We start from the raw sequence: 60,948 nt of genomic DNA on the forward strand, positions 1-60,948 counted from the left end.
TGTAGCGAATTCGGGGGACAACGCTAGCACAGGAACTGCCGCGGCCGGGAAGCGAAACTGTATCGCCCGCACCGCAGGAGGCATCGCTAACCGCTCGACTAAAGGGTCAGACCCTCTAACCAGCGGCCAGCGTGTCTACTTATCCATGCACGTTACAATACTAAAGGACCAGTTTACACCTACTACTACTACTACTACTACTACTACTACTACTACTACTATTACTACTACTACTACTACTACTTTCGGCTGCTCCAATTAGGGGTCGCCACAGCGGATCATCCTTTTCCAACTCTTGCTGTCCTCTGCAACTTCTTCTGTCACGCAAGCCACATGCCCCCCCCCTCACCACATCCATAAAAGTCCTCTCTGCACTCCCTCTTTTACTCTTGCTTGACAGCGCCATCTTCTGCATCCTTCTCCCAATATACCCAAAAATCTCCCGTCCGCACATGTCCAATCGCTCTCAATCTCGCCTCTCTTGCTTAGTCGCAAAATCGTCCAACCTGAGCTGTCCCTCTAATATACTCGTTCCTAATCCTGTCCTTCTTCAGCATTCCCAACAAAAATCTTAGCATCTTCAACTCTGCCACCTCCAGCTCTGCCTCCTGTCTTTTCGTCAGTGACGCCGCCTCCAAACCATATAACATAGCTGGTCTCACTGCCATATTGTAAACCTTCTCTTTAACTCTTGCTGGTACCCTTCTGTCGCAAATCATTCCTAACACTCTTCTCCACCCACTCCACCCTGCCTGCATTCTCTTCTTCACCTCTCTTCCGCAATCCCCGTTACTTTGTACAGTTGACCCCTAGTATTTAAACTCATCCACCTTCGTCACATCTACTCCTTGCATCCTCACCTTTTCGCTGTCCTCTCTCTCATTCATGCATATGTATTCCGTCTTGCTCGTACTGACATTCATTCCTCTTCTCTCCAGTGCATACAACCGCCTCTCCAGGCCCTCCTCAAACTGCTCCCTACTCTCACTAGAGAGCACAAGGTCATCCGCGAATATTATAGTGTCACCTGCCTGATCTCATACGTCAACCTGTCTATCACCATTGCAAACAAGAAAGGGCTAAGAGCCGATGCTTGATGTAATCCCACCTCCACCTTGAACCCATCCGCCCTACCGCACACCTCAACACTGTCACAATGCCCTCATACATATCCTGCACCAGTCTTACATACCGCTACGTCCGACCTCCTCATAAAATACCACACCTCCTCTCTCGGCACCCTTTCATATGCTTTCTCTAAATCCACAAATACACAATGTAACTCTTTCTGACCTTCTCTACTTCTCCATCAACGCTCTCAAAGTAAACATCGCATTTGCCGTTTCATGGCATGAAACCATACTGCTGCTCGCTAGTACTCATCACCTCTACTCTTAACCTAGCTTCCTCTACTCTTTCCCATACCTTCATACTGTGAATGATCAACTCTAGAACTCTGTAGTTACTACAGATCTACACATCACCCTTATTCTTGAAAATCGCAAACAGTATGTTTCTTCTCCACTCCTAAGGCATCCTCTCACTTTCCAAGATTGTGTTAAATTACTACTATTACTGCTTCAGCTGCCGCCGTTAGGGGTCGCCACAGTGGATCATCTGCTTTCATCTCTCCCTGTCCTCCGCATCTTCCTCTGTCACGCCAACCACCTGCATGTCCTCCCTCACCACACCCTAAGCCTCCTCTCTGGCCTTCCTCCTTTCCTCTTCCCTGGCAGCTTCCTATTCATCATCCTTCTCCCAATACTCAACAACTCTCCTCCGCACATGCCCAAACAATCTCAATCTTGCCTCTCTTGCTCTGTCTCCAAACCGCCCAACCTGGGCTGTGCCTCTAATATACTCGTTCCTAACCCTGTCCTTCTACATCACTCCTAATGAAAATCTTAACATCTTCAACTCTGCCACCTCCAGCTCCGCCTCCTGTCTTTTTGTCATTGCCACTGTCTCTAAACCATATAACAAAGCTGATCTTACTATCATCTTGTAAACCTTCCCTTTAACTCTTGCTGGTACCCTTCTGTCGCAAATCACTTCTGACGCTCTTCTCCACCCACTCCACCCTGCCTGCACTCTCTTCTTCATCTCTCTTCCGCACACCACTTACTTTGAACAGTTGACCCCAAGTATTTGAACTCAAACAGCCCTACTCCTTGCATCCTCACCATTCCGCTGTCATCCCTCTCGTTCATGCATATGTATTCCGTCTTGCTCCAGCTGACTTTTATTCCTCTTCTCTCCAGTGCATACCTCCACTTCTTCAGGCTCTCCTCAACCTCCAGTCTAACTACTAACACCAATCTAACACAATCTAACACCAATCTAACACCAATCTACTGTGTGATGCTAATTTTAAATATGTTTTTCGTTTTTTTCTGGAGGGTCCATAGGTCTGAAAAGAACAGTTTTGCATCTTTGAAACCGTGGTGGGACTTTGGGAGGGTTAAAATCAAGCAGCTCTGTCAGCAATACAGTATGACTGTCATATGAAACATTACTAGGTCATTGAGCGCTCTAGATGTTGAGATAGTGGAACTCCCAAGATTTTATTGAGTCCACAGGAAATCGAGGGCATATTGAAGCTCTCAAATAAATAAAGAAAAAAGCTTTGTTAGTTGACCTACTAGGCATTAAAGCTCAGGGAGCACTGGTTCGCCCACGTTTCCAGAGCATCAACCAGATGAACGCTCCATCCAAGTTTTTCTTTGGATTGGAGAAAAAGAATGGGCAGAGCAGGTACATCGATACCTTAAGGTCAGCTGATGAAGAAGAACTCACAGAACCCCAAGAAATCCGAAAACGGGCAGTGCAGTTCTGCTCTGAGCTGTACAAATCAGAGTACGTAGAGAGTGAACAGCTGTTTGAGCGTTTCTCTGCCCACAGTCTCCAGAGATTACCATCCCCAGCTGGAGGAGCCACTGGTTAGGGGAGCTGCATGCAGCAGGGGGTGGACGGAGGAAAAGCCCCGGGCACTGAAGGTCTTCCTATGGAGTTTTATAATAGTGTAACGTGCATGGATAAGTAGACACGTTGGTCCTTGACTAAAGGGTCGGACCCTTTAGTCGACTGGTTAACGTTGTCGCTTGTGGAGTGGGAGACACGGTTTCGCGTTCCGGCTGTGGCGACGGTCTCCCAGACTGCCCCCCGAATTCGCTACAATACCTTCTGGGATGAACTTGATCGAGACCTTATGGAGGTTTTCAATGAATGTTTTGAACATCTAACTCTGCCTCTGAGCTACAGAGCAGTCATTACACAGTTGCTGAAGAAAGGAGACCTTCGGGACATTAAAAACTGGCGGCCAGTGTCCCTCGTCTGCTCAGATTATAAAATCTTGTCCAAGGCTCTGGCTAACTGGTTGAAAGACATGATGGATGAAATAATTCACCCATGTGCCTGGTAGGTCCATCATAGACAATGTGTCTTTAATCAGGGATGTTTAGGATGTCTCTAGTTCTTTGGGCACAGACTTTGGTCTCATCTCATTAGACCAAGAAAAAGCATTTGACGGGGTTGAACACCTTTATCTCTGGAAGGTTTTGGAGCGGTTTGGTCTCAGCCCCGTCTCATTGTTTTGTACCAAGACATTCAGAGTGTATTGAAGATAAATGGGGGGCTGAGTGTTCTCTTCATAGTACACAGAAGTGTAAGGTAGGGCTGCTGTCTATCTGGAATAGTCTATGCATTATCTATTGAACCCTTGTTATAGAAAATAAGGTCCTGCATTGATGGTTTTGTTTTACCAGATTTTAATAAGACTCGTGTTTTATCTGCTTATGCTGATGATGTCATGGTGCCGATTAGAAACTAATCTGAAATTAATATTATTGACAAAACCGTGTTTGCTCTGGTCTTATTTCTGCTACAAAGGTAAACTTTTCATTTCCAATTTGCAAAGAAATGTTTGACTGGGTTTAAATACCCAATGTGGAAGGCGTTTGCAAGTAGCATTTTTAGAAGAACAAGTAAGTTAGGACTGGATTCCATGTTTTTAAATTTGTCCTCTTTGCCTAATTTTTATAAATGAGTTTTTAAGGCGTGGCACCTTTTAAAAAGAGAAATTTGGAGCTATCAGTTTCCTTGTACTTGTTACTGGAGGAACCTCTTATTGGTGGATCAAGAATGGACATACGGGACAGTGGAACACCAGGCCTCCATCACACACTCTGCTCTGCTGATGCTGCAACTCTCAGACAGATAGTAGATGTAGCTGGACCTGTATATAGTTCTCCATCTATATGTGCCCACCTCACTCCATGGCACCCTGCTGGAATACTTTCATGACCACCCTATGGCAGGTCATCTTGGGATCGCAAAGACCCAGGGCTGCCTCCAAAAACGGGTGTACTTGCCTGGCATGAGAGGTGATGTTAAGAGATACATGTTGACGTGTGCAACCAGTGGTGACTTCTTTCCCTTGGGAGCTCGTGGAAGTCGACTTTGTGGGGCCCCTGCCAAGGTCTTCACGGGGCAACAAATACATTCTAGTCTTCATAGACTATTTCACAAAGTGGGTTGAGATCTTTCCAGTGCAGGAAGCGTCTGCTCATGTGGCTGCTGATAAGTTCCTTTCTGAAGTCTCCACCAGACATGGCGCACCAAAACACCTGGTGTCGGATAGGGGTGTCCACTTCATCAGCGACATATTCGAGTCAGTCGTGGCGGCACTGGGGACTGCCCACAGGCTGACTACATCCTACCACCCACAATCCAGCCAAACCAAGAGAGTGAATCGGACGATAAACACCGCAATCAGAGCTTATGTTGGGTCTAAACACAGGGAGTGGGACTGTCACCTTTCACTTATCTCCTTTGCACGGAGAACGGCTCCTCGTCAGAGCACGGGTGATTTACCTGCCTTCCTCCCGTACGGCAGGGATATCAACATGCCACTGGACCTGTGCATGCAACCTGAGCTGGAACCTGGCGCACATATGATCATGTGCGCCAGTCTTTGACAGCCAGTCATGAAACATAGAAATGTCACTATGATAAGGAAATGAGACAGGTGACATTTGAGATTGGAGACTTGGTTCAGCTGAGAAATCATCCACGGTCTGACACATCTGCTGGTTTTACTGCCAAATTGGCCCCCTTGTACGAGGATCCCTACAGGGTTGATCAAGTGATGTCGGACTTGAATTACAAGTTATCTAGGGTCTCAGACAATTCCAGCGCTGGAGGTCATCATGTGTCCAACCTCCTACCCTTCTTCACTTGGGGTGGTGATACACAATCTCCACAAGATCCTTCTCTGACAGCAGCAGAGACTGACTGCTGTGAGTTGGACGGCTGGAGAAATTATGAGGAGGTGAAATACATGTTTGACTTCCTCTTTGGCAATGGGGAAGACATTGGCCCTCCGGTTGGGGAAAGTGAGGAGCCCCCGGTCAATGCCGGAACAGTCGGCTAGCCTTGATGTCGGATCTGGAGGCTGTTGACCTCACTGACTCATGCTCACTCCTCCTAATACTCATTTAGGCCAAGACACACACCTAGAGTGACCTCTAACTGAGCCTCTAATCACTGGTCTCACTCTCATTTGGCTCAGAAATTTTATTTGTGAGTTAAGGGCCTTTTTTCTGTTTTTACTGGGGTTCACTGTTTTTTTGTTTCGTTCTAATTAAGGATCTGTTTTCACACAAGAGATTTCATCTAACCACGAGTGGTTTGTTTTTGTTTTTTGTTTTTTTTAGTTTGGGGCTTAGTCGACTAAGTAGTTCAAATTGTGAGCAATTTCAGCATTTTCACTCTGCTGTTTTCTTTGAAGATTTTGTTATAAACCTTTAAAGAGGAAAAAGCTTCAGCTGTATGTATACCTGCAAAGTGTTGGATATGGGGATACTGGTTTTGAGCTTTGTGCTGTGGAAGTATTTTATTTTCATCCAAATTTAGTCTAGGCATTTGAGCCCATCTCCTGTCTACTGAGGCCCTTGTTTTTGGTTGGTGCTAGAATGCATCGTCCGGAGGGACGTGGGAGGGAACTCCGCTGCACGTCATCAAATGCTCCTCGGATTATGTTTATAGTTATTTAGCTGTGTGTTTTTTACAATCCACGTTGACATAGAGTTGGTTAGTAAAGGTGCGAGGGCTGAAGTCCCGAGCTGCGTCTAAGGGGCCGCAGGCTCAGGACCTGGACGATTCCACTGTGAGCATTTGATGACGTGCAGCGGAGTTCCTTCCCATCTCCCTCCGGACGATGCATTGTAGCACCAACCCTTGTTTTTTTGGGGGGCGGGTATGTAATGATCGCTGCCTAGGCGTCCATTTTGTGATGTATTACTTTCGTTGAGGGGCAAGTTCTGGTTTTATTGTGGTATTGGGTAGACGCTCGTGTGAACCGTCGTCACCAATTTTTGTGATAATCTGCTTTTCGGTGCTGGAACCACGAACTGTATCACAACAATCACAACAATCACAACAATGTCTGTCCTCAATAAAACTACAGCTGAGGTATGACGATTTTTGTCTGGTGTTCTTCCATTCCACTCCGCGGAGATCACCCCGATCTCTACAAGACACTTGAATAATATGAGACGACTTATTGAACCATTGGTCTCCATTTATTGTGCAACTCCCAAAACACGTGCGACTGCTTCCGTAGCCGCTTTTACCACGTACGTAACGTGATACGCAGATCACGTCATGACGTATGACAGCCTTCTTTCTTAAATCTACGACTCTATCTTTCCATCAGTGATAGTCCAACAAAGGCTCCTTATGTTCATGTGCTATTTAGCATTGACCATTTGTGGGACAACGCATGAGAGGAGTACACGCGCGTACAATTCAACACATCTTGGCATTTATAATGAAAAGACTAAAACTGTACACCGCAAGGTTTTATAGATTATTTTTGTGTGTACGTAGATTCTGAGGTTTGTGCGTACGCGGTGTATTAGGACGGACTCTACGCCGAATTTTATAAACGATGCCCCTAGTCGCCAAAATTTTATAGGGTCCCCGCTGCCCAAAGGTTAGCGCCCAGAAACGTCCCGTACACAGCAAAAAAAAAAAATCAAAATCAAAATCAAAATACAGGCAGAGAACAGGGTCTGTGCAGATACAGACCGCCACAGGCGTCTAGTGGATCATACGTGATGATTGAGAGGGAATATTTTGTATTTTGTTGATTTTTAAGAAAATCCTACTTGTTCTACCTTTAATATCTGAGGTCCGTTAAATAAGAGTTATTTTATCCAGCAAATAACAGCGGAGTCTGCATGTAAGTTGAAAAAGACGTGATAGCAGGATATGTTTTAATAGTATTGTAGCAAGTTCGGGGGGCAGTCCGAGATACCGTCGCCACAGCCGGGACGCGAACCCGTATCTCCTGCACGTTAAGCGACAACGTTAACCAGTCGATTAGAGGGTCCAACCCGTAAGTAAAGGACCAACGTGTCTACTTATCGATGCACGTTACAGTATTGTAGCGACAAACACATTTGCGATCACGAAGGAAACTCAAATGCCACTGGTATATGACTATGTTTAATTGTTTTTATTGTGTGGGGATTTTTTTCATCAAACTGTTGTATTTTACATGTTTTATGATAGGCGGGTTAGAAAACCCCACCTAGGGACGAGTATTGTAAATTAGAACAAGCTATAAATATTGTAATGCAACGCACATTTGCATAATAATTGTTCAAATATGTCAGTATGTTTGTATTTGTGCCTGCTCAAATATATCGTAACTAAGTAACTGGCAAGACTTGCTGCAAAAACTATCCCTCGACGGGAAATGTGGAGGGGGAAAGTGATAAGGAGACAGGTAGGGAGTCGGTTTGATGGGTTTCTTTCAACCTCATACAGGCTCATTTTTAATAGGGCGTCTTCATCAGATAGAAACAGCAAAACGCATACAATAGGGAGACTGGTTGACAGGTATCTTGATTGACAGAGGATTTAACAAATGACGAAGAGCCATGCAACATTTCAAACCAATGGGAGGGTCATGGGCGGATTTGTAGGAGGAGTTTCACTGAAGGATGGCCGCCGCCATAACCAAAAATTGTGAAGACCGCAAACCACTATTTTGCTGTCGGTCCTATCGTCTGACAATGATTTTTAAATCGTGCTTCACATTAGCAATACTTGTTACTGTCGGCCAGTGTTTTTCCGAGGATGACCATCATGAAATGGAAGAGTTCCTGAAGCGGGAGTTCTCACTAACCAAGCCCTATCAAGGTATCTTATTCGTTTACGTTATATCGCAACACTTGCGCTGTGAAGATGGGAGACATGATTTGGGAAAGCTGCTATTAAGTGATTCATAACTGCAACTATTACAGCCCTTCTCAGTGCTTTAGCTTATGCTCTGTCTTTCAAGATTTGGTCTTTTGCTCTACAAATTACCTCTTGTTATGTAATTGAAGCAAACCGACGCACAGTTTATTACAGCCCGCACACTACCATAGCTATTTTTGAGCTTCACACGATACATACGTTTATATCTTGCATTGATTCCTCATTTAACGGATACTTAGGTCAAAGGCAAAAAGGGAGTCTGCAACTGGCAGATATACAAGTGTGCCAGCCTACAGTAATTTTGGAGCATTTGATAGTGACTGTGGAAATCTATTTCGAGTTTATTTGCATCGCCCAAAATCAGTTATAGTCGGGGGGCTTTACACCCAGCGAAAAATAGGTAGATGGAGCAAACAGTGATGGGCAACATCGTCTAATCACAGACACTGGATTCATGTTCACTCTGAATATCTCTCCCTTCCCTCAAGTGTCTGACAGTCAGTTGACTGCCAAAAATACTCCTGTTAGTCCATCATCATTACTCCTGCTATGATGAACTGTGTCAGCTCTTCGAAATGATGTTGCTGCTTATGTACTCAGGTGTGGGCTCATCGGGCTCCTCTCATTGGGAATTGATGGGGGATGCCATGGTTACCACAGAACATGTGCGCCTTACACCAGACATGCAAAGCAGGCAGGGGGCAGTATGGAGCCGCATTGTGAGTATAACGCTGTTGCTCTCTCTATCCCTTATGAGCACACTTTTGATTAGTCGTCTTTCGTATCATGGCTTTATATAAAATACCTTCATGAAATATATTGTTCTGTGCTCGATGCCCAGGTTTGAATCTGTCCATTTCTGTGCTGCGACTGAATGGCCTTGTGCATAATAGTTAACCCCCACATGCTCCAGGGATGCTGCACCAGCTGTACCTGCACTAGCTGACCCTGCACTCTTACCAGAAGAAATAATTCCCTCCTTTATGGATTAATATCACAGATCAAAATTAAGTACAGGAACTGCTTCAAAGGGCATTCACAGGGAGAGAAAGGGTAACTGAGTAGCTAACGTGGAAGTGGTAGGGATTTAGGTGCCTTACAGTAGGACATTTTGATCGTTTTTATTTTGATGGTAGTTGGTAAGGGACAGGGGATTTTTTTCACTTTTCCTTCCTCAAGTGTAAAAACCTTGTTTCCCTTACCATTTGGTCAATGTTGTCACTAGGCTGCAGGGGTAGTCTGAAGTACAGTTTTCAGCAATTACCTTTTATAATTCTCTGCTGTTTTATACATTAATTAAGATATTTTTACTTGATCTATCACAATGGCTCGTTTCACCAATTGTTTTTATGTCCAGCCTTGCCAACTTAAGGACTGGGAAATGCAAGTGCACTTTAAGATTAATGGCCAAGGCAAGAAAAACCTGAATGGAGATGGGCTGGCCATTTGGTACACTAAGGAACGCACGCAGAAAGGTAAAGATGATGGGACATGACATATTATGCAATTTAACCTTGAAAATGTTTGACTATATAATGTGTATTTACAGGTCCTGTATTTGGAAATATGGACAACTTTACTGGACTGGGTGTGTTTGTGGACACATATCCCAATGAGGAGAAGCAGTTAGAGGTATGCAGCAAAAAGGCTTCTCAGATTTATTTATTTATTTATTTATTTTTATTGTGCAAGTAATATAGACCCATGATACAACCTTTCTTATTTTCAAGCAGCTATATTAACTAATAATTCAGAATTCCCCAAACTTACAAAATGGACAAAAACAAAATCTTTTAGAAAAATTTGAAAATAAAGGGATTGTTTTCTCCTGGCCTCGCTATCATTTCTGTGTTCTCTTGCAATAATACTGAGAGCAAGGCTCTTGCTCCATGGAATCAATACCTTAGGCTTACCAATGAAAAGCATATCTTGTTTAGTACAGTGTCATTTGGGACACATAGAATGTAAATGTAGAATAAATAATCAAATTTAACTTGGGTTTTCTTGATGGGACCAAAATGTAAAGACACTAGGTGCGTGACTTTATCTGCAACGTTGTAGGGATTTTTGCTAGAACGGTTCGAATATAACTTGATAAATCAAATCAAATCAAATCATTTTTATTTGTATAGCCCAATATCACAAATTACAAATTTGCCTCAGTGGGCTTAACAGCAACACAACATCCTGTCCTTCGACCCTCTCATCGGATAAGGAACAACTCCCTAAAAAAAAACCTTTAACAGGGAGAAAAAATAGGAAGATTATGCCATGTCCTTAACCTTTTTATGAGTAGGATTTCTATGTAACAGTTTCTGCTAATGGGAAATGCAGTTGACAAGATCAAGCGTGTTGGAATGCATGCTTGATTGTTTTCCAACAAATGTGCAGCGTTATGATGCCACAAGTAAAAGCAAAAGGCAGACATGAATGTTTTACTTAGAAGTTTCACACTCACCGAAACGCAAATGTGGGAATATTGCTTCCCTAAATGACATATTGTTTTCTTGTCACTTTGAAATCCACTCCACACCTTGGAATGAAATAACATCTAACTCTTGCATTTTACTCCCTTTGCACTATAAAGAACACTTTGAATGCAAAGCACATCGATGTATTGTTTACTCCCTTCCACTCTTTGACTGTGATTGGACAGTTTATTACATTGAGGTTGGTCATGGCTACTCCACAGTCTTGAGGAATGCAATAAATGCAGTAAGAAAATACACTGATGAGCTTGGCATTCAAACTTTTGTGTTAACTTTATAGCACCAGCAAAGCAAAATGCAGTAACTATAGAGATGTCATTCACGTGTTTTTCTTGGAATTAAAAATGACACAAAGACGAGGAAAAGCAATGTTGCCATGTTTGTATTTCAGTGAGTGTAAAAATCCAAAATAAAACAATCATGTCTATCTTTTGCCTCTACTTATGGCATTATAACTGCATGCATACATTGGAAAAAGATTGTGTTGCATTTCAACATGATTAAATGTGACAATAGCATTTGCTTTAGGCACAAATTTTGATTCATGGCCTTAACTGTGAATCTAATGCACAACACCTAGTGAAGCACTGCTGCTTACACCTCAAACCAAGATCTCTGATATAATTAGATTAACTTCAAAGAAAATAATTTGGACAACATGAATTTAAAAAAGTCCATCCGACATCATTATTGTGGATTTTCTGCATGAATGCAAACAATTCAAATCACTAAATTATCAACGTTAGAGGTCAACCTTTGGCATTACCTAGCCAAAGTACTTGCAACTGCTCACAGTTTACTGCCAGGCCACTAAAAACTATTCTGAGGAAAACATGGACTTTTACTGTGTTTACCTGGTTTCACTACACCCTGCATCTGTACTATGACGACTACTACTACTACTACTTCCGGCTGCTCCCGTTAGGGGTCACCACAGCAAATCATCCGTTTCCATCTCTTCCTGTCCTCTGCATCTTCCTCTGTCACTCCAACCACCTGCATGTCTTCCCTTACCACATCAATAAACCCCCTCTTTGGTGTTCCTGTTTTCCTCTTCCCTGACAGCTCCATATTCAGCATCCTTCTCCCAATATACCCAGCATGGCTCCTCCTCACATCTCCATGCCATCTCAATCTTGCCTCTCTTGCTTTGTCTCCAAACAGTCCAACCTGAGCTGTCCCTCTAATATACTCATTCCTAGTCCTGTCCTTCATCACTTCCAATGAAAATCTCATCATCTTCATCTCTGCCACCTCCAACTCCTCCTCCTTTCTTTTTGTCAGTGCCACCATCTCCAAACCATACACCTTGCATCTATATTGTATTTAATTGGAAAGGCTTCATATTTGTAATTTACAGAAAGCTTATTTTCTTGTGACCAACTTTGTTGGAGCAGCAACAGAGCAACACTTCTGTGCCGTGTCCATGTGCTACAACAGCAGCTGCTAATGCTCATTGTGTCTCAGTACATTAGACTAGAAAATATATGTTTGATATCTTTTGGGAACCCAAAGCAAAGATTTTCATCTTTTGTGTTTAAAGGTTAAGGTGATCATATCCTATCCAACCAAGGTCATTATTTACTTGAACATATCTGGTCAGTTTTCAGTGACATGACGAGTTTAATATGGTAATCACATAAACCTGAATTTCACTGTTCAAGAAATTTTACCATACAGCAGGAAAACTTTTATGAAGGGTCTGTCTGTTTTTTTTTTTGTTTTTTGTTTTGCAATCCTATGGAGACAGGCACAGAAGAAGAGATACACTCCTCGCACACAGGTAATTATACATCAGTCCTAAAGCATGCCTCCCAGACCCCCACAACACCCCTAACCCCAACCCACACTTCACCTTTAGTTTTGCCACTTGAAATGTACTAAGGCTCAAAGCATGAGTACACTTACAGCATATATACAATTATTTTTATAAGCAGACACATTTAAAAGGTAAAGGAAGCAACATTGGCTAACCCAAACCCTTCACTGTGTGTACAGCATTGCTTGCAGAGCTAACTTAATTTGCACACCAGCTTCCAGTGCAAAATTGTAAGCATTTGATCTGCCATGTCACATGATTGGTTTACTGGCCTTGTAGAAAGAATGTTTTATGCCATTTAAAGTATGTTTAAAGACATAAAAAAACTGGTCGGTTATTTTTGAGTTTGCTACCATCCATCCATTATCCAAGCCGCTTATTCGAATTTAGGTCACAGGATGCTTGAGCCTATCCCAGCAGTCATTGGGTGGTAGGCGGGGAGACACCCTGGACAGGCTGCCAGTCCATCACAGGGCCGATACATTCACACCTAGGGACAATTTAGTATGGCCAATTCACCTGACCTACATGTCTTTGGACATGAGTTTGGTACTAGTGATTAAAAATGCATTGTGTAATTTCTACCTGAATGCTGCCCTCTGTTGTTTAGTGATTTGAATAACAACAGCAGATTTGTAGACAAGAGAAACCTGTTTAGTGCATTTGCTGCATATGCCTCATATTTGGGGGACAATGAAAATACTCGTGGCAACCCCAGCTGCTGTGTTTTTGTTTGTTTTTTTAATGCAGAAATTTTAGAATTTGGGGGTCCAATCATTGCTTACTTGGTTTGAATCACTACTATTTTGCAACCCCTGCAGATATTTCGTACATATATCATGCCTCAGGAAAGCAGAAACATTGCACATTGCACTTTTTGATTAGTCCAAGAAGATGACAACAAAACAAAAAAAACTTAAGTAAGCATTTGATAGGAAATTTGTTTGAATTTAATTTAACTGTTTGAATGTGTGGTAAAGGTAAGCAACCTCCACCCAACGTTACAGTCGTGTCATTAGGGGGAGAAAAAAGAGCCAAATGGGTTACATTTTTTATATTTTATTTTATTTTCCCCTCCTCAGACACTATTTAATAACTTGCTATCAAGTATTTGACTGATATTATAACTAGTGGAATGCACAGTCCCACCATTCAGCTCCTTCAGCAACAACTGAAAAATGCTGTGGAAAAGCAGAGAACCAGTCCACGTGAAAACTTTGGATTTGTTCAGCTTTAAGGTTTCCTCCAGCACAGTAACGTGCAGTGAGGTCAATGGCTGGGTAGGCAATGAACTATATTTACTTGTGTCAGAGAGAGGCACAAGCAGACTCTGCCTCAGCAGCCTGCATTCACCAATGCTAGCTTTGGGAGCAAGCCATCCTGAATAGGTCATGCCTTTTATTGATAAAACAACAAGTTTTACATGATTTGTTTTATTATTGTTTTACAGCAGTCTTAACAAATAAAAGTTAAAAAATAAATAAATTTACTATCATGATATTTCATTTTTTTTCTTATTAGCCTGGATGGGGCACTGCCCACCCTGCCTCCCCTGACTGCACATCACTGCTCCAGCATAAAAGACAAGTCTTACGTGTGTCCGGTTAGCGTAGCGGTCTAGTCCGTTGCCTACCAATGTGGGGGTCGCCGGTTTGAATCCCTGTGTTACCTCCGACTTGGTCGGGCGTCCCTACAGACACAATTGGCCGTGTCTGCCGTTGGGAAGCTGGGTGTGGGTATGTGTGCTGGTCGCTGCACTTGCGCCTCCTCTGGTCAGTCGAGGCATCTGTTCAAGGCGGGGGCTGGGGGGAATAGTGTGATCCTCCCACGCGCTACATCCCCCAGGTGAAACTCCTCACTGTCAGGTGAAAAGAAGCGGCTGGCGACTCCACATGTATCGGAGGAGGCATGTGGTAGTCTGCAGCCCTCCCCGAATTGGCAGAGGGGGTGGAGCAGCGACCAGGGGGGCTCGGAAGAGAGGGGTAATTGGCTGGATACAATTGGGGAGAAAATCCACAAAAAAGAAAAATGTAACCTTGTAAATTGAGTTAAATATTCCAAAGAATGAACAACAGAATATAGTGATTTCATTCAGTTTATTCCCCAGCTTAATGGAAAAGCAGGCTTGTGCTTCACTTGAAGGCTTTGCTATGGCCTTCATGGTAATATTACTGACAAAAGCCTTATAACATTTTTAGTGGAGATATTTGTGTTGACAGTACACTGTAATTATGAAAATATTCAAAACTTATCTCCGAAATAGTTTTCCTAGTCTTGGTGAGTTGAATGCGATGGTTTTGAGGCAGAGCAGTGAAAACATTTGCCTGATGAAAACCAGACAAATTCTCCATAAGTCTCTTCCACTTCTGACCACCAGAGAATCTTCCCATTTGTATTAGCCATGGTGGGTAATGGCAGTATCAGCTACGACCATGACCGGGATGGCCGGCCCACTGAGCTGGGTGGCTGCAATGCCATGGTACGCAACCTGAAGCACGATACCTTCCTCTTCATCCGATATGTTCGTCGCAGGCTCACGGTAGGACATACACTTGTATTTTCAAAGGACTAACAGAACTGGAAGCTAATAATGTAGTTACTCTTGTTTTGGCATAAAACCTGTTATGAATACAGCCAGGCTTATGTTATATGGTCAGAAATTAACTGGCCAAACATTTATCCAACTGATAAGTCATTACATCTCCGGCAGCCATACCAACATGTACCCTGGCTCTGCCAAATGACAGAAGCTAAGTAGGTATGGGCTTGGCTAGTACTTGGATGGGAGATCTCCCAGAAATAATGAGTTGCTGCCAGAAGTGGTGTTGGTGGACCAGTAGGGGGCAGTCTTCCCTCTGGTCCTAATAAAAACAAATATCAAATCCCAATGCCCCAGTGCAGTGACGGGAACACTGTGCTATAGGAGACTGTCCTTCGGATGAGACGTTAAACCAAAGTCCTGATACACTGTGGTCATTAAAGATCCCGTGGCACTTACTGCAAAGAGTAGGGGGGTTCCCCGGTGCCCTGGTAAAATTCCCAACCTGTCACTCTCCATCTGGCCACCTAATCATCCCCTCATGTAATTGGCTCAGTGATTCCTCCCTCTCCACCTCAAGCTGATGTGTGGTGAGCATTCTGGCTCAAAATGGCTGCCGTGCATCACCCAGGTGAGTGCTACACACTGGTGGTGGTTGAAGTGAGTTACCCCCTTCAATGTGAAGCACTTTTGGTGTCTAGAAAAGCACTATATAAGTGTAATTATTATTATTATTCTCTCCCTAATCTCCTCTACACACCAGGTAATGATAGATATTGAGGGACAGCATGAGTGGCGAGACTGTCTGGACATCCCTGGGGTAAAGCTGCCTCAAGGCTACTATTTTGGGGCCTCCGCCATCACTGGAGACCTCTCAGGTAAAGGCATTCCACTGTCCCAACACATGCAAGTAAGCTGAAGATGATTATCAGAATCAGAATACTTTATTCGTCCCTGAAGAAAATAGAATGCATCTTGTATTGACCTGAATATGTGAGACTGTAGCAATGTGTGCTTACATGTACTACAAATGTCAAACGAACTTGATCTTTTACTCGTTTTCCAACTGTTTACTTTCAGACAATCATGATGTAATTTCCCTGAAACTTTATCAACTGACTGTGTTGAGGAGTAAAAAAGAAGAGGAGGAGGAGGAAGAGGAAATCACTATACCGAGTGTAGATAACATAGAACTATTAAGATGTAAGACACATACACACACACACACACACACACTCACACACACATCAATTCCATCTTCTTTCCATCTGTGCTGATGTCACTTTGTACTCTTTTTTTTCCTCTGCCATTTTCTCCTCTTTTATTACTATCATATCTTTCCATCCTCTGTATCTGTTATTCATATCAATTTAGCACATTTTTCTCTCTTCTTTTCCTGCTTCCTTTCTTCCACTCTGTCAAACCCTCTCCCCCAGTGGACCAGGCAGATGAAGGGATGAGTGGTATAGCGATCTTCTTCACCGTGCTCTTCTCCATGCTGGGCTGTTTTCTCCTCGTTGTTGTGGGTCTGGTGGTCTACAGTCACTGGAGTGAGAACAGACGCAAGCGATTCTACTGAGGAAGAAGATGATTAAAAAAAAGGAGGGCCCTCTCTCCAGCCATACCACTATTGCTGGATGCTGCCGATGTAAGCGCACTGAGACAAGACGGAGGTTAAAACTGAGACACTGGCATCAGACGATGTAATCCAATGCATTGTCTTCCCAAGGATAACAGCCCTATGACAGAGGAGGAAAAAGTAAATGGGTCATTAAGATAAAAAGGGACACACTTGAACTTTGCCATTGGTTGTCACAAGGAAATAAGAGGATCTTATGTCAGAATTAGTTTTTGGCCCCTACCTGCAATGCCCACCAGCTAGGCCTTACAATAGATGTACAGTATGGGTTGAGACTTTAAAAAAAATACACGAGTAGCCCAATTTTTATGCATTTGTTTTTGAAAAATTACTACCAGACACATTTTTTAATTAGTATTTTTCCACCGATGTTTGATTTCGCTGATGTTGGTTCATGTCTTGCAAGAAATTGTGTATATTATCTTTTTCTAAAATGTAGGCCTAAACTTTAAAATTACAGTTGTGCATCAGGTGCATTCTTAATCCTGTATTTCACTAACTATAGGTTGAATGCCTTGAAGCATAGTCTGTGTGCTACCAAAACCAATTGTCACAATTAAACTAATTATCAGCAGATTGATGCATCTGCTCTCTGCATTAGGGAAAAAAATCAGAATGGGGTACCTAATCTTCGACTGGGGGGGTTTGCAGGTGTGAGTTTAAACTGATTCAAACTTTTTCCAACTTTCGAGCTTTTCATTAGTTCTAAAAGGTCATGCATTATTCTACTGAGTGTCAGAATGAAGGTACAGTAGCTGCTGTAGTATGCATGAAGTCCCTAGAAATCAGTTTTATTAAGCAAATAGCCTGCAATTGCTCTGTATGTAAAATACTATTTTCAGGTAAATATGTTTGTGTGGAAGGTAAGAGAAAACTAACCTCAATCCCAATGGTGCATGAGCTGGGGGAAAACATTCATTTTCGATATGTTGCCTGTTATATTTTTGACACAATTATTGCAACAAATCCTTTATTGACAATTTTTTTTGCAATTCAAACTGCTTTATGTACGATTTGAAAATGGATATAACTTATGGTACAGATTAGAACTAGATAAATTTTTTTGTTGTTACTTTGTGTCAAAAGTTAGAATTTATGGGGCGTTCGGGTAGCGTAGCAGTCTATTCCATTGCCTACCAACAAAGGGATCGCCGGTTCGAATCCCCGTGTTACCTCCGGCTTGGTCGGGTGTCCCTACAGACACAATTGGCCGTGTCTGCGGGTGGGAAATCGGATGTGGGTATGTGTCCTGGTCGCTGCACTAGTGCCTCCTCTGGTCGGTCGGGGCACCTGTTCCGGAAGAAGGGGGATCTGGGGGAATAGCGTGATCCTCCCATGTGATACGTCCCCCTGGCAAATCTTTTTACTGTCAGGTGAAAAGAAGCATTCCACATGTACCAGAGGAAGCATGTGATAGTCTGCAGCTCTCCCCGGATCAGCAGAGGGGCTGGAGCAGCGACCGGGATGGCTCAGAAAATAGGGTAATTGGCCAAGTAAAATTGGGGAGAAAAGGGGGGGGAATCCCCCCCCCCAAAAAAAATACTACTACTTTCGGCTGCTCCTGTTAGGGGTCGCCACAGCAGATCATCCATTTCCATCTCTTCTTGTCCTCTGCATCTTCCTCCGTCACACCAGCCACCTACATGTCCTCTCTCACCACATCCATAAACCTCCTCTTTGGCCTTCCTCTTTTCCTCTTCCCTGGCAGCTCCATATTCAGCATCCTTCTCCCAATATACCCACATCTCTCCTCCACACATGTCCAAGCCATCTCAATCCTGCCTCTCTTGCTTTGTCTCCAAACGGTCAAACCTGAGCTGTCCCTCTAATTGTTCCTAATCCTGTCCTTCTTCGTTACTCCCAGTGAAAATCGTAGCATCTTCAACTCTGCCACCTCCAGCTCTTCTTCCTGTCTTTTCGTCAATGCCAGTGTCTCCAAACCATATAACATAGCTGGTCTCACAACCATCTTGTAAACCTTCCCTTTAACTCTTTCTGGTACCCTTCTGTCGCAAATCACTCTTGACACTCTTCTCCACCCACTCCACCCTGCCTGCACTCTCTTCTTCACCTCTCTTCTGCACTCCCCGTTACTTTGTACAGTTGACCCCAAGTATTTAAACTCATATGCCTTCATCACCGCTACTCCTTGCACCCTCGGCATTCCACTGTCCTCACTCTCATTCACACATATGTATTCCATCTTGCTCCTATTGACTTTCATTCCTCTTCTCTCCAGTGCATACCTCCACCTCTCCAGGCTCTCCTCAGCCTGCACCCTACACTCGCTACAGATCACAATTTCATCCACAAACATCATAGTCCACGGAAACTCCTGCCTGATCTCATCCGTCAACCTGTCCATCACCATTGCAAACAAGGAAAGGCTCAGAGCCAATCCTTGATGTAATTCCCCCTCCACCTTGAACCCATCTGTCATTCCAACCGCACACCTCACCATTGTCACACTTCCCTCATACATATCCTGCACCACTCCTACATACTTCTCTGCAACTCCCAACTTCCTCATACAATACCACACCTCTTGGCACCCTGTCATGTTTTCTCTAAATCCACAAAGACACAATGTAACTCCTTCTGGCCTTCTCTATACTTCTCCATCAACATTCTCAAAGCAAACATTGCATCTGTGGTGCTTTTTCGTGGCATGAAACCATACTGCTGCTCACTAATCCGCACCGCTCCTCTTAACCTAGCTTCTCTTCCCATGTCCTGATGACACACCAAGTACCTTCCTAGCTGTCTCCCTCACTATTTCTGCAATGGTTGCCCAGCCATCTGGCAACTCTTCACTACCACCCAGTACCTGTCTTAACTCCTCCCTGAACTCGAAACAACAGTCATCCCTCTTCAAATTCCAACATTTGATCCTTGGCTCTGCCTTTACTCACTTTCTCTTCTTGGTCTCCAACGTTATCCTACAGACCACCATCCATTGCTGCCTAGCTACGCCCCCCCCATCACCACCTTGCAGTCTCCAATCACTTTCAGATCGTGCCTTCTACATAAGATATAGTCCACCTGTGTGCACTTTCCTCCACTCTTGTACGTCACCCTGTGTTCCTCGCTCTTCTTGAAATATGTATTCACCACAGCCATTTCCATCTTTCTCGCAAAATCCACCACCATCTGTCCTTCCACATTTCTCTTTTTAACACCATACCTGCCCATCACCTCCTCATCACCTCTGTTCCCTTCACCAACATCCCCACTGAAGTCCGCTCCAATCACCACTCCCTCCTCCTTGGGTACCCTCTCCACCACTTCATCCAACTCACTCCAGAGTTCTTCTTTCTCTTTCATCTCTGATCTGTTAACATTCAGCAATACACCTTCGATTTCCAGCTTCATACTCATCACTCTGTCTGACACTCTCTTCACCTCCAGCACACCCTTGACATACCCTTCCTTCAGAATTACCCCTACCCAATTTCTCATCCCATTTGCACCATGGCAGAAGAGGTTAAACCCACCTCGGATGTTCCTGGCCTTACTCCCCATCCACCTGGTCCCTTGCACACACAGTATACTTACCTTTCGTCTTTCCATCATATCAGCCAGCTCTCTCCCTTTATCAGTCATAGTGCCAACATTCAAAGTTTCGATTCTCACCCCCACACTCCTACCCTTCCACCTCTCTCGCTGCCTCTGGACATGCCTTCCCCCTCTCCTTCTCCATCCACAAAAATCCACAAAAAAAAACAAAAAAAAGTTAGAATTTAGCAGTGGATTGGTCAATTTTCCTGAAGGACAGAAGTGAAGTTAATAATGGCTTGTTGAAATCCATCCAATCTACCCTGCCCTTATTTTTCCTGCCAGTTTATGTTCTTTCACTGTAGTTTCTCTAAAAACGAATGAAGCCTCTGGGTTCAGCATCTTTCACGTCACAGCTAAAAACATCTTTTTTTGCTTTGTCATTTCAAGACAAACTACTTCAGAGACCTGAATCCTTTGGCATTTCCAACATTCTTGCTTGGCTTCAAGCTGGCTCCTGGAGTCTTTGCTTGTGAGAAGGACACAGTTGGCAGAGCATAGTCTTGTTGTTGATGACACAATCCAGTTTGACACTACTTGTTCTGGGAATGGTTCCGTCCCAATGTCAAAGCATTGTTTGGTTATATGAGAATGTTTTCTACAAAGCACAAAATGTGCCATTTGCTGCCTTTGCTGTGGCCACATTGATATCTCCCCAGGTTTTATCGTATTTATTCTAATTAATTTATTTATTGATATATCTCATTGTATTGTTTGGTATGAAATATATATGCTTCTTGTAGTCATTCAGTGACCTACATATGATGTCCAATTGTTTACCACATTCGTTTTCTATTTGTGCACCCTGTACAATTTACATCGAGTAAAGACCATAAACTCTACACAAACATTGTTTCCTTTGACCTAGTTCCTTTATTACATTCTTAGCAAAGGCCCAATCATATTAGCTCCATAAACGTATGACAGTAAAAGGTTTCCTGGCAAAATTCCCAACATGGCTCTCTCCATCTGGCCACCTAATCATCCCCCAATGTATTTGGCTCAATGATTCCTCCCCCTCTACCTCAAGCTGATGTGTGGTGAGCATTCTGGTGCAAAACGACTGCTGTACATCCCCCAGGTGGTTGCTTCACAGTGGTGAGTGTTTTTTTTTTTTGTTTTTTTAATTTGAGATACTTTATTGATCCCTGTGGGGAAATTCCTCTCTGCATTTAACCCATCCTAGCTGTGTAGCTAGGAGCACTGGGCAACCGCCATGCAGCACCCAGGGACCAACTCCAGTTCGTCTTGCCATGCCTCGGTCAGGGGCACAGACAGGAGCGTTAACCCTAACATGTATGTCTTTTTTTTATGGTGGGGGAAACCGGAGCACCCAGAGAAAACCCACTGCAGACACAGAGAGCACATGCAAGCTACACACAAAGGACGACCTGGGATGACCCCCAAGGTTAGACCACCCAAGGGTTCGATTCCAGGACCTTCTTGCTGTGAGGCGACAGCGCTGACTACTGGGGCACTGTGCCGCCCAAAGGTTGAGGTGAGTTACCCCTATTCACTGTGAAGTGCTTTAGGTATCTACATAAAATTCTATATAAATGTAATCCATTATTATCAATAAGATAATAAATTCTGGCTGGTGGTGCACAATTTTCAACTCAAATAGGCAAAAGGCTTAATATTTTACAACTTGCAATGTGCAGGTGACAAAAGTCTGTTTGAGCTCATTTTCACATGCTTGCTACATATACACACACACACACACACACACACACACACACACACACACACATATATATATACACTCACTGGCCACTTTATTAGGTACACCTTGCTAGTACCGGGTTGGACCCCCTTTTGCCTTCAGAACTGCCTTAATCCTTCGTGGCATAGATTCAACAAGGTACTGGAAACATTCCTCAGAGAGTTTAGTCCATATTGACATGATAGCATCACGCAGTTGCTGCAGATTTGTCGGCTGCACATCCATGATGCGAATCTCCCGCTCCACCACATCCCAAAGGTGCTCTATTGGATTGAGATCTGGTGACTGTGGAGGCCATTTGAGTACAGTGAACTCATTGTCATGTTCAAGAAACCAGTCTGAGATGATTCGAGCTTTATGACATGGCACGTTATCCTGCTGGAAGTAGCCATCAGAAGATGGGAACACTGTGGTCATAAAGGGATGGACATGGTCAGCAACAATACTCAGGTAGGCGCTGGCGTTGACACGATGCTCAATTGGTACTAAGGGGCCCAAAGTGTGCCAAGAAAATATCCCCCACACCATTACACCACCACCACCAGCCTGAACCGTTGATACAAGGCAGGATGGATCCATGCTTTCATGTTGTTGACGCCAAATTCTGACCCTACCATCCAAATGTCGCAGCAGAAATCGAGACTCATCAGACCAGGCAACGTTTTTCCAATCTTCTATTGTCCAATTTTGGTGACCCTGTGCGAATTGTAGCCTCAGTTTCCTGTTCTTAGCTGACAGGAGTGGCACCCGGTGTGGTCTTCTGCTGCTGTAGCCCATCTGCCTCAAGGTTTGACGTGTTGTGCGTTCAGAGATGCTCTTCTGCATACCTCGGTTGTAATGAGTGGTTATTTGAGTTACTGTTGCCTTTCTGTCAGCTCGAACCAGTCTGGCCATTCTCCTCTGACCTCTGGCATCAACAAGGCATTTTCGCCCACAGAACTGCCGCTCGCTGGATATTTTCTCTTTTTCGGACCATTCTCTGTAAACCCTAGAGATGGTTGTGCGCTAAAATCCCAGTAGATCAGCAGTTTCTGAAATACTCAGACCAGCCCGTCTGGCACCAACAACCATGCCACGTTCAAAGTCACTTAAATCACCTTTCTTCCCCATTCTGATGCTCGGTTTGAACTGCAGCAGAGCGTCTTGACCATGTCTACATGCCTAAATGCATTGAGTTGCTGTCATGTGATTGGCTGATTAGAAATTTGCGTTAACGAGCAGTTGGACAGGTGTGCCTAATAAAGTGGCTGGTGAGTGTATATATATATATATAAAAACATTTTTTTGTGAATTTGGACGGCAGTGGCCCAGTGGTTAGCACTGTTACCCCACAACAAGAAGGTCCTGGGTTCAAACCCCGGGGTTGTTCAGCCATGGGGGTCATCCCAGATCATCCTCTGTGTGGAGTCTGCATGTTCTCCTCATGTCTGCGGTGGGTTTTCTCCGGCTTTTCCGGTTTCCCCCACCATCAAAAAAGACATGCATGTTAGGGTTTATACTCCTGTCTGTGCCCCTGACCAAGGCAATAGGAAAAGAACTGGAGTTGGTCCCCGGGTGCTGCTAGGCGGCTGCCCACTGCCCCTAGCTACACAGCTAGGTTGGGTTAAATGCAGAGAGGAATTTCCCCACGAGGATTAATAACGTATATCAAAATAAATAATAATTTTTAAAAAATCCATCATGCGCACTCATAAGGAACATCTCAGGGGTGTGTGAAAACCAAAGAAAAGCCACAGGGGCTCCCAATTTCATCAATCATTTGAGCCCGGTGCTGAGGCTCATTTCACACTGCCTTGTGACACTCCACTAGATCAATATGTCAGCTTCTTCACATACCAGGACTGGGCAGGCCCGGTGGGGTGGGGGTCCATTTGTCCTTGAACACCAAAGAAGCCAACCTAAAGGTTTGATTAAAATGATGAACAGACTCGCGGTCACTGTAAAGTCAGCAGCTGGTTATGTAGATAAAGATTTTCCCTCTCAGGAATGAAGGAAAGCAAGATGTCAAGAGTGCCAATGTTTGTTTTATTAAAAAAATAAAATACAAATGATGACCCAAGAATACATGGCAGACTCATTTTACCAAACCAAAGCATTTTATCTACAACACAACTCAGTGCTTGTATAGTTTTTCTTAATCTCTCTTACTTTTTTTTTTTTTTGGCTTGATCTAGGTGTTAAGAAAACAATAGGAAAAGAGTCTGCATTTGTGGACATCAGTTTCTTTAGAAGTTGGGCCCCTTTTTTCATTTTGGCAAAAAAAAAAAAAACCTAATAAAAAAAACAACCTTTGCACACAAAAATCAACCATGGCACCAACATCTGCTTGATATCATCAATGGTTGAAAAGGGGAAATGCAAGGAAATCATCATGTACAGGTTGATTGACAGAAAAACTCATTCTCAGTCTTTTCTTTAAAAAGGTTCAGAGTGCAACACATCTTCCAACATCTGGGCTATCAAAGGAGGAATCAAAACAATCAATAACCGAATGATTAAGATTCTTGATCAAATATAGGCTGGTTATGTACGATGTGCATGATATCAGTTTGGAAATTCATGGTATTGAGGATAATTGAGCAAGGCAGTAACTGAATAGTCAGATAGTTTCTCAACATGGAAAAAAAAAACTAAGGTTGTTAACGCAGACATCCAATATACCAAATTAGTGCAACAAACAAGGATGGGATGAAACAACAGTATATATCTCTACAGGAAAAAAATATCTAAGATTAAATAGCAATTAATTCAACAAAAGCAATATATTCATCTTTCATCTTATACATCTATCAATAAGAAGAATTCACTCTGAGCAGATGAGGATGACAGCAAAATTACATCCACCTGAAATGTCACTTGGAGGATCTAATGATTAAAATAAAATTGAACTTTTCGATTTAAGCATTTATACGGACTCATCCCATCCATCAGGAAGTAAAAATTTACTTCTGAAGCATACATAAACATCTCACTAGAAGCAATAAACTTTTTTTTAATTATTTTTGAAGTTTTCTTAAACAAATACATATACACAGACCAACCAAGGTACAGTACAGTACAGTGCAGTGCGACAGGTACTGAGAGTAATATTGCTTGTACTGGCGACATCACATGACATGAGAGTGAGAAAGAGGTCACAGCATTCAACAGTGGGTTTATGATTTTTGCATAGCCTATTTGAGTACAGTACATTACAGAGGTGCGTGATGCAGAAAGAAAAGGACAGCGAGATGGTAGCCTTAAAAAAATGCTTTGGTTTAATGAGTGATCAAAATCTAGCAGTTTTTTGTTTTTTTTAAGATAACCCTGAGACAGGAATAAAACTGACCGGCAACATGAAACTCGCGCTGTAATGAAAGCATTGATGATCGGTGCAGTGTGAGAACGACGGTAAAATCGTGTCCGCATTTTTTTTTTTTTTTTTTTGGAATTTCCCCCCAATTACCCCACACTCTTCCGAGCCGTCGCTGCTCCACCCCCTCTGCTGATCCGGGGAGGGCTGCAGACTACCACATGCCTCCTCCGATACATGTGGAGTCGCCAGCCGCTTCTTTTCACCTGACAGTGAGGAGTATCGCCAGGGGGACATAGCGAGTGGGAGGATCACGCTATTCCTCCCCCCGAACAGGCGCCCCAACCGACCACAGGAGGCGCTAATGCAGCAACCAGGACATATACCCACATCCGGCTTCCCACCCGCAGACAAGGCCAACTGTGTCTGTAGGGACCCGTGTTGGTAGGCGCAACGGAACAGACCACTATATGCTACCTGGACGCCCATGTCCGCGTTTTCGCATAGGCGGGTGCAGTCTGTGCCCTGTTTCAGCAAAAACCAAATGTGAAGCAGTGCACATATCCCCACGACTGAGGGGTGGGGAAAGAATTAAACAAAGGCATTTTTGCATTAGCAGTCTGCGGACTGCTATAGTTTCAGCAACTAAGCTCAGGTTTCATTACCAGGGGACAGGTGATGCCATGGCCCACGGAGAGTCAGTGGAGCAGGGCTACATCTACCACCAGCAAGAAAGCTGCAGCTTGTTCCTTCGTTAGGCATAACTTTGCCCTGTTGTGTTGTGCAGGTGTGCGTCACAGGGATAAGGGCCTGTGTGTCAGTGTGTTAGCTGGTGCTGTTGTAAGTGGGTAGGAGAGGGGACATCACGCACCTCTGTTAACGCTGAACAAACAAACAAAACAAAAAAAAAATCCAAAAAAAAGTTAAAGTATGAAAGGCAAAGATAAAGCCTGTAAAATGAAAACATTAAATGGTATACAATCAGCTATTGTTAAATATTAATACGATGACATTAAATGATGACTGTTCAGAAAGCAGATCTCTGTAAAATGTGGTTCAACAAAAATAGGAGAGCCGATGAATCATTCAATGGCTGGATGTTTGTCCATAACTGATGATTGCTATAGCCCTTAGTCTAGGTAAACATGTGAAAGTAAGGGAGGCATAGTATTTGTTTGGCAATGTGAAAGCTGTGGGCCCCCCATTCACTCTGTCAGAAAAGAAATCCCCCCTTCATCATCTTCATTAGCCTACACATGCATACAAATCTTTCTAAATACACTTTAGCTATAAGGTCACAAAATATTGTCTTTATCAAGTTTTTTTTTCTCCCACTACAAATAGCACAACTACTGAGGCTGACAGCAAAGCCATACAAAAACTAAAGACGATTATAATCTTTCTTGACTCATGCCTTTTGGGTCCATTTCTATCACATTTGAAACCATAAAACAAAAACATAATAAAGATCAAAACGAGAATGTCCGGACAAATCCTTGAAATACCGTCACAATCGAGCAAACACACAGCATTTTGAATTTCATAACTAGTCCAAAACCTAGTACTTAGTCCAAAACCGAAGGCCGTAAGATTATAACACATAATCTCAAACTCCAGCGGTTTGGTATGTGGGTCTCTAATGAATCTAAATTACAATGTATTATTTTCCAACACAGTGAGCAGACTATCTTCAATCAAAATCAGGCATTTACACCCTAGTCTGCTTATTTTTTTAAAGACTGTTTTTTGCTCTAGCACAATCATGCTTGAAATGCCACACAAATGAGTTCTTCCAAAACAAAAATCCACACAATCACCTGTGAATCCCAAATAAATTAACCATCACCACATACTGTAATAAGGCATTTCAGGCCAGGCAACACAAGTAATTATTTCCATTCATTGAAACTGTTCATTGTGTACCTCCATGACAAAAAATAACTATTCTCTAGTGATCTAGAAAAGGCAGCTTGGGAAGTCTTCACTGAAAATGTCAATACAGACATAGCGACCTCTGGACTGTGCAGCACAACTAAGAATTTTAGGTACTGCCTCAAAAATGTCATACGATAATTCCATGAGATTCAATTTTACAAAAAGGCTCGATTATGGAACTCTGTTTTAGTCTTAAAACTTTAAATATATATTTTATAAGTAAAGTCCTGAACAAATAACAAACTCGATATAGTAAGGTTTGCTGACTACAACACAAATTCAACAACATTTTTATGGATCTAAGAACAAATGTGGAAAAAATAAGCTAGCTGTGTCTATTCATTGATGGGGGGGGGGGGACCATATTAAATCAAAGCTAAGTGCATAGCCCAGAGTCACATCTTACAAAGGGGCCCAGATGTTTGGGAGTGACTTTGACAGTAGTTGCTTAGTTCTTATAATGCAGCAGCATGAACAGCAATAAGAACTAATATTGCTAGCCATTAGCCATTAGCATTTAGCAGATACAAATGCTACCAAAACAGCACCAAGACCATCACCAATTATTTTCTACCAGTAATGCTAGCTTCCTTTTGCTGAGCCATTCAGAAAGAATACTAATGATAATGTCTGGCGAAGTATGCTAATTTGGCATTAAGACATTTTATCCCTGTCAGATTAGTTAAATCTAAATTACATCCATAACCAGAAAGACATGCTGGTGGAAAGAAAACCTCACTTACGACAGAACAACGCTGTCTCTTAGCAAAGTTTATGCTATAAAAACCAAACAAACAAAAAGGTATGACGTGTTAAGCCATCAAATGTCAAAGTTTAGAAACAGCAACAGGATATGTTTGGGGTGTAATTTGCCTGGCTCTAAAACATTAGGATGCCAGTAGTTCCAGGTCCTGCAGAATGATTTCATTAATGAGCAAACTAAAGCGGTATTTTCATTGTGTACTCTTGCACACTGACTTTTTGACCATATTTTCTTTTCTGATACATCAGAACATATTAAGGAGACAATCGTCATTGCCAAACATTGAATAGTGGATTCATCAGTCACTTAATGCTTGCCTGACCCAGTTCTTCAAACCAAAAAGCACACAAGAAGTACACAAAAACCTGTCGGGGCTTTGCTATGGTTTCCCTATCTGATTATACCCACTACTACCACAATGCTTCCAAACACATTCAGGACAACCAACACATCACAGAGGAGCATGCAGTAGTCACAACAAAATATGCAGCTGTGCTAACACTGACTGCACTGAGCAGCAGAGCCCTCACCCACTTCAATTCCCCTGTGCACCCTTCCTCCACTGCCAATGGAAAATACCACTGCAAATCTCTGGCATTGGTGAGTGCTACAGAGGCCACGGCAAGCAAAGACTGTACTAGCTAGCTAGCTTCCCAACAGTATAGCATGGCTTATATAGTCACAACAACATGATGAAACTAGACCAGGGCATCTATACTTAAACCCTGGTCAATTCTCCAGCCCTCACACCAGGGTACTGAGTCTAGTGGCCTTTGTAGATGGTGTCGTGTTAAGGAAACAGATGACAGATGGGGGGGGGGGGGCAGTACAATTTGCTGCAAGAGTTTGTCAAAATTCTAAGGTAATTTCAAATTATTTAACTATTTTGACCATGTAAATAAATGCTAATCTAAACACAAACACAAAAGTCCATGCCTCATGCAAATTACTAGTGCTCTTCCTTGTTAATCAAATGGTGTTAAGCCTGTTGGTTAGTGAATATATTCCACCAGGCACAAGGGCACTTTATAGATTATACATACTGTACAAGACGCCACCCTTCTATACTGCCATAAAACCTCTTTCACTCAATAGTACTCGTTCCATGGGCTCCTAGTCAACAGCTTTGTGACTCAAGTCATAGCTGTATTGACTTCATAGAAAATGTTTTGCAATAAAAAGAAAAAGCAAGGTCCTCCTTCATCTTGAATATGTCGACAACACACCTCTCTGTAGGATAAGGAGCAGTGTCCTCTGACCCCACCCATGCACTATTGCTAAAACATAGCTTCAAAGAAACTGATTTGTAGACAACTGGATAGAACAACCAAAATGGTTATTTTGTTCTTGGATGTAAGTGTGACATAGCAACATATCATATGAGTGGAGTCTACCACTTAATACCATGCAGTCAGGTAAGAGGGGGAAATTGGGAAGTGGGTGGGTTAATGCTACTGAGGCTAACTTCAAAGAGTTAGGAAGCGAACAAAGGCGACTATTCTTCCCCTGTCCACTTCCTGTTTTCTGGTCTTCCCAACGTTGCATTCAAAGACCCCAGTAACATCTGCTATTAAGATGCAATCTGTATCTGGATATATTATCTAGATAAAGAAAAAGTATATGTTAATGCAAGATGAAATGCCAACATGCTTTGCAACCAGATCTTCCAGACCTGTTTTCAAAGGTTGTGGATCTCGACCAACGACAGCAAATGAAATCCCTTCAGTATGAGGAAAAAGCACTGTCCAAAAGCTAGAAACTACAGACACCATCACCATTACCAAATGTTGTCAATGTTTTTCCTACTCATTCCAAAGTTTGTCACAGCCTCGACAGACAGACACCATTCTCCCCCAACAGTAAGCGTTCCTTTCCTCTAATCCACAATTCACATGCTGTAGTAGAGTTCAAGTAAAGCAGCACACACGCAATTATCTTTTTTGTTTTGTTTTCTAGAACTAGTCTTAAAACATGAACGCTTTCATTATGAAGTATAGTAACAAGTGCCATCTTTGAAATTAGATGACTACAGACCAACCTTCCGTCTCCCCAGTACTCATCTGCTTTGCATTGTGTGCTTTGAAAAAACAAAAACAAAAAAACACTACAGAATGCAGCAAACAGCAGTGCGTAAAAACGCAAAAAGGGGCGATTCGGTTCTTTAGAATCCATTTGGCACACCCAGATACAGACTACATATTAATAACAGGTATAGAGGATGTGTAAACAATACAAAAGTCTCAAGGACTGTAAAAACTCCTTAAGACTCCATAAAGGAAAACACTAAACTCTGACATCACCCTGCAGCTGTGCCCTAGATTACACACACGAATGCGCATGCGTATGGAAATGACACACACACAAAAGACAGAAAGCCCTAGGAAAATGAGAGATGATGTGATGTTGTTGTCCAGTTAGTCTTGGATCTAAGGGGGATGCATTTTTTTTGTGTTTTTGACCCCCGTTTGGTGGTAGTAGCAAGGGGAGGTGTGTGTTGTTGACCATAAAGGTATACTATTAGCTGGCCATTCAATCAAATGTAACATGTCAGATGAATGAATGGCCAAAAACTACCAGGGAAGAGCATGAGAGAGGGGAAACAGGGATGGCAGTGCCTTAGACAGGATGAGAAGAAGTTGGGGAAACAGTTCTGCTTTCAATCACAATCGTTTTATTGTCCCTCTCTCTACTGCCTGGGCAACCTAACTTGAGCCCATACACATTCTAAATGAGAACATCAACATATGTTTGCTTGTTGCTCCATGGGGGGAAAAAAACATTTAGGAACCATCCACAAACATTGAAGAACTAAACCACAAAGTTATCCACACAATGAGTTATTTGTATTTTCTAAGCAAACTGTTGAGTTTGTTATCATCCTCATCATCATTTCCATGTCAAAATGATAGCTGACACAACAAAACAACACAGTTGCAGTGATGATGATGATGATAACAACTCTCGTGTATGACTATCTAAAAACAAGCCCAGCAGCATCAACAGTAAGCCAGAATGGTTGGCTGGTTAGTTGGTTGGAAGGCTAGGCTAGAGATCAGACCATGTGGTCTCCAGTGCTAGTGCTGGGGGTCTGGGTTGGGGGCTCAGTGGTGCATTCTTTGTGTCTGAAGGTGTGTTGCTGACGTCCAGAGCAACAGTCTCCCCCACCAACCTGGCATACTCTTTGCTCCTCATCGCTCTCCTCCTCAAGCCCTGAGCTCTCATCTACATCCAGCTGGCACACGCACACCTCAATCCCTGAATCACCCGTCACATGCCGGCGCCGGGTAACAACCTCTTCCTCCTCTTCTGTTGCTACAAAGGAAGCGCCAAGTGTGTCGTCTCCTGACAGATGCTGCGTTTGGCTGGGTCTTGCCACCACTTCCTGATCTGTCGATGACCCTGAAGCATGAGGCCCATCCTCTGCTGGGGTTTCAAGCACCAAGGCAGCTTCTGACTGGCTGGCTGAGAGAAGGAGGGATGGAGTGGTCTCAGGAGGGATTTCAGAATATGGTGGAGGAGGTGTCGGGGGATGGCCCACTACCTCTTCATAGTCAGGAAGCTTGCAGTCATTCCAGAATCCTGAAAGTCAACAAATACACAAGCTTTAGCCCAAATAGCATGATCTCCATAAAAATATCTTAAGTCTGTTCATCAGGTAACACTCATCCTCATTACCAAGCGTGATATAGCTAGCACCAACGCAACAATCACCCCCCGTAAAACTATGAATGAATTTTATTGTTTTGAATCAACGTAGAATGTGTTATTTTCTTGGTTTGATGGTAGCAAAGATGCTAAAATTATGCCTTTTTATCTTGTCATACCAATATGCCATTAGCACAAAGTCTCTTTGATTAATCACTGTCCATAAGAAAATATACACCTTATATGTTAACACACACACACACACACACACACACACACACACACACACACACACACACACACACACACACACACACACACACACACACACACACAAAGACAGACATGCAAGGACACGGACTGAGAACATGGATTGACTGAGTGTTGCAACATCCACACTGACCAAGAAGCAAATTGTAGCTCAATACTCAAACATCAATAGAAGGGCGCTACTATGGCCTTGTTCAGACTGCCAGCCCAAATCCAATTTTTTTTGCGTATCCAGGTTGATTTTAGAAAGTCTGGACAAAAAACAAAAAAACATGAAATGTGATTTTTGCAAATAGGATCTAAACCACATTTGGAGGTGGTTTGAAATGTGTTTCCAATTGGATTTCTACAGATGCATCTCAGTCTGGATGCTGTGGCCACCCAAATCGGATTTCAAACTGTCTTTCTCGTCACTCGTCAAAACACAACGACGACGTCAAATCCAGAGTGCCCAACAGGACTGCAGCACGGAACATCTCAATGTATACCAGCCTCCTCCATTGATGAGTTTGTCTGGTGCGATGGAGGAGTTCTGCACCGTGACCTGACAGCGGGATTGTAAATGATGGGTCTCCACTTCTCATACTTCCACATTGATAAACCGAATCACTAGTGTACGTAATTACTCACGCCTATTTTGTTACCACAGCAACCCATGCAGACAGGTTGGTGATGTCTGGACACACATCTGAACACTTGCAAATAATAGTACGGACAGTCGGTCGATTTGCCTGCAGTCTGAACTAGGCCTATCACAGCTAGAGATTGAGAGGCTCCAACAGAATGGCCATCTGACTCAAAAGCATGGAGAGCAGCATGGAGACAAAGGGCTGCCCCTGAGGCAGGAGCACAGGGTTAAAGACCCAACTGACATAACCTTACCAACAACGGCAACTGAATCCACAGAGCTACAGATGAGAATCATGGCCAGACTAAACATAGTCGTCCTCGCCCGACTCCCACAGGTCACTGACAAAGTCCCATCAGAAGAGATGCGAGCAGATGTTAACACAGCTCTGCTCACTATCTCCACTACAAAAATCACCAAAAAAAACCAATGAGCTTGTATATGACAATGCAACAGTAATCCTGGAGATGCTTGGTACAAGATTAAGATTACAAGCCACAGAGAGTACCCTCCATAGAGGAGAAGGTTGGAGGCCATGATCAAGGCAGCTTGGAGAGATTTTAGCTAGCTAACAGGTGCAAGAGGAAGTAACGAAAGACATGTCCTGGCTGAAAAAGAGGTACAGCAAGTTGGCCATAAGTGAGGCCCTGTAGACTGCAAAACAAAGACTCATAACTCTGGCTACTACGCTAAAGAGATAAACCAGAGAAGCAGAGGTCAAGAGAATAAATGGCCTGTTCTCCAAAGAACTATCCAGAAAGTACTCTCAGCTGCAGGGGAACAATGGCACAAGAGCAGACCCACCCAGAGCTGAGACTGAGCAAGAAGGAGGCATCACACAACTCCAATGCCCAGTGGTTGGTGGGCCTAATTGCAGATCACAGCAACCTCCCAGAACAAGTCACAGTCATCGTCACAACAGCAGACATTGAACAGCGTTGCCTTTTGCCAACTGTCATTTACGGTCTCCGGGGGGGTCGAATACAGATTTTGTCGTCGATTACCATGGCAATGATTGAAGGCTTCGAAGCATTCAAGTCAGCCCTAGTTTCAACCATTGTAATATTGCCCACAACATTTCCTCACCCTAATCTATGGACGCCATGTAATACGACAAGATACAGCTGAAATACATTTACAATAACTCCTCCAATAACAAGTATTCTTGAAAACTCTGTTAACAAGTTAGCATTTATTAGCTGCTGTTGCAAAGAAACCATTATCAACATTCTTGATACATCATCTCATCATCATCTATCATCTCATGCATGCACAGAGGCATGACATGTTTTTTTCATACAACACTAACTGATGAAAACATGCCGATTTACGTTTGTTTGAACACTTCAAAAAATTGGCTTGAAATTTCTAACTGGACACTTTTATTCTAGAAAATGTCAAAAATATTTCTAAACTCACATACAGGTTGTGTCTATACTGTTACAGAAAACAGTTTGCAAAGAAATTAAATTGTTACAAAGCTGATGCGACTAATTTGAAATAATTTCTGTCTATACATATGACATGCCTATCAAGATTTACAAATGAATTTATTTTAGACAAGCGAGTCCTACAGTCTGGCTCTATATGATCTTAGCACTGCTTATGACGTCATTGATCACGTTGTTTACGGGTTTTTAGCGGCCAAATTATATAATTGTTCTCAATAAAACATGCCATTTTGCCACAATCAAATGTCCCCAATCACTAATTGCAATTTCACAGTCATTTTTCATATCTTCCCTGGTGAACTTGATGTGGTTGTCCACGGACCACACTAACTCTGTGGACAACCACATCAAGTTCACCAGGGAGGAAGTGAAAAATGACAGATTAGCCTTCTTAGACTGTGAAATTGCAATTTGTAATAGGGGACATTTGATTGTTGATGTTTACCGTAAACCAAGACATACTGATCAGTACTTAAGGTTTGACTCTCATCATCCACTGGAGCACAAATTAGGAGTCATCAGGACACTGTACCACTGAGCTGACAATGCCCCTACTGACACAGCAGCTGGGGAAGGGGAGAAATCCCACATTAACCAGGCCTTGGTTAAGTGTGGTTATCCTAACTGGCTGTTTGTCAAAGCCAGGAAGACCCCGAATTAGTGCACCAGCCGATCAAAGACAGGAGAAGGACAACAGCTGCCTAAGCGTAAAGCAGTGGTGATTCCGGATGTAGCGGGAGTGTCGGAACAGTTTATGCATATTTTCCAAACACTGCATCCCAGTAGCCTTCAAACCCCAAAACAAGCTGTGCCAGAAATTGGTCCACCCCAAGGATCAGGTCTCCTGGCGCAAATGGAGCAATATAGTGTACGCTGTTAAGTGCCGGGATGATTGCCATGAATTGTACATCGAGGAAACCAAACAGACGCTGGCCAAAAGGATGGCACAACACAGAAAAGCTAACGCATCAGGCCAGGACTCTGCAGTCTACACCCATCTACAGGCCAGTGGCTACTCTTTCAAGGATGAGGATGAGCACATCCTTGATAGGGAGGAATGCTGGTTTGAATGGGGAGTCAACAAGGCCATCAACGTTGAAGAGGGAACAACAATTCCTGAACCGAGGGGGGGACCTAAGAATACATCTGTCGCCACCTTACAATGCTGTGATTGCAACCATTCCCAAATCCTGTGTACACATTGCTCACACATTGAAACTCTTGTTAATGCTCTTGTCAACTTTACATATGAAACCGATCATTGTTTTTGGTCATTGTGCCACTGTATTGTACTATATAAGGGTGAGGATACCTGCAGTCACTTGAGACCGAAGAGGTCACTTAGATGAATGATGAAACATTTCTCTCTCAATAATGTTGTGTCCAGATAAACTCATTCAACTTTCTGTGATATATAATGTAACCATTTTCAAAGATAACTTTTAACCTCTTCACATTTGTGTCACACTACTCACTTAGGTTGAATGGTGGAGGGGAGATGAAGGAGCTGGAGGCTCCCTGATAAGCCATCAAGCTGATCTCACGTTGCCGCTGCTCCTGCTGCAGACGCATTTTAACCCTCCTGTGTCGGTAGGCACAGCAGCAGCTTAGCATGATAATCAGGGTCCAAACCAGCCAGAACCCTGTGAAAGGATAGGGGTTCAGTGTAGTGTTATCATCACTAGAGGTCAGCTGAATTCCCCCTTATGAACAACAGGTAACTGACAAATACTTGTGCCGGTAATACAACAATACTATTGAAAATAATGAATAGTGGCACCACAAAAGACTATCAATATCTATCAATATTCCATGGTTTCATTTTTGCTATATCAGCACCACATGCAAGTTATGATTTTATGTGTAAGTGTTAAATGTGATCAGCAAAATACATCGAATCACAAACTTAATTCTTCCTTCAGTATGTTCTAACTGTTTTGTGACATTACATTTCTTTCAGTTTTAATGATTTAATTAATATTTTAGGAAATCTATCAGAAATTAATTCAACTGTATTAGGCACTATTCTGGGACATATTTTAATTATCGATTAGTGTATCTATCCATTTCTCACTGTGTGAATGGAAAGTCCTCTGATACTGCAACTATGATTTAGGCCTTCACAAATAAACTTGACCAACTTTGGCCTTAGGTTAATGCACAGACTATATTAGTTATTCCCTTTGGTACTGTTCCCTTCAGAAAAGTAGTTTTACGATAAGGTAAGCATACTATCCAAAGACCTTCTATGCTGCCTTAATAGAAGACTGATCTGAGTTTACCCTTTGTGTATTTTCCTTGGGCATAACAACCCTTGGTAACTGTCATGACAGCCCAGGTGACTTAGACAAAAATTCAATGCTGAACTTGAATTTAAGGGTTGAAAGAATAATTTGTAAAAGAGAATTTGGGAAAACATCCATTCAAAACTGTTGATAACTCATTTTAATTACAAGAAATTATATCACTATTCACAAGTTCTGAGAATTCACATATCCTAATTATACAAAAAATGTAAGCTGACTTGTCTTACCACTATTACGCCACCATTTTAAATTATTATTTTCAAAAACGTTGGTTTTATGAATGAAAGTGGTCCATAGTGGAAGTAAATGGCAATGAAGCCCTAACTTATTAAATACTAAATCAGTATACCTTTATTCTAGTCGTGTAAGGATAATAACTGTACTAACAAAAATAAATGACCCGATCTTTGCCTTTTTCAGAAATTAATATTGGTTCACAGTTCCTAACCAACCAGCACATTATTCCAATCGCATTACTCTTTTTTTTTTATCAATATTTGGCCTAGTAGCTTCTTGCTCAAGATGATACTAATGTAATTTTACAGATTAGGCAATGCTAGTGACTGTCACAAGACACTGAAATATGCTGAAATAAATAGGATAGAAAATTAGAGAGATGGTGATTTTACCTCCGTAAAACAACTGCTGGAGGGTGTCAAAATACCCAGCTGGTCCGAGATATGAACAGAGATGAACATAATATGAACTAAGAATTTGAAAAGAATGAGAACTTACACCACAGCTCATAGTAGTAGGTGCAGCACTTTGTCTCCCCACAACAGTACCCCATTTCGCAGCGGTACTGGTCATTGTTTACCCCCAAACAGAACTCCTTTCCCTTGGACACACACACACACACACACACACACACACACACACACACACACACACACACACACACACACACACACACACACACACACACATTTGAATGTTAACACACATAAACAAGCAAAGTGAACTGACACAAAACAATGCAAGACTGTATGTATATATTCAAGCAAGAGTGACTTCATACAATCGTTTGATTTCCACCTGTGCTTTTTGTCGCTTGAGTGTTATGTATTCGTGTTTTCATGACCCACAACCGAGATAAAAGGAAAAATCCTGGTTAGCGTCGTGCTATCTTTCTAACGCCAATGTCAAGCCTTAACTCTTAAATAAGTCACCAGCTGCAGACACGTTAGGAGCTACCAGTTTGAAAGTCAACATTGCAAGTCACCGCTTAAAGTCAAGGTAATTTAATACAAACACAGCATATGGGATGTATCTAATGCCCTAGCATGACGTTATTTACCCGTGCAAGAATCGTATCATGAAATGCAAGCGGAGAAAAGATTCAAACAGGCTAACCTTAAACTATCTTTGTGCTGCCCTGCCTCACTAGCCACCAACTCAGCCTTATGATAAACACGACGCACGCCTGTGTAATACTTGCCAAATAGCTACTCTTTAAATCCTTAATCCAAAGCGAAAGTCTCAGTTCGAACAATAAACGTGGAAAACTTGAAAACTACCCAAATACCAACGATAGACTTATCGACAGACTGACGTCATGCGAAGTTTAGCTGGCGAACTGTGCCCAGTATCCTTTGTAGTGCGAACAAAAAAAAAACAAAAAAACACAATAGAAGGCCTGCTCCCCGGAACGATCCCCGGGCTCAACTGAAACAGACGGCCGAGCCACGGAGCGCTAGCTACGGCTTACCTGCACTAGACACGTCCCAGCACACAGCAGACCTACAATGGATCCCAGCGTTTTCTGTGGCATCTTTCTGGGTTGCTAGCCGTAAACACGACGGGAATCATATAGCAGTTGTTCGACAACTCAGGGAGGACTGGGTGATCCGATTGGCCTCCTCCTGTTGGGTGGCTGACATTTATACTGGCTCTTACCTGGAAGACACTGTTTAACCCAGCCCGCGGAGCGGAAATGGATGGCGGCGCACCAGTCACTGGAGGGCGATAGAGTGGCTCTTTTTTTTAATCTAGATCAGGGGTCTTCACTGTTTTTCAGGCCAAGGACCCCTTAGCTGAAAAAGAGACGGAGCAGGGAGCCCCTCATACATATATTGTATAAAATTGTGTTGCATATTAAACTGGGCCTACAATAACGTGCACAGTGGCCTATAGTGCCAAGTATAAACATACTGTGGCGAGCTGGCGTGGAAGGAGTCGAGAGGCAGAGATCTATGAATGGCAGCTCCCATGTCCCATACACAGCACGACCCCGCGAGTGCTCTTTTATTTACACACTAACCAAAACTACAACACAATGGCCTCCCCCCCTCCCTCCCCGAGGTCACAACTGGCGACGTCAGTCTAAGTCACGGTCCTACAGTCAGACAGTCAGTCAGTAAAATGTCGTCTACTTAGTCCCGGTCGAACCTCCAAACAAACAACACAACAATAACAAAAACATCCACACAACATCATTAAAACACAATTTTATCCTGAACGTTAACAGTCCCATCAGCCTTTGCGCTCCCCCAGCGCAGAACCGCCAACAGTCAGAGCGACCACATCCTCCGGTCACTACATAGCCCCCACCTGAGGGGTCAGTTGTCCTCAACGACCCCATTTTCCAATACATACTCCCTCAAATGTCCAGGGTGTTGTCACTGGCGAACAGGCCACCTGGGGCTCACAGGAAGCGCTACTGGTGGAGAGGCACGCCATGCCTCTCTGGGGGCGTGGAGGCATGGCGTGGCGTGCTACTGGGGGAGAGGCATGGTATGGCGTGCTACTGTCACCCCCAGCCCCAAAAACAGTCGGAGCAAGGGGGCGGTATGGGGAGAGTCTGTCCTGGTGCAGCACCTCCATGGGCCCCTGGCCGGGCATGCGCACCCAGTGCACCACCTGAGACAGCCAGCCCAGGACCTCTCCGGGCCCCTGCCAGTGACTGCGAACCTTGGGGGAAATTCCCTTCTTCGACCGGGCGCAACTGGCGACGTCGGTCTAAGTTACGGTCCTACAGTCAGCCAGTCAGTAAAATTGTCGTCTACTTAGTCTGAGTCGAACCCCCAAACAACACAACAATAATAAAATCATGAACACAACATCACCAAAACACAATTTACCACTGGGACTACTGGATTTCACCTTTCACGTCCGATCTAGTTATTCCTTCTGCCCTTGGTATTTCTCCAGCTTCTCATGATCTTTCTTCCTGGTGTTGCCGTCGCTCGGGATTGCTACATCGATCACTACTGCTGCCTTCTTTTCCTTGTCGACCACCACAATATCTGGTTGGTTAGCCAGCACGTGCTTGTCAGTCTGGAACTTTAAGTCCCACAGGATCTTAGCTCAGCCATTCTCAACCACCTTTGGCGGAGAGTTGAGCTGTCTCAAGGGTGTCTTTGCACGGCCTGCACCTTGGGTCTTGTATGGTCTAGTAGATCCTTGCCTCGACTGATCTGGTCCTGAGTGCCCGTTCTTGCGCCACTATGATCAGAGCCTCTGGGCTGTCCTTCAGTCCAACCTTTTCTAGCGACCGGTAGGATTTCTCGATATCAGCCAACTCTTATATCTGTCGATAGTACATCCAAGGGAGGGGCTTAGTCCTCCATGATACTTCGTATTCTTCCACCCCACTCTCTGTCTTCTGCTGCCTGAGGTACGCACTCAGCAGTTCATCCCGGGGGTCCTCTTTCTGATGTACTTTCGGATGTTCCTTGTTTCATCCTGGATGAAACCCTAACCCTCGGCCCCCATCTTTTCACTTATCATACAGTCTCAGGCTGCTGGACATCGGTTGGAGCCTTCCATGTCTTGTGAGGAGTTTCCGTGTCCGGATATCTGTGACTTTTACCTCCTCCTTTGGCCAGTTTATTATTCCAGCTGGGTATCTGATGATTGGTAGGGCATATGTGTTGATGGCTTGGATCTTATTTTTCCCATTCAGCTGGCTCCTCAGGACCTGCCTCACTCTCTGGAGGTATTTGTAGCGGGCCTCCTTTCTGCCTCCTCATGGTTTCCATTTGCCTGTGGAATTTTCATTTCATTATTATTTATTCCACTCATGGTAATGCACAGCTCCAGACAGAATACCCAGGTACTTGTAACTGTCCTGTATGTCTGTTATCCTGCCGTCTGGCAATTCAAACCCTTCAGTCATCACCGCCTTTCCTCTTTTTACCACCATTCAACCATACCTGTCCAGTCCAAATGACATCCCAATATTGTTGTTGTAGATCCTGGTTAGGTGGATCAGCAAGTCATTCCTGGCATACAGCTTGATGTCATCCATGTACAGGAGGTGGTTGATGGTAACTCCACTTCTGAAATCCAAAGGAGTTGAATCAAGTACAACTGGACTTGGTATATATCCGTGAAGACGTATACAGAAAAAGATATATAGATATATACCAAGTCCGGTTGCACTTGATTCAACTCCTTTGGATAACCATGACCTGGATGAATGAGAAAATTCACAGACATGTCCACTTCTGAAACTGTACCCATATCCACTCCTTGAGATGATCTGGCTGAGGGGGTTCTGGGCTATGCAGAAAAGCAGGGGGGATAGTGCATCACCTCGGTATATATAATATAATAACCTGCCTGCTGCCATCAGACAAGCAGAGTCTGTGGAGTCCTTTAAATCCAGACTTAAAACTCATCTTTTTTGCCTTAGCCTACAATTAGTTGCCTTTAAGTTGAATGCTTCACAACCTGTACTGCATGGTGGGTTGGTTTCTGTCTCAATGAATTTACCAACCACTGTTCTGCCGACGAGGTTATAATGTATTGACTATTGCAAGCTGTTCTCTTCTCTCACATGTCTTTTCTCTCTCTCTCTCTCTCTCTCTCTCTCTCTCTCTCTCTCTCTCTCTCTCTCTCTCTCTCTCCCTCTCCCTCTCTCTCTCTCAATGATGTCTTCTCCTTTTCTGTGATGTCTTCTCCTTTTCTGTGTGATGGCTTCTCCTTTTCTGTGATGTCTTCTCCTTTTCTGTGATGTCTTCTCCTTTCTCTTTCTCTTTAACGTATTGATTTGCAAACTGTTCTCTTCTCTCACATGTCTTTTCTCTCTCTCAATGTTGTCTTCTCCTTTCTCTTTTTCTGTGTGAATGGTGTGATGTGAGTCTCCCTTGTGTGCACGTGCAGTCTGTCCTCCTCCCAGGTCTCCAGGGTGATGGTGGTCGCCACCTGGACACTGCTTGGCATCCCCCTCATCACATTTTCTTTTTATGTATCTTATAAATCTATAATTTTGTTATCATGTTTCAATGTTTTATCCTTCTCTCACTAAGCTGTGTGACAATTTTTTTTTAACATGGTGGTGCTGGTAGCGTGGCTCGGGTCCTGGGCTGGTCCAGTGGCATCTGGACTCTGCTTGTTATCCTTCTCATCATATTCTTCATATATTTTATAATTCCATTACAATTCTGTTATCCTCTTCCAATGTTGTATTCTATAAATTATGTAAAGACAATATCCACAAAATCACAATAATGTGTCTGACATTCTTGTGTAAGAAGTGGGTTTGTTGTGACGCGTCTAGTGTGTTAGTGTAGTGTTGTGTGTCTGTCACGTCTCACTCTCAACCTTCACCACTGGCTTGCAGAAATGTGAACAGGAGAGCCGAACACCTACGTCTCTCTCCACCAGTGCATAGCCTCTCCAACAGCAAGTCCTATGTACTGCCTCCTCGTGGCGACACACGGTAACTGGGTACACCTTGGACCCAGGCTGAACTACAAGGGACTCGGAGAAGTTCTGGCCCCTAGATGTGCGGTACGCAGGCCCACTGGTGTGTGGATATTCCCTGATGCCCACGAACCAGCCCCCAGCTATGGTTAAATAGTGCCACCGCCTAGTGGATACCTCGGGAGAGGAATAGGCTACGGGAGTAAACCCCTACAGAAAATCAACGTCTACAGTGCTGCTGTTTTTTGTTTTTCTTGCCCTTTTGTATGTGTTTAAGTCTGAGAGTACTGCTGGCGTCGTGTGTGGCTGCCGCTTCTCCCTCTCATAGCGCCCCCTTCCCATACACCCCTATATGTTTGTGCTATGTTTATCTGTTGTCTTGTTTCACCGCCGTTTATTGTGAAGCGACCAAGTGTTAGAAAAGCGCTGTATAAGATTGATTTATTAACGTGCATGGAAGTAGACACGTTAGCCCTTGGATAACGGGCCGGACCCTTCAGCCGAGGGGTTGCCGAGATACGGGTTCGCGTCCCGGCTGCGACAGTTCCTGTGGTTACCCACCGAATTCGCTACATTATTATTATCCATTGCACGTTGTCGATCTTGGGAGAACCCTCCTCTGTTGCTCTCCCTGTGGTTTCTTCCTATTTTTTTCCCCCCTGTAGATCAGTGACTGTGTCATTGATGTTATCGAGGCTGCTCCAGCACAGCACTACCCAGACGACTGTGAATGTCAGGACAGTAAAAGGGTCACATAACACACTGGACACCGAACAGTCACATATGAAAACACCTACAGCTGTGCTACCTGCTAAGACAACTGGAAGTCTGTACACAACACGCTATGATCGTGTCAGAAAGCCAAATCCTAATGTAACCGGTTATTTTCTTGCCCGGTGCGGGATTCGATATGGGGTGTACTGCACCACAAGGCGACATCACTAACCGCTCGGCTAAAGGGTCAGACTCGTTAGCTAGGGACTAATGTGTCTTACTAGTAGTTTACACTAAGTATAAAGATTGAGTCAATTTGTCAGCTCAAAATTTGAAGGTCGTTTCAGGTATCTTCACATATAAAAGACCTAATTTTGTGTTAAAGTATAACTATATGCTTTGCTAAGACAACTATTTTCATATTATTCATTAAGGGCAAATTGTTTTCTTTGCATTTGATAATTCTCACTCAGTGATTATTGAACAGTTATTTAATGTATGTTATTCGAAGGTTTGTTCAATATATGTTATTCAGTAAGTATTGCGACTTGACAACATGGTTTTGTTATGGTATGAGCATGAGCTAAGAAAGGGGGATGTAGATCATTGATGATGTTATTGAGCCACTGCAGACACCGTACTGAGGAACACTCAGTTATACAGGTTACCGGGTGAGGGCCCGCGAAGCGATAGTGCTGGATGCCAGCTACACGTATGTCGTCTTATTGCATCCTCGTCGTGTTGGTTAATAAACCAGGTTATGAATACTAACCCTGCGTCATTCATGAGAACACGAAACACCCCCTGTTAAAGGTTTTTGGGGGGGTTTGTTGTTTTTTTTAGGGACTTGTTCCTTATCTGATGTGAGGCTCTAAGAACGGGATGTTGTGTTGTTGTAAAGCCCCTTGAGGCAAATTTGTAATTTGTGATATTGGGCTATACAAATAAAATTGACTTCACTTGACTTGCCTATATGCCACTTTTGATGGTTACCTGTGTGATTGTCTTTGAGTTGGCCTCTAGTGTTGCTTTCCATTGCCACATTGAGTTCTTGATGAAGGCCATTAGTGTCCTGCCGGCTTTGTATCGTGCCAATGTGACCGGTGTACTTTTTGATTGCGTTGTGTAGGAAAGACAGGACAACTTCTCTCATGCATGGGATCTGTATTCTGTCGCATATAAACAAAACAGGACAGGTTTCAGAAAACGTCACATCATCTCCTGCTGTAGCCTACGCAAGAATCAGGACCCACATTAGACATAAGACACATTAGGAATGGATAAAATACATTACAGGGGCAGACAAAATGAACACATACCTCCTTCTACATGTCCAAAGCGGGAAAGAGGCAGAAGTCAGGGGGGACATATGTTTTAGAGCAGCGGTCGGGAACCTATGGCTCGCGAGCCATATATGGCTCTTCCGGTGACGGCATATGGCTCCCAGACAATTTTGAGTTGAAAATTATTTTTTTTTCAAAAAAATCAGTTTGGAACTGATTTTAAAATACTTGTGATATTTCTTAATAATACTGTGTCATTTTAAAGTAAACAGAAATTAGTTTTGAAGATAAATTTCACGGGTCACGGGTCACCCGTGGGTCGGGTCGGGAACCAATGGCTCGCGAGCATGTCCGGGTCATTGTAAAGGTGAAGAAATCAATTTTATCAGATAGCCAACTCGTTTATCCGCTTCAACCCTTGTAACGGAAAAGATGGCGAAAAGAAAAAAAGACGATGATTACCGTGCATTCCAGGCTGCGTGGACAGAGGAATTTGCATTTGTGGAGAGAGCAGGATCTGCGGTATGTCTAATATGCAATGATAAAATTGCATCGATGAAACGGTCAAATATAAAGCGGCACTTCGATACGCACCATGCTTCATTTGCATCGAAATATCCAGCGGGGGAAAGCAGGAAAAGGGCATGCGAGGAGCTACAGCGGAGAGTGCAGACGAGTCAGCAGCAACTACGTGTGGACCAAGCAAGGTGACGGGAATTCCGCTAGCTTTGCGGGGGCTTTGGCAATAGTAAGGAATGGAAAGTCATTCACAGATGGCGAGTATGCCAAAACATTCATGCTTGATGTGGCCAATGAACTGTTTGATGACTTCCCAAATAAAGACAAGATAATCAAACGAATAAAAGACATGCCCCTGTCAGCAAGAACTGTGCACGATCGTAGCATCATGATGGCAAATCAAGTCGAGGAAACACAAATTAAGGACATAAACGCCGGGACATACTTTTCTCTCGCGTTAGATGAGTCAACAGACGTTAGCCATCTATCTCAGTGCAGTATCATTGCCAGGTATGCTGCAGGTGACACACTGCGTGAGGAAAGCTTGGCTGTTTTGCCAATGAAAGGGACAACAAGAGGAGAGGATTTATTCATGTCTTTCATGGAGTTTGCTAAAGAAAAAGAACTACCGATGGATAAACTTATTTCTGTCTGTACTGATGGTGCACCCTGTATGTTGGGGAAGAACAAAGGATTTTTAGCGCTTCTCCGTGAACATGAAAAGAGAGCCATCCTAAGTTTTCATTGCATCCTGCACCAGGAGGCGCTTTGCGCTCAGACGTGTGGCCAGGAGCTTGGTGAGGTGATGTCTCTGGTCATTCGAGTGGTCAACTTTATTGTTGCCCGAGCTTTAAATGATCGCCAGTTTAAAGCTCTGTTAGAAGAAGTTGGGAATCATTATCCCGGTCTGCTTTTACACAGCAACGTGCGTTGGTTGTCAAGGGGGAAGGTGCTCAGCCGTTTTGCAGCTTGCCTGAGTGAAATCCGGACTTTTCTTGAAATGAAAGGCGTCAAGCATCCTGAGCTAGACAACACTGACTGGCTCCTGCAGTTTCACTATCTCGTGGACATAACTGGCCATCTGAACCAGCTCAATGTGAAAATGCAAGGTATTGGAAATACAATCTCATCCCTTCAACAAGCAGTGTTTGCATTTGAAAGCAAGCCGGAAGTCTTTCTCAGGGACATTGAAACAGGTCGTCTTCTGCACTTTGAAAGACTGCAACAATTTAGAGATGCATGCTTAGCAAGTGACTCCACTCAACATCTGGATCTCCAGCAGCTAGCTGGCTTTACGTTCAATCTCCTGCAGTCATTCAAAGCACGTTTTGGAGAATTTCGTGCGCGCACTGGTCTTTTCAAGTTCATCACTCATCCACATGAGTGTGCAGTGGACAAAATCGACCTGACATGCATCCCCGGGGTCTCTATCGGAGACTTTGAGCTGGAAGTTGCTGACCTGAAGGCATCAGACATGTGGATGAGTAAGTTCAAGTCACTTAATGGAGAGTTGGAAAGTCTTGCGCGACAGCGAGCAGAGCTGGCGAGGGAACACAAGTGGACAGAAATGAAAAATCTTCAACCTGAAGACCAGCTGATTCTTAAAACTTGGAACGAGCTTCCTGTGACATACCACACAATGCAGCGTGTGAGTATTGCCGTATTGACCATGTTTGGCTCTACATATGCATGTGAACAGTCTTTCTCGCATATGAGGAACATTAAGACCAACCTACGCTCACGTTTAACTGATGGAAGCCTCAACGCCTGCATGAAGCTCAACCTCACCACGTATGAACCAGACTACAAGGCCATCAGCAAAACCATGCAGCACCAGAAGTCGCATTAAAAGTAAGACATATTTAATTTATTATACGTTAAAAATACTATATGGCTCTCAATGAAATATATTTAGAAATATTTGGCTTTTATGGCTCTCCCAGTCAAAAAGGTTCCCGACCCCTGTTTTAGAGCTACTAACAGGAAATGGCGTCACAACAGGGAGGGGCTACTAACAGGAAATTGCGTCACAACAAGGAGGGGCTACTATAAGCGTTTCCTGATGATATAATAACATAAAATAACAATGTTGGCAATGAAAATAATAATAATAATAATAATAATAATAATAATAATAATCATGTGGTGATACTTTGTGTAATTATATAACATTTTTTGGTTATGACGTTTTTAACCATGCTACACCAAGCTCTCCAGTAACTGTGTGGAGCATTGAATCATATGCTTTCTTGTAGTCAATCCAGGCTTTGCTTGGGTTTTTTTTTCTTTTATTCTTCTTTTTTTGGTGCGGTCTTAGAGTCTTGGGTGACTTCTCTATCAACAAATAGCTGATGCTTTGACCCTCTGGCGTTGTTCCCAATTATTTTCTGTTTCACTCATGTGACTTGTGTGTCCATTCAGCTTAGCTGCTATAATGCCTGACAAGAACTCCCATGTTGTGGAGAGGCAGGTTAGCAGCTGGTAGTTTGAAGGTGTTGCACCCTTATGGAGATCAGTATTGTTCTCCCTGTGTTAGCCAGTCAGGTTGAGACTGATATTATCAGCTGGCTCATCTGTGTACCCAGGCATTCATGGAGTGCCATTACTTTAGCCAGCAGGTGTGAATCATGTCAGGGCCCGGTTCAGCCAGCTCTTCATGTTTCAGACTCGTCACTGGATGTTGGCCACTGTAATTGGTTCTTGTTCTGGGATATTGCTGTGGTCTGCTCTTAGATCCACCAGAATTAGTGTTGTTGATGCTTCCTTTTCCTATATATCCTTGCAGTATCGTTTGGTCTCTGCTCTGGGTGGGTTTACCCTTGTGCCATTCTTACTCTGCAGCTGGGAGCACACTTTGGATGGTTCTTTGAGGAACAGGCCATTTACTCTTTTGGCTTTTACTTCTCTAGTGTAGCTCTACAGCCTGGTGGCCAGAGCTGTGAGCCTTAATTTGGCAGTTTCTAGGGCCTCACTTATGGACATGCTATACTTCTTCAACCAGGACCTGTCTTTCATTACACCTTTCTGCACCTCTGTTAACTGGCTAAAATCTCTCAGTGCTGCTTTGAGCTTAGCTTACAGCCTTCTCTTCCATGGAGGGTACTATTGGTGACCTGTGTTCTTAATCCTGTACCCAAGCAACTCCAGGATTATGCAGTGGCATACACAAGCTCATTGGTCACTGTTATGGTGGAGGTTGAGATGTTGCATAGGGCTGTGTTCACAACCGCAAGCAGGCTTTATGATGGTACGTTGTCACTGAGTCATGGAAGCCGAGCCAGAGGGTTGACAGTCTTTAGTCTGGCCATGATTCTCATTTGAACCTCAATAGCTTCAGCTGTCATGGCTGTTAGGATTGTTTCAGCTGGTTGGAGTCTGGCCTCAGGTATCTCCTGCCTACTGGGCAACCATCCAGGGTGCTGAACTATATAGTCAACCTCTTGGAGCCTCTCCATCTTAAGTTGTGACAGAAGCATCCTTCTATTGATGTTGGAGCATTGAGCCACTAGTTGCTTCTGAGTCAGTGTGGAAGTAGGTCTCCTACTGGTCCATAGTTTCCACATTCGCTTCATTATAGCCCCTTTCCTGGGGTCTGCTGTTATAATAGCATTCCATAAGTTCCAGGTTCTCAGCCCTTGTCCCTGAATGTCTTGTTCCAGTAGCCCATTTCTCATGAGGTTGTCCTGGTCCCCCCCAATACCTGAAGTGGACCTTGTTAACACAGGCAATATCCGAGCCGGTATGACTCCATTCATACTATTTTCTCTCATGTCTGAGGTGGTTGGCTTGTATAGCAGTAGGAGTCTAAGCCATGGGCTCTTACTGGAAACTCATCCCAACTGGGGTTTGAACCCCCGATCTCCAACGGAAAAGCTGGCATTCCTACCTACTGAGCGATCCAGCTTCTATATATATATTTAAAAATATATAAATATATATACACTACCGTTCAAAAGTTTGGGATCACCCAAACAATTTCGTGTTTTCCATGAAAAGTCACACTTATTCACCACCATATGTTGTGAAATGAATAGAAAATAGAGTCAAGACATTGACAAGGTTAGAAATAATGATTTTTATTTGAAATAAGATTTTTTTTACATCAAACTTTGCTTTCGTCAAAGAATCCTCCATTTGCAGCAATTACAGCATTGCAGACCTTTGGCATTCTAGCTGTTAATTTGTTGAGGTAATCTGGAGAAATTGCACCCCACGCTTCCAGAAGCAGCTCCCACAAGTTGGATTGGTTGGATGGGCACTTCTTTGAGCAGATTGAGTTTCTGGAGCATCACATTTGTGGGGTCAATTAAACGCTCAAAATGGCCAGAAAAAGAGAACTTTCATCTGAAACTCGACAGTCTATTCTTGTTCTTAGAAATGAAGGCTATTCCATGCGAGAAATTGCTAAGAAATTGAAGATTTCCTACACCGGTGTGTACTACTCCCTTCAGAGGACAGCACAAACAGGCTCTAACAGGTACTATTTAATGAAGATGCCAGTTGGGGACCTGTGAGGCGTCTGTTTCTCAAACTAGAGACTCTAATGTACTTATCTTCTTGCTCAGTTGTGCAACGCGGCCTCCCACTTCTTTTTCTACTCTGGTTAGAGCCTGTTTGTGCTGTCCTCTGAAGGGAGTAGTACACACCGGTGTAGGAAATCTTCAATTTCTTAGCAATTTCTCGCATGGAATAGCCTTCATTTCTAAGAACAAGAATAGACTGTCGAGTTTCAGATGAAAGTTCTCTTTTTCTGGCCATTTTGAGCGTTTAATTGACCCCACAAATGTGATGCTCCAGAAACTCAATCTGCTCAAAGAAGTGCCCATCCAACCAATCCAACTTGTGGGAGCTGCTTCTGGAAGCGTGGGGTGCAATTTCTCCAGATTACCTCAACAAATTAACAGCTAGAATGCCAAAGGTCTGCAATGCTGTAATTGCTGCAAATGGAGGATTCTTTGACGAAAGCAAAGTTTGATGAAAAAAAAATCTTATTTCAAATACAAATCATTATTTCTAACCTTGTCAATGTCTTGACTCTATTTTCTATTCATTTCACAACATATGGTGGTGAATAAGTGTGACTTTTCATGGAAAACACAAAATTGTTTGGGTGATCCCAAACTTTTGAACGGTAGTGTACGTATACACACACACACACACACACACACACACACACACATATATATATATATATATATATATATATATATATATATATAGGAGTGGAAGTGTGTCCATCTGATGAATGGGCGTGTGCCCCAGCTCCATTTTATACACTAATTTTATTCCCACCCATTCATTTCTAATGACCAGTCAGTTTTGACTGGGAACACCACAAGTGTACAAATGTTAAATAAAACATCCGAAATTTAATCAGAATTATCAAAATTTATTTTGTGTGTTCAGATGCCCCGTGTGGAAAAAGCCATGAAACCTTATGACAATCAGATTAAATGAACTACATTTTTCAGAGAGAAAGCTTTTTAACCGGTGCAATTCGACCAGAACACAACAGGAGAGTTAAATTTGTATACATCAATCCCAAGTGAGATATGTGGGACCCTTTAATAGAAGAAAGAAAGAAAGAAAGTCACTTTATTTTTACATTGTATTCTTACAATGAAATTTGTCTTCTTGCTGTGAGGAAACAATGCTAACCACTGGGCCACTGTGCTGCCATAGGCTCTAACATAGCTGCAATAGGCTCTGGTATCTCCTATCTGGCATTGCAGACAAAGTCTGAGTAAATCTAAACAATATGTTGAGTGTTTCGATAATTGTTCAGTCACAGTTAAGATAATATGTCACTACATGCTGTAATCTGCTAAACTATCTCGAGATATACAATATACAGTGAAAGAAGTAATCAAAGATTGAATACAACTAAAACACAGTTATCATGAAGACTGAGAAAATATGGCCCAGGGTGTAAAAAACTTAAACCTCAAATGATGAATACGTTATTGCCTAGATCATTTCCAGGGCTGCTCGGAAGGAGACAACCAGAACAACAGAAAAGGAAACTTTCTGCATCTGCAGGTGTTGTCAAAACTGCCAGCCTCCGTTTCTGTGCCCTCCCAAGACCCACCACAATAGTTGTTAAAGGTTAGCAGGAAACGTGTTGAATGCAAGCTGATCTTGGAAAGAAAGCAGTTTCTATTCTTTGAACAGCTCTTATTCTGAGGTGAAGTCCTTCAGAATTTTGAGACAATATTGTGTTGAATTTTGTCATTAATTTCTTTGTTAAAGGTTAAAACTTTATATATTTTAAACATGTGATCTGCTGTTAATGTGTCTGATGTGAAATAACTGTTTATATACGTATATATACATTAAAACTCCTGCACAATTGTCAAAGAACTGGCGAAAGTGTATCCCAAGCTTGGTGACCTCTATGGAGAACGGATGCTTTATAAAGCCACTGAAAATGAATTTATTGCCCGACAAGTTTTTTTTTTTTTACTTATTCTATGCTTACATTACTGTAATATTTCTAACAACAGCTCTACTGGCTCCTCGTCTTGTCTGGCATTAAAGGACTTGTTTTACTGAAACTCTGCCTTGAGTCTGCCTGTGTCGGCATATTGAGTTCAACCTTGCATTCAGATCTCAGACTCTCTCTCCTCATTAAGAAGGCACAACAGAGAGTACACTTTCTGAGATATCTTGAAAAATTCAGGATGTCCACCAAAACCCTGGTCAATTTCTATCAGACTACCATAGAGAACATCCTTACTGGAAGCATACTGGTGTGGTTTGGCAACCTGACTGAACAGGACCACAAACAACTGAGAAGGATAGTAAAAATGGCAGCAAAGATCATAGGAACAGCACTGCCACAGCTTCAGGACACTTACACAACCCACTGCAGAAGGAAGGCCCTAAGTATCATGGAGGACACCAGCCACCCTGCACATGGTCTGTTCTCTCTGCTTCCCTCAGGACAATGCGTACAGAGCATCAGAGCTCCAACCAGCTGCCTCAAAGACAGTTTTTACCCCCTAGACCAGCAGTGTCTAACCATGTGCAATGGAGAGCCATGTGTATGCTGGTTTTCATTCCAGCCCGACTCCACACCAGATGATTTCACTGATACGTTCTTCCTCTTTGGTTGAAGGGTTGCTAATCAGTGAAATCACCTGGCATGGAGCCCGGCTGGAATGAAAATCTGCATACACATGGCTCTCCATGGCACATGGTTAGCCACCCCTGCCCTAGACGGTCAGAATATTGAACAGTAGACATCTTACATAACTTTCATTGATTTATTATTTTTTGGGATTTTTGGTTTCTTATTAATTGTTTTTTATTATTATGTATTATTTCCTTATCTATAGTTTAAGGGCTGAAATTGCCAGGGCATATGCAGTTCATTGCATTTGAAGGTACATGGTACTTTTTATATGTGTATGACAATAAAATGAACTTGAACTTGAACTTGTTTATATATGGACCTTTGCAAGGCTGCAGAGGAGCAAGACAAAGGCCTTCTCTTATTTTATTGAAAAGTAAGCATAAATTGGTCATCTTCTTTTCGCTACTTATTTTCATTCTCTATTCATATTAATTATTTGAACATTTCACATGTTTGAAACTTATTTAAGTTAATAAAACATCTGGGACTTCACAGGAGATTCTGCCCTTGGCGAAGGTGTTACTTGATACATACTATATCCTCTCCGCCAGAGATGTGCAGTGATACTTCATTATCTAACATGTTACAAAATACTTATCCTGGACTGCCTTCTCTTTCCTCAAAAGTGCGGGGACGTTTCAAATCAGACATCCTTTCCCACTGACTTTAAAAGGTAACCAGTTGATTAGAAGTCATTGGTCAGACCTTTCTTCATGCAGAATTTAACATCTTACTAGTTCAGAAGAAAAACCATTATCATTTAAGAGGAAGTAAAAGTGTATCTTATTGAATGGCGTGAGACTAGAGGACCAGGAGACAGAATATTGCAAAATAATTATTATTGATGTCCACTAACCCAGCCACTGGGGATGCACAAGCCAGTGCATTCTTAGTGCCGGTCCCAAGCCCGGATAAATAGGGAGTGTTGCATCAGGAAGGGCATCCAGCGTAAATCCTTTGCCAAATCAAATATGCGGATCAAAAATCAAATTTCCATACCGGCTTGGTCGAGGCCCGCGTTACCGACGACTGCCACCGGTACTGTTGGCCAACAGGGTGCCGGTGGAAACTATGCTACTGTTGGGCAAAGGAGGATATACAGGTGGCTGGCATAACAGAGGAAGATGCAGAGGACAGGAAGTGATGGAAATGGATGATCCGCTGTGGTGACCCCCCCCCCCCCCAATGGGAGCCACAAATCAAACCACTGGAAAGCATTTCACTGAGCTACACTCATACCATTGGGTCTTTTTATTTTTCTATATTCCTGTTTAAGCTTATGTATTTTGTTCCTCCACTGTTTTACAGTTTTTACTCCCGTTGAAGCCCTTTTGTCGGATGGTTTGGTAAACTCTCATTTCAAATATTTGATCCCAATTGTTTTTGTATGACGAATGCGCCTCATCTGACCACGACTGTGCACATATTTTTGTTTTATTTTTTTTTAGTTTGGTCAGATTAAAGTTGAGCAAAAAACGAAAACAAAAGCTAGTTATATCATAGTCATATCAGCATTCCAACTGGGCTTTCCTGAGCTCCTCTTGGAACAGTCGATAATAGCCAGGTAATGGAAATGGGGAATACATGGTAGGAGGCCAAACAGTAAAGAAAGACCAGCAGAATTTATTCTTAATATTTGACCTATTGACCTTTTGGCTTTGTTTTTTGTTTTTGTTTTTGTGTGTGTGTGTGTGTGTGTGTGTGTGTGTGTGTGTGTGTGTGTGTGTGTGTGTGTGTTTTTAGCAGAACAAAATGCATAAAGACATTTGCTACTGAACAGTATTTGCATGTGAGTGTAAGTGTGCACGTGGTTTTGCTTCACTTATCAGTGCGTTCATTGATTAAATTAACTTTTTGAATAGTTTAACCTTTTACATGTCATATCTGTGTTTTTCACATAAAGATTAAGATTAAGATTATGATTAAAATGTACTTTATTAATCCCTGTGGGGAAATCCATCATCATTTTAACCCATATGGGTAGTGGACATGTCAAATGTTGAACTGCACAGCATTATGGGAGTGAACATATTTTTACAAATATGATTATGGTCCTTCTTATATCAATGCTATAAAATGTTTGTCTGTTTTTATTTATTTATTTATTTATTGTGGCAAAAAAAAAACCTCTCTAGCAACAGTGCAGCCAAGTAACAGCATAGCCCTGTAGCTTACCAGGCACATATTAAGTCTAGTCAATTTAAATATCAATAAACAACATTAGCCAAATGCGGTGATGCAATTAATGCACTTTATTAACAGTCAAGAGAAACATAGCTAGTATTTGACTGGTTAATTTTGCCGGTTGGCTGTTTGGTTAGAGATCTTATTTTTGCAAATGATCCCTTGCACATAAAGATTGGTTCTATTACGCGACACTGTCGCGCGTTTGTTTGTGTTCCTCGTCGTACCTTCGGTTTCAAGGTTTAATATAAATGCATGGCTTTCATTTGGTGCCACGACCGCCCCCTTGCCCACGTTGTTTACGTTGACGTCACGGTTACCGTGGAGACCGTTAGGCAGCTGTTGTCCAAAGTATTGGAGGGAATGGTGCTAATCCACACTGTTTGAGCAGGGACCTCAAGACTAACTAAAGACAGCATGGTGAGTAATCACGACGATATCTGCCTTGGAACCAAACAATTACCTTTTTTATTTTGATTACCGTGGATTTTGTATTAATTATGATCGTCGTGGCGTCCGTGTTTGTGTATGTATGTGTCGTTGTGCGTTATTGGAGCAGTTAACGCTAGCGTTAAACTTGTCAGCCAGCTACCTCATGTTAGTTAAGTGAGATGGCTAGAGGCGAGCTTGTAAGAGTACGGGAGGAGGGGGTTAGTAACATATTACGTTTATCACTGTCCAGATAAACATCAGCTTTACTGTGATAATGGTAAAGAAGTGTCCTGAATTTAGGATTGAATGGGTATTATGAATTGTCATCGAAAGCATTTCCTCCTGGAAGTTATCGTTTATTCCGTGTATTGTCTGGCTTCATCTTTCACAATGATGTCTTAACGATTCGTATGAAAACCATTCACAACCTGTACATTAGAAATCATGCCCCGGGTTAAACCTGTGAAACGATTCCCCTCGTTGATTTGGACGACCTTAGTTTATCCATTTGTCTTCTTACAGAATTTCAGATCTTCGAAAAAGTCAATAAATGCCTTATCGGAGAGGCAATTTTATAGATATGGGGGAGCTTGTTAATGGATATTGGCCAACGAAGTGCAGTGGCAATCTCATTTTAGCTGTCAGCTCTTCATGCTAAGTGGCTTGCACCAAAGCTCTCGTCGTGCCATTATGGCTATAAGGCACTCATTGTGCTTGTGCCTTAATTTGTCTGACTAATAATAACTGCTGTCCCTCTATGTAGGCCATGGCAAGAGACTAATAGCTAAATCTGTGCTCTGAGTGGCTCTTAATTCAGGGTTGGTGTTTAGCCTCTGACATGTGCTGCCTATGGTTGCGTCTAGTAGATCAACCTGCCAATCCGTTCAACACCTGGCTGGCCTCTCATGACTGACAGAGGCTGCTCCTGGGGTTGTTTTTTTTTTTTGTTGTCGTTGTTTTTTCCACTAGCTGGTTATTTAAGCCGTAAGTTGACTGATACAGTTCAGCTAGTTCGTTTACAATACTGATTACTTCCCTACAGGTTTTCTGATGTGAATAGCAGTCTAATACTGTAGAGCAACACTAGAGCAAGGTAAGGTTTAGGGAGGTTTAGGGCTAATTATGTGCATTAAAGGAATAACGTCCTTTGGTGAAATGGTGTCGCCAATTGCACGCAGACAATAGTCTTTTCAATGCCCTCATCACTTTGCTCCGTTGTCGTTTTACTTCTAAACTGTCTTATGTTTTTTTGTCTCCATATTTTGTGTGCTGATGTCCTTGTGGTTTTGTTGTCCTGACTGAGCACACCGTAACAAATATCTAACAACTATGATGGATGGCAATAAAATCTTGAATCTTGAATTACTGTTTAGGCCCTTTACCAAAATTCTAATCTTTGTGTGTGTGTGTGTGTGTGTGTGTGTGTCTGTGTGTGTGTGTGTGTGAGACTGTTTTTGTACCGACAGGGCTTGCTATCTATTTTACGCAGGCTGAAGCACTCTCCAGACCAGGAGGTGCAGTTACTGTTGCTTGGGCTGGACAATGCTGGCAAGACCACTCTACTGAAACAGCTGGCTGCTGAGGATGTCAGCCACATCACTCCCACACAAGTACACACATAAACAAATATGTACACACACTAGGTCTGTCATACATTCTGAACACCTAGTCTTAACAAATGGACAAATTGATCTATATGAGTGAAGCGTGATTTACATATAATTACTAGCTCCTACTAGATCCATGGGCGCCAAGGTCTGGCATAGAGTAACCCAACCATATCCCAGCCTAGGTATTAAATAACTAAGCATCCATGCCATTTCTCCACAGGGATTTAATATAAAGAGTGTTCAGTCTTCCGGCTTCAAATTAAATGTTTGGGACATTGGAGGGCAGCGCAAGATCCGCCCATACTGGAGGAATTATTTTGAAAGCACAGATGTGCTGGTAAGTTTGTCTTAGGAATACGTAGTGTCCATTATAATGTCACTAAATACATAAAACCAACATGAAATATAGCAGTTCCCATGTTATGATCTCTGTGGTAATATATATGACAGTATTTGTGGTAATATCTATGACAATATTTTTCACAGATCTATGTGATTGACAGCTCAGACAGGATAAGGATTGAAGAGACAAGTCAGGTAATTTATTTACATGGATAATCTTCAACTCTTTTATAAGATTTTTTTTTTTGCTGTTGTATTGTTACCCTTATTGGGTTAGTTTGTGAGCAATCTGCTTAAGATACTTGAAAGGGTAGTGACTGAATAACAATTTTTTTATTTATGCGGCACGGTGGCGCAGTGGTTAGCGCAGTCGCCTCACAGCAAGAAGGTCCTGGGTTCGAGCCCTGGGGTAGCCCAACCTTGGGGGTCGTCCCGGGTCGTCCTCTGTGTGGAGTTTGCATGTTCCCCCCGTGTCTGCGTGGGTTTCCTCCGGGTGCTCCGGTTTCCTCCCACAGTCCAAAGACATGTAGGTCAGGTGAATCAGCCATACTAAATTGTCCCAAGGTGTGTGTGTGTGTGTGTGTGTGTGTGTGTGTGTGTGTGTGTGTGTGTGTGTGTGTGTGTGTGTGTGTGTGTGTGTGTGTGGGCCTGGGCCCGGGCCCTGTGATGGCCTGGCGGCCTGTCCAGGGTGTCTCCCTGCCTGCCGCACAATGACTTCTGGGATAGACTCCAGCATCCCTGCGACCCTGAGAGCAGGATAAGCGGTTTGGACATTGGATGGATGGGTGGATTTTTTTATTTATATACATATTTATCTGACTTTATGCTATCAGGGAAGCTGTTTGAAAGTTAAGGCATTTCAATTTTGAGTTTAGAAATAGAAATGTTAAAAATGACTTGGAATAGCTTTATTAATTGAAATTATGTCAAAATTACAATCCATAAAATAGAACAAATTCTCCTTTCAATGCTACATATAGATTCTAGGGGCAATTATAGCCCAAATTAACTAAACTTAATAAGTTGGTGACAGTTTGACACTGATTGATTTTATCCTGTTTTTGGCTGAAATTACAACCCTTGTTTTCTTCCAGGAACTGGCCGAGTTACTGGAGGAGGAGAAACTGGCAGCTGTGCCACTGTTAATCTTTGCCAATAAGCAGGACCTGATGACAGCCATCCCAGCTGCCGAGCTTGCCGAGGCTCTCAATTTGTCTACTATCCGAGACCGTATGTGGCAGATCCAGCCCTGCTCAGCAGTCACAGCAGAGGGTGTGCAGGTAAATGTATATAGCCCTAAGCATGAAGGGATGGCTTCACCAGCTGCAGTTATTCTGCATTTTTCTGCTCTTGGCTTCTTAGCCCTGCCACATTGACAGTATGCAAATGGATGCATTTGGCTTTTCTTGACCAAGCAGACAGACATGCTCAACGTAAGATGACAACCAGACTTATTAATGGGAGTTGCTCATGTTCTGCATCCATACACACACACACACACTTGATAGCACTTACTTGTATGGACGAGTAACAGGACTTGCTCCTGTATTTACAACATTTAGGTCTGTAATAGGGAGATATTTACGAAATTCTTGCATTTCAAATATAGCATGAATATAGATGTGAATTCCAGTCTCAACAAATATGAAGGCAGCCCTTCAAGATTTGTTTATTTCTGCCAGAAAAAAACAAAACAAACAAAAGTGTGGTTTTACATCTTCTCCAGCATCCCAAAACTGCAGCAAGAAAGAATGCACCCATGAACTTGAAAATAATTTTATCTCGGGCGTCCGAGTAGCGTAGCAGTCTATTCCGTTGCCTTCCAACACGGGGATCCCGGTTCGAATCCCCGTGTTACCTCCGGCTTGGCCGGGCATCCCTATAGACACAATTGGCCGTGTCTGCGGGTGGGAAGCCAGATGTGGGTGTGTGTCGCGGTCGCTGCACTAGCGCCTCCTCTGGTCAGTCGGGGCACCTGTTCAGGGGAGGAGGGGGAACTGCGGGGAATAGCGTGATCCTCCCACGTCCTCCTGGTGAAACTCCTCACTGTCAGGTGAAAAGAAGCGGCTGGCGACTCCACATGTATCGGAGGAGGCATGTGGTAGTCTGCAGCCCTCCCTCCCCGGATCGGCAGAGGGGGCGGAGCAGCGACCGGGAAAGCTCGAAAGAGTGGGGTTATTGGTCAGATACAACTGGGAAGGAAAAAAAAGGAGGGGGGGGTCAAAAAAGAAAGAAAGAAAAGAAAAGTTGAACCACGATCTTCCGCCTCAACCATTGACTTGAAGGGGATTGAAACCTTCAGTGAGTGTTTTGCAGTTTATTATTGCACATCAACTGCCAGTTGTAACCCCCCGTTTCCATCCTTACAGACACAGCCAAGTGTCTTTGCACAGGGATTGGAGTCAGCTTCGGTTGTCACTATGTGTTTCGAACAGGACTTGTTATCAGTTGTTGCGCCCAGTAATAACCTGACTGGGCAAGAATTCGACCAGCTTAAGCAGTAAAATAAGGGCTGACAACCTTAGCTAGCTCCATTGTGAATAGGACATTGGGAATATCAGTCACTTCACGTAATACAGCAGCATGCGTTATGAAATATATGTATTCACTGTAGAATATACACCTTTCTCTGCAGCACATTGACCACACGAAAAACATGACTTTTTTTCTCTGCAGCTTTTCTTTATTAACCTTAGTTGTATCCATGTAATCTTAACTTTCTTGATATATGTTGACTAATACTTGCTGATATACATTAGTTAATTTTGCTCATGTTAACTATTGGTATAGCAGGTCTGATGATGTTGGTAACCACTCTAGTCCGTTTAGTCTGACTGGAAATTAAACTCTGGAATCAAGAGCCACGCAGAATAATGCTCTTCTGAGTCTCATAGTTTCAAGACACATTCAATATCAGCTCAAATCACTGAGTAACCAGGATGTGTCTTTAGATATTTTGCATAAGATCTATCTTCTAAAATGGAAAGGTTATCACTATCATAACAGGTCAGTTGTCACAGAGAGTTGAATCAGTTCATCTGCACACAACTTTTATTGTGAGAAACATTTCATCACTCGTCTCATTTCTCTCAATAAACGATGTGTCCAGATGAACTGATTCAACTTTCTGTGGTTTTCTTAACTGGGTTATCAAGCATGCATCAAGACATGTCGATAGTCACCTTGCAAAACAACTTAACCTACAACGACAAATACATGTAATATTATTTCTTGTTTCTGTATGGTCAGAATCTTTTGTGTAACTTTGTAGGATAGTAGATATTGGTATCTAAACATACCCACTGGTACTTTAAAGATTAAGTGAAGTTGCTCGATAATTCTAACCGTAACCCTAAAACCAAGTCCTAACCCTAAAACAGACCCTTTTCCTTGTGAGGACCTCTGAAATGTTCACACAAGGTAGGTGCTGTCAGGTTTTGCTATCCTTGTGTGGACCAAATGTCCACACAAGGATAGCTAAACATGCACACACACACAAACACCCACATTTTTTGTGCTCTCTTTTCCAGGATGGCATGACTTGGGTGTGCAGGAATATCACATTTCGGAAGAAATAACAGAGAACGTGCACTCGTGCCCAGTATGGATTCCAGATGTTGCACAACTTTGCATTCACCGTTTGTCGAAGACATGAAGATAATAAGACGTGACTTTCTAATAAAAATGTGACTCCATATTATTATCATTTTTATTATTTCCCCCTTTTTCTCCCCAATTGTACCCGTCCAATTACCCCACTCTTCCAAGCCGTCCCGGTCGCTGCTCCACCCACTCTGCCGATCCGGGGAGGCCTGCAGACTAATACACGTCTCCTCTAATACATGTGGAGTTGCCAGCCGCTTCGTTTCACCTGACAGTGAGGAGTTTCGCCAGGGGGACATAGCGCGTGGCAGGATCACGCTATCCCCCCCCCCCGTTCCCTCTCCCCCCGAACAGGCGCCCCGACCGACCAGAGGAGGCGCTAGTGCAGCGACCAGGATACATACCCACATTAGGCTTCCCACCCGCAGACACGGCCAACTGTGTTTGTAGGGATGCCCGACCAAGCCGGAGGTAACACGGGGACTCGAACGGGCGATCCCTGTGTTGGTAGGCAACGGAATAGACCGCCACACGGACGCCCCGTATTATTATTATTTTTTCATGAACTGGATGCAAAGGATCGGGATAACTTCATACATGATGGTTATTATGGCTGTTCACTTGTAAATACTGTATATGATAGATTGCGAGTTTGTTTTTGTTTTTTGCTGCTTCCACGCACATGTCTCCCCATAACGGTGTTCACAATGCTGGGAAGACACCGCCAATCAGATTGATTAAGTGAACAGATTCTTGATATTTTGTGGTTGTTCGTTGGAATTTGTTTGTGCTTTTTTGCTGGTGAACACTAGGGGGCAGCATTGTTTTACTATTTCCTCCCTTTACTGCAATAAGCTTGGTTCAGCCATGTTGTGTTCTCTGCTATGATAAACGTGTTAATTTCATAAGGAGTAACTTAACATGTACGCTGCAACGACTATTACTCGACTGCCAATCAGAGAACCATCCTCTTCTGTCTTAGCTGGGATCGGTGATACGTTCATTTAAGGCTTTGAACAAGGCAACACATTCATTTAGTAGCCATTTAACTATTATCCACGTTTTCCTTTGTGGCGGAGCTACGTCTAAAGGTCCAGTGGGTGGAGTTGGATCTTGGCCCAGGGGGTGGAGTCTGTTCCTGGTCCAAGGGGTGGA

General features: G+C 43.0%; 3 protein-coding genes across 3 annotated transcripts; 2 read left to right on the forward strand and 1 right to left on the reverse strand.

Annotated features, from left to right (window-relative positions):
* The first annotated feature begins 5,017 nt into the window (after nt 1–5,017).
* lman2la (lectin, mannose-binding 2-like a) lies at nt 5,018–16,848 on the forward strand. Its single transcript, XM_056290425.1, has 10 exons — nt 5,018–5,393; nt 8,110–8,208; nt 8,869–8,987; nt 9,626–9,743; nt 9,818–9,900; nt 12,508–12,540; nt 14,954–15,115; nt 15,879–15,993; nt 16,196–16,318; nt 16,552–16,848. The coding sequence occupies exons 1-10, from the start codon at nt 5,018–5,020 to the stop codon at nt 16,692–16,694; spliced, it is 1,371 nt and encodes a 456-aa protein (XP_056146400.1). The 3' UTR covers nt 16,695–16,848.
* Nucleotides 16,849–30,376: 13,528 nt separating this feature from the next.
* wbp1 (WW domain binding protein 1) lies at nt 30,377–38,232 on the reverse strand. The gene is made up of 4 exons (XM_056291078.1): nt 38,031–38,232; nt 37,058–37,160; nt 35,492–35,659; nt 30,377–31,601 (listed from the first exon to the last, which is right to left on the reverse strand). The coding sequence occupies exons 1-4, from the start codon at nt 38,091–38,093 to the stop codon at nt 31,075–31,077; spliced, it is 861 nt and encodes a 286-aa protein (XP_056147053.1). The 5' UTR covers nt 38,094–38,232; the 3' UTR covers nt 30,377–31,074.
* A 15,941-nt stretch (nt 38,233–54,173) lies between these two features.
* On the forward strand, nt 54,174–59,854 carry LOC130121775 (ADP-ribosylation factor-like protein 3). Its single transcript, XM_056290662.1, has 6 exons — nt 54,174–54,226; nt 55,705–55,848; nt 56,069–56,185; nt 56,335–56,385; nt 57,285–57,470; nt 59,721–59,854. Exons 1-6 carry the CDS (start codon nt 54,224–54,226, stop codon nt 59,766–59,768), a joined length of 549 nt encoding a protein of 182 aa, XP_056146637.1. The 5' UTR covers nt 54,174–54,223; the 3' UTR covers nt 59,769–59,854.
* Nucleotides 59,855–60,948: the final 1,094 nt, after the last annotated feature.

The sequence above is a fragment of the Lampris incognitus genome, chromosome 12 (assembly GCF_029633865.1).
Source record: "Lampris incognitus isolate fLamInc1 chromosome 12, fLamInc1.hap2, whole genome shotgun sequence".
NCBI classification, from domain to species: Eukaryota; Metazoa; Chordata; class Actinopteri; order Lampriformes; family Lampridae; genus Lampris; species Lampris incognitus.

Excerpts from the sequence above, each read along its gene's own strand:
- wbp1 (XM_056291078.1), bottom strand. The coding sequence starts at position 38,093 with ATGCCACAGAAAACGCTGGGATCCATTGTAGGTCTGCTGTGTGCTGGG. Across the intron at positions 35,660-37,057 it reads CTACTACTATGAGCTGTGGT|GGTTCTGGCTGGTTTGGACC; the intron begins GTAAGTTCTCAT and ends ATCCTTTCACAG. Across the intron at positions 31,602-35,491 it reads CCCTCCACCATTCAACCTAA|GATTCTGGAATGACTGCAAG; the intron begins GTGAGTAGTGTG and ends GTTGACTTTCAG.
- LOC130121775 (XM_056290662.1), top strand. Across the intron at positions 56,186-56,334 it reads TTGAAAGCACAGATGTGCTG|ATCTATGTGATTGACAGCTC; the intron begins GTAAGTTTGTCT and ends TATTTTTCACAG. Across the intron at positions 56,386-57,284 it reads GGATTGAAGAGACAAGTCAG|GAACTGGCCGAGTTACTGGA; the intron begins GTAATTTATTTA and ends GTTTTCTTCCAG.
- lman2la (XM_056290425.1), top strand. The coding sequence starts at position 5,018 with ATGAGACAGGTGACATTTGAGATTGGAGACTTGGTTCAGCTGAGAAAT. Across the intron at positions 8,988-9,625 it reads GGGCAGTATGGAGCCGCATT|CCTTGCCAACTTAAGGACTG; the intron begins GTGAGTATAACG and ends TTTTATGTCCAG. Across the intron at positions 9,744-9,817 it reads TAAGGAACGCACGCAGAAAG|GTCCTGTATTTGGAAATATG; the intron begins GTAAAGATGATG and ends GTGTATTTACAG.